Raw genomic sequence first — 70657 nt, 5'->3', positions numbered from 1 at the left:
TCAAAGTGTGAAAGAGATGAGCTTCTGTTCTGTTTCACCGTTTTTTGTATTCTGTATTGGTGCTGAGATTGGGACCATTAGGTGTCATGAATATGAGTTCTTTCTGCCTTTTCAATATCTCAGTGATATGTAGCTGTAAATCAGAGAGAACCCTCTTTTTGAAAAGCTCCATTGGCTTTCCAAAAGTCATTTCTGGTTGGATTTCAATTGAAAAACTATTGCAATTTGCCTTTATGTTGTGGAAAACCACTTTCTACCATTCTTTTTGGTCTGTGGTAGTTTATCTTCTTTGATTAGAATTGTCTATTAATACATTGGTGTTATGATTTTGTTGTGCATTTGATCTGATTCAAGCTTTTGTATATTTATCAGGGAACAATGGCGGAGCCAAAACCAGATACACCCTTTATCCCACCATCATCTACACCCTCATCCAATCGGAACCTCCCCGACTTCAAAAAATCCATTAAGCTAAAATATGTGAAGCTTGGTTACCATATTCTCATCACCCATGGAATGTACCTTTTTCTTTCCCCTCTCGTGGTTGTTATTGCTGCCCAACTCTCAACATTTTCGCTCCAAGATCTTTATGATCTTTGGGAGCATCTCCAATACAACCTGATTTCGGTGATTATCTGCTCGACCCTCCTGGTGTTCCTATCCACTGTCTACTTTCTTACCCGCCCTCGCCCTGTGTACCTTGTTAACTTCTCCTGTTACAAGCCAGAAGAAACTCGAAAATGCACCAAAAAGATCTTTATGGAACAGTCTAAGATGACTGGTACATTCTCAGAGGAGAATCTACAGTTCCAGAGAAGGATCCTTGAGAGATCCGGCCTTGGTGATTCAACATACCTTCCAGAGGCTGTACTCAACATTCCTCCAAATCCGTCAATGAAAGAGGCCAGAAAAGAAGCTGAGGCAGTGATGTTTGGTGCCATTGACGAACTTTTTGCCAAGACATCTGTAAAACCCAAGGACATTGGAATATTGATTGTCAACTGCAGTTTGTTCAATCCAACTCCATCTCTTTCTGCCATGGTTATCAACCATTACCAGCTTCGAGGGAACATAGTCAGCTACAATCTTGGTGGAATGGGATGTAGCGCAGGTCTCATCTCAATTGATCTTGCTCAAAAGCTTCTTCAGGTGCATCCTAACTCTTATGCGCTGGTTATCAGCATGGAGAACATCACATTGAACTGGTACTTTGGGAACGATCGCTCAAAGCTTGTTTCAAATTGCTTATTTCGGATGGGAGGGGCTGCTATACTTCTTTCAAACAAAAGCTCAGACAGAAGAAGGTCCAAATACCGATTGGTTCAAACTGTCCGCACGCACAAGGGTGCTGATGACAAGTGCTTTAGCTGTGTTACCCAAGAAGAAGATGATGCTGGGAAGATTGGTGTTACTCTATCAAAGGACCTGATGGCTGTAGCAGGTGATGCTTTGAAGACCAATATCACCACATTGGGGCCTCTTGTTCTTCCAATGTCCGAGCAGCTGCTTTTCTTTGCTACATTGGTGGGTAGGAAACTCTTCAAGATGAAGATCAAACCTTACATTCCAGATTTCAGACTTGCTTTTGAGCATTTCTGCATTCATGCTGGAGGAAGAGCCGTCTTGGATGAATTAGAGAAGAACCTGCATCTATCTGATTGGCATATGGAGCCATCAAGGATGACACTATACCGATTTGGAAACACCTCAAGCAGTTCTCTCTGGTATGAGTTGGCTTACACAGAAGCAAAGGGAAGGATCAAGAAAGGAGATAGAACATGGCAGATAGCTTTTGGGTCGGGATTCAAGTGTAATAGTGCTGTGTGGAAAGCTCTCAAGAGCATAGATCCTGCGAAGGAAAAGAGCCCATGGATGGCTGAAATTGATCAGTTCCCAGTCGATGTTCCAAGGGTGTCAACCTTCTAAATTTCTAAGTTGGTCTTCCCCCATTCTTATGCCACTACCATTTTGGTGGCTTTTGCTAGATTTTTTTCTTTTCTTTTCTTATTAATGAGATGTTTAGAATTGGTTTTCTTTCTTTTCCATGTCTGAGGTTCTAGGGAGGGATTTCCTTGTTTCTTTTAGGGCAGAGTATTTGGTGGTTTTAGGGTGGAGTGCAGGATAATTTTCAATTATTTACTCATGCTAATGGTTTTTATCTGTATCGATTTAGTAGAACGTGCAGTGAGTATGGAGAGGGACAGGTATTTAGTACAATTGATTTCGAGCCTTTCAAATAGTCACTGAATTTGAACTGATGATGGCATTGATTGTTGGAACTAAATGATTTTGTCCCGCATAATTAACGTTCTGTTGTTGAATCATGGAAACTAATATCTCCAGAGTTTTGCAAAAAGTTTATAGATCTCAATGACATAAGTCCAGAGTTTTGCACCCCTGCGGGGGAAATAAGTCCCCCGCCCCCGCACCTGTGATGAGGAACCCCGCCCCCGCTTGACAAATGCTGGGAAAACCCGCAAACGAAAACCCGCCCCCGTTTGCGGGTTTTCCCAGCATTTGCCTATTCCTAATCTCAACGACATCAAGGTACAGTTTCCACCTTACAGGTTAGATAACGCAATAACCACATCTAAAAATCTAAATCCAGAATAATTAGGCCATCGCCAACCGATTTATGCAAAAAGAATGGTAATGGTAGTCCAAAACATGCCTTTGATACCAGGGATGACCATACGACATTATGACAAGGTTCCTAAAGTGAGCCTAAGATTAAATAAGTAAAGAAAACGTCTTCCGATCACATTATCCATTACAAATACTATCAGACATGAAGATTAACTAACAAATTAAACACAAATCTAAGGAGAGTCTTCTCATAGAACTTTGGCCATTTCCATTACTCCTTGGTGGACTTGTTGATAAGTGACTTGTGAATGTGAGGGATGACACCTCCACCAGCAATGGTACCTTTAATCAGAGTATCAAGTTCTTCGTCACCACGGATTGCAAGCTGCAAATGCCTGGGAGTGATACGTTTCACCTTCAGATCTTTACTGGCATTGCCTGCCAACTCTAAAACTTCAGCAGTCAGATACTCCAAGATAGCTGCAGAATAAACTGCAGCAGTTGCTCCCACTCTCCCATTAGCTGTGGTCCTTTGCTTCAGGAGACGGTGGATACGACCCACAGGAAACTAGAAATTTGTCATCACAGAATAAATTAGTAAATGACAGATATCCAGCAACTCTAGCGATGAAAAGTCCATGAACTGACTTAAAAATAATGGAAAGACAGAGATTCAAAATCTTATAGAAGTTCAAAACATCACAGCAGAAGCTGTCTTTACAATGAAGGTCTTAGATAGGTATATTATGAAAAGTTTCTAGTTTACAGTATTCCCATATAATTGAGTTATGAATTTAGTTAACTATAGGTTGTCTATTGGAATATTCCCATCACAAGTAAACGTTCCTTCACCATTAGAGAGTCAACACATGAAAATTAATCTGAATCTGGAGGTTGCAGGTAGATCCTCCCACTCTAACATCATAATCAATCAGTAGGTTCATCACCATTCCAAAAACTTATGCAACTAACATCTTTCATATTCCGACATTAATTATATTGTATTAGCTCAAACCAAGAGATACCAAACATATATCAAACGTAACGTATGGTAGAGAACTACACATTAAGGTAGGAATTTAAAAACCCGAAATTGTTTACTAAGCCTAGCGTTTAATTCATGTTTACTGAGACACATGAAGCAAGCAGAGTCTATTCCAGTCTTCTATATATTCTTATCTTATCGAAACAGTTACCCCCTGAAATTTCATAAACTACAGCAAGTTCATATGTTTCATGGTAGCTAGACACTTGAAACTTCAAATTCAACATTCCAATGTATCTAGCTATCTAAATCTCTTTCAAGTCCAAACTCTTCCATTCGATTTTGGTTCTCCCAACTAACAACATGGTTAAAAAACAGAAATCCTTCCTCTAAATCATTCCATTCTAAAACGATCCTAATTACATCCTCCCTTTTGGTTTTTCTCTAGTAAAAACTAAATCCTTGAGGTTAATCACCAAAATAAGTAAAACCCAATATCAGCACCAAAAAAAGCTCCAATCTTTATCAGATTAAAACCCCCAAAATCAAAACCCACACGGTAATTTCGAAACCCTAAATCGCAAAATTGAGAAAGAAGAAGAAGGCAAATCACCTGAAGGCCAGCTCGTGAGGATCTCGAGGTGGGTTTCTTCTTGTCCTTGTCTTTATTGTTGCTGGCACCTTTGCCCGTAATCAAACCCTTCGCGCCCTTCCCTGACATCTTTTCCCGCTAAAAAAACAACCCCAATTTCCCCCAAAGATTTGATCTTTTTGATTCGAGGATTACACAGAGAGCTTCTCTTCTCTAGAGAGAGAAACGACCCAAAGAGCCTTTTAGAGAGAGAGAGAGACAAAAATCCCCAATTTCACAAATGGTCGGCCAAACCTTAAAGGGAGAGGCCCCTTACTTATTCACCCCCACTTTGACTAAAATACCCCTCTCTTTTCTTCCAATTTACGATAACAAGACCTTGGCTTTATTCGTTTTCTGAATCTAGAGCTTGGTTGACCATTGACTGCCTTTTGCTTCATCACATATTTATCCAACAAATAGGCACCCGAATTTAGTTTCCTTAATTTTTCTTTCTAGGTTATGTTATGATCCATAATTGTTATACAAGAACTTAAAACCAGAAGCTGAAAAGTTCGATTTTATAGGTAATCTGAACACGCGCAGTAACAAGAACATGGTCTATATCTCAACAATGCAGAAGTGAGAACTAAAAGTTGTACAAAAAATTTGTTTTCAATCTGTCTATGTGATCAAGTAGTAATTTAGCCAGGATAGATCTGAACTGTGCCACGCACGGCTAATACACTCTGGGCAAAGTCACACATTCACTGCTGCTGCAGCGGCTGCGGGAGCCTCTTCCTTCTCTTTTGACTTGGCCTCGTCAGAAATTTGGAAGCCCTCAATCTTGCGAGAGACCTCTTCCACAGGTGGCTTCACCTTTCCGACTGCCCCATTTGCTGCCTGTGCCTCGCTTTCTTCGTGAGTCAGAGGACCGGTCTGCCATATTCTGATGGTGCCATCTTCAGATCCAGAGGCATATGACTCCCCTCCTGGTGAAAAACGAACGCAGTGTACAGGACCATGGTGACCCTTATTGCAAGCTGCATTGAGTTACAATAGATAGTATTGGTAAAGGATCAGGAATGGAAACACAACATAAAATCCGAGGACAGACACAAGGTATAACTTTAACTGACAAGGAGTACAGTCCATACTATCGCAGATTAAACATGTCATACTCCTCCAAGAAGATTCAGAAAGAAAGGAATGTTGTTTAGATCACTTACCAATCTCATCACCGGTGTGGAAATCAAAAACATGAACCCACATGTCTTCACCACCAGCAATGAACTTGTTCCCAAACTTTGGTTCCAGCGAAACTGATTCTACTGTACAAGGCATGTTGTAGCTCTTCACCAACCCAAAGCTGAAAGCAAGTAAAGGGCATAAGCAAACTGAGCAGAAACTCTGAAAAATACTGAATACTATAACTAACTCATAACTTACTAATTTGCATCCCAAAACTTCACTGTAGACCCATCAGCAGTTGTGATGTAACGACCATCTTGACTGACTTCAGAGCTAGTAACAGATGACTTGGTATCAAGTGTTTGAACTATTTTCCCAGTTCTTACATCCCATAATCTGTACGTTTACCAATAACTACCAGTCATTTTATAGGAAAAAAATACGTAACTAAATAAACAATGAGACAATATAACATCAGATGATTTCGTAGAAATGCATACCTGACACCCCCCATATCAGTGCAAGAACTTAAAATGGTCTGATCACTGTGAAGCCATGCAGCGGTTCTAACCGAACCAGGGGATTTGTCCACTTCTCTTGGAGGGGCATCTGGGCGGTTCAAATCATATATACGTATAACTTTCTCTACTCCTCCAGTAAGCAAAAGGTGTGTATCCTATTATCAGATTAAGAGAATAAGATTAAGATACAAAAATACCAAATATGAAAAGGCATGTCATACAAAATGAGAATTCCAGCATAAATCTCATAAACTATTGATATTCAAACTAGCACTAACTATGATGGAGTCTAAATATTATCATAAAGCTTTAGCTGTTGATGCATGACAGCTGAGGCCCATAGAAACATTCAAAGTCTACCTTTATATTAAAATCCCTCTTTGTATAGCACCAAAGCCACTAGGAAAAAATTTTCAAATTAAAGGTAGGCAGATAGCTACTCAATGAATTCAATATCAATCACTGAATACAGTGGAATACACATTAAATTCTACATTATCACATTTAGCATGACTTTTCATAACGGATAACACTACACTGACTACAGATATGGAAAGAGCATAAATTGTATGTTCATTATTTTGTAAGTTCATTTCACTTCTACGGAGCTATCGTGCCAAGAAGATGACTCTACCTCTGAGAATGCACATGCTCGAACAATGTGCTTGTGTTCAAACGAGTGTAGCACATCTCCTGTTAATGCATCCCAAACTTTCCTGCACACGCAAATAACATATGTAAGAAACAGAATTATGGTCTTAATTTTCAGCTAGCATACAGCAAATAAAAGGAAAGCTATTGACCATATCATCTAACAACACAAAATATTGGGAAATTAAAAGACAAAGCCATACGCAGAGAAATCTGCAGAAGCAGTGGCAGCCCTTAGAGCATTAGTATCCAAACAGCAACTCCAGACTGCACCCTTATGTCCTTCAAATGTTCCAATCCAATCTCCGGTCTCTCCATTTCTCAGCATGGGACTAGAATCTAACAACACAAGCAGGCAAAACTTAGGTTTTCCAACTAAATGACTTAAACAGATTAAATAACAATTTCAATCACAAACCATTAAGGACCAGCTACACAACAATGATTTTAACACCTCATATAATCCAATACCCTCCTTCGTCAATATCAGAAACTCACTACTGTTCAGTACACACTAATAGTGCAATAAATTTCAACTTCTAGTAGCTCTAAGGTTCCTAAACGTGACTTAAACCACTGATCCATGACATTTTCTTTCGGCTGGGACAGCTGGACCATATATCCTAAAAACATATCTCATCACAAGTTTACTTAATCTATGAGAACTTATGATCACACAGTCTAGCCAAAACACTAAATCCAAAGTCTCCACCAATCTACATCCAGACTCTATTGCAGAAACAAAAACCCCATCACCTTATACACAATTGATAGACATTTACACAGCATTATACAAAGTAACAGAGGACTATTCAAGCATGTATTTCAATCCAAACACATATAAAGAAAGACTGAATCTTCGGATATCGAAACACATACCCTTACTGGCACTGATGAGGAAGAAACCATCGGGAGTGATCGGACTGTAAAACAGATCCACAACCGGTCGGGAATGGCCGTGGCAAACCAGCGGGACGGCCACCTTCTTCTTCTCCATAGCTAATCCAAAACCCAACAAAAAAGAAAAGAAAACAGATGCTTTCTTTTTCGTGATCCGAACCTAGAAGATTGAAAGATTAAGAAACCCTAACCCTAATGGAGTTAAATTGCCCTAAAAATCAAAGCTTCTGTTAATTTGGGGATTTTGTGCAGAGAAAGAGAAATTGGAAATTGGCGGTATTTGGACACAGGTGGGATCAAGTTGAAACAAATCCACACCTCCTAACCCTCAACAATGGCTGGCTCTGATTGGAATCAAAATCTAAGTACAGAGAGGAAAAACCTAATTTGGAAATCTAAAAGGAAAATGTTAAAGAGAACAGACTCACACAGAGGGCTAGGCGCAAAGACCATGTTTGGCCACTGCTTGACATTATATACACACTCACTCTTGGGCCTCCTATTAAGGCTTCTTTCTTAACTGGTCCAACACAGCCCACATTACCCACTCATGTACATGAAGTGTCTCTTCTTCGTTTTTTTATTTTTTTTTAATGACAGAAGAAACTAACAACAACTAAAAAACAAAGCCTCTACAAACACTCCTCTAAGCTGATCCAACTGAAATGCTGGGACATTGAAAGGGGTAAACAAAAGAACCAGACATAAGGATTATTAGAAGTATGAGCTGCCAAAACTAACCGATCTGCTATGAAATTGGCCTCACAATGTGTCGGAAAAGAATTGATTGAAATTTAAGAAACATGGAGTTCAGATAAAAAGAAAAAAAGCTGGTGGATTTCAGGTAAAAAAAATAGAGAGTAAAGCTTGTGAGTTGTGGCCTGTTAGTTATTTGGAATAACTCAGATTGCGAATTTCTCGAGTTTAAATCTCAATGTTATTTCTAGTTAAAGAGAAAGTGTGCCTGTACTAATACCATGAAGGATGTAAAAACAATGAAATTTATGACACATACTAAATTCTTTGTTAAGGATGTCGAATTAGAGTTAAGGCCCCGTTTGGGATTGCTTCGCTTAAAAAAAAATCAGATTTTGTTTAAAAATATATATTTTATTGTGTTTGGTAAATAAATAAAAAATAGCTTTAATTGAAAGTTATAGGTCACTGGCAGCAGATTTTAGAAGCAGCCCAGAGGTTGTTTTTAGAAGCTGATGTGGATCAAAACACACTCTGCAGTTGTTTTATGTACTAACAACACTTTTAAAAATATTATTTACCAAACACGAAACTGTTTTAATTCACAGCTGATTATTCTCACAATATAGCAGCAGCAGTTTTTTTTTAAAAGTCACAGCAATCCCAAACTAGCCCTAAATTACAGTTGTCTTAGTTAAGGACTTCGGTTCATAAACATAAATAACACGTGTTATGCTTTAGGGTGTGGCTATTGGCACCTTACCTTTTTCTTAGTTCACCATACAAATATTTGAATTATTAAATGACTATGTTACCCAAGTGCAAAATGATTAATAAGTACACTAATTTTCTAAAATCCAAATCTGTAAGGACAACTAAATACATAACCAATTAAGTAAATACAAAGACTACTTAATTTCTCATTGGATAACATTGATTTTCATCTTCTCCACCCAAATTTGAATATTTTACTATTTTTTGGTTTTTTTATTATTGACTCCTCATCGTTAATTCATTATTCAATTTGCAAACCATTAGTGTGAACTTCATCAAAATATTTGCAATACCCTTTGTGAACACCGATGTAAAAGTATAAAACACCAAAAAAAAAAAAAAACAATCTCTTCTTCATTGCTCATAGTTGTTAACTTATTAATCTTTTGACATAGATTGAAATAGATGATCATTGAAATAAATGGAAAAATTAAAAAAATAGAAGTAAATCAAATTATGATTTTATTAGGAAACTTTAATATATTTTAGTTCTTTTATTGGTATAAATTAAATGAGAGATTTTAGTTAAAAAAATATTTTTCAATTGGATATGTCATATAAGGATATTTTTTAGAATGAGAAATGGGTTAGATAAGTATATTTAATAATATAAATTAAAATGTAAGATGTAATGAGCAAGTAGGATGAACAAAGAAAATGGAAGGGTGGCAATAGCCGCACTCTGTGCTTTATTGAAAGGGAGCAACGATTCCTAATCTTTTTATTTTAAAATAAAAATGTAGTTATATGTTAATTCAAATAAATCTGTAACAGTTTTATTCATTTGTTAGTACTCTAGAAAAGTTGTCTAATTCATAGATTCAAGATATGTGAAAGCCAAGAATGATGATATTTTCTAGTCAGGTTCTAAGATGAGGGCCCAAGAATTTATCACCTTAAGCTCACTCGGCTATCGACTAGTATCTCCTTCTCATCTCTTCTCTCTGACTCTCTGAGTTTTGGTAGCTAGAAATATTTATTTCCTCTTATTTTATAGTTATTAGTTTTTTTATCAGTAATTATAGACTCATTCGCATACTTTGCTCCCACCCTCAAAACCTAACCTTCCATTATATGCAAGTATTTCTAGTCCAAATAACAAATCATACAACAAGAATTTCAAGTTTTCAACTTCTCTGAGATAAAAATTGTCTTTAATTATTTATCACCTGATGCGGTAAGGTTGGCCGAGCGGCTAATCATGAAACTCCCATGCTCAGCGTTTAAGTTCCACTAACCTTCAGTAGAGGATTAGTATGACTTTATTTGAATACAGACTGTATAAATGTATTACTAATTCACTAACATAACTGAAAAGAATTCCTCAATTTGCACTAATTCGGTAATTCCTAATTTGTGCCCAATCTTTTAAATCCTTCTCCTACCCCTACAAGGGCGTCGTGGCACAACCCAAAGCTGGCTTAACCAAAAAGAAACCCTCCCATAAATAAACAAGCTCTCTCACTTTAGTTGAACCCAAACGACATCAAACTCTTGGGGGTTCTCAAATCTCACATCTTTCGATTTCGATTCGAATAACAACAACAACAAGAGTAGTGCTTTTGCTTGATCGCGATGGCTGCCGTCGGCGTCGAGACCAAGCCCGTCGAGGCCGTGCCGGAGGACACCTGCTCCGCCAAGCTCGCCGCCTCCAAACTCGGCGAGGGGCTCCGCCCTTACTATCTCCAACACATTCACGAGCTCCAGCTCCAGGTCCGCCAGAAGACCCACAATCTCAATCGGCTCGAGGCTCAGCGGAACGAGCTCAATTCCAGAGGTGCGCTTCTATTTTCTAATTTAAAGTTCAATTTTTCGAACCCCTAACCCTAACCCTAGTAATTGGTTCTGGAAATTTCAATTCGACTGTTTAGGGTTTGTTTCGAGTGGTATTGGTTCTCAATTGAGGCGAATTTTAGATTTTGTTTCTTTAATTTAGTCTGAGTTTAGGGCTTGCTGATATAATTTGATTGGGTTCGTAGCTATTGTTGATTGATTATGAAAAGGTCTGGCTTTTGCTTTCTGTAGGGAGAAAATTAGGGCAAAGATTTGATTTTTGGGGTTGGGTTACTGATATCTGGGGTAAAGTTTATATCTTGCTGAATAAGATGAGTAAACAAGTGCACTAGAATTATTCGAGAAGATGTTGGAACCTTTTGTGATCTTTGTTTATGATTTTGCTTTCTTTGGTATATTACTTAACTGAGTTATTGGATTGATCGTTCAATGTTTATGTGTTTTGAACAGTGAGAATGCTCAGGGAAGAACTACAACTTCTTCAGGAGCCTGGGTCCTATGTCGGTGAGGTTGTCAACGTCATGGGAAAGAACAAGGTTTTGGTTAAGGTAAGTTGCTGTGTGTTTTTACTAACAGTGTGATATAGTTTACACTCTTTCTGTAATTGGATAACAATGATATTAGTTACTTGACAGAATTTTTGACCTGCTTTGTTTCTTACAATTCCAGGTTCATCCGGAAGGGAAGTATGTGGTTGATATTGATAAGAACATTGATATCACAAAGATCACACCATCTACAAGAGTGGCTCTACGCAATGACAGCTATGTTCTTCATTTAGTGCTGCCAAGCAAAGTAGATCCTCTCGTCAATCTGATGAAAGTGGAAAAGGTTCCAGATTCTACATATGATATGATTGGTGGTCTGGATCAGCAGATTAAAGAAATCAAAGAGGTTTTCTTCTGCACATTCTTACTCTTGAATTTAGATTCTTTGCTTGCTACATTTGTCTAATGTAGCTTGCATTTTGCGATATTACTTTAGTACTGTATACACTACATAGCTATCATTTTCAGTTATCCACCTGTATATACGTTGAGATCTCATATGATATACGCCTAACTAACTAATATCTCCTTCATGCATAAATCGAGTTACTTGTCTGTCTTCACTCTTACAAATATTGTTTGGATAAATATAAAATATCAGCCTTTCAAAAAAAAAAAAAAAAAAAAAAAAAAAAAAATATATATATATATATATATATATATATATATAATGTCAGATTAAACATAGCTTTCTGGCCGACCCTTTTCAGTTTTATCTTTCTTCTTCTCCCTCTCTTTTCATTTAATCCACAATTCCACATGCATCAAGATCTGCACAACACCTCTCTTCCACAGTTCTGCTTGGCTTTCTTTTCTTTTCTTTGAGCTGCAATTATTGGTTTTATAATGACATTAGAAGGATTAAATTGTTCACATATTCCAAGTGTTACTTATTTCTTATAGATGTTACATTATGGTAGATAACTAAGAGCTCATCTAGCAGGTGATAAGATTGTTTCCCTCTTGAGGGTTAATTATCTCTATCGTTTCACTGGTCAACCTCAGTCTGTGTTTCAAATTTGGCTTGAATTTTGATTCTTTGCTTGCTTTATTTGTCTAATTTGGCTTGTGTTTATGTGATATTACTTCAGCATTCTTTGACATGTCTAAATGATATATGTTCATCTTCGCAGGTCATTGAACTTCCAATTAAACATCCTGAATTGTTTGAAAGTCTTGGAATAGCTCAGCCAAAGGTATAATTATGTTGCCAATTTACTGCCATTTTATTATTTGCTTACCTGGTAGTCACTAATTCCATGGAACTCCTTTCGTACAACAGGGAGTCCTGCTTTATGGTCCCCCCGGCACTGGCAAAACCTTGTTGGCTAGGGCTGTGGCTCATCACACTGACTGTACTTTCATCAGGGTTTCTGGTTCAGAGTTGGTTCAGAAATACATTGGGGAAGGTTCCCGAATGGTTAGAGAACTTTTCGTAATGGCCAGGTTTGTTTTAATCTCTTCTTAAGCATCCTACTCTTCCAAATGTTGCGCTGTTGGCATGTGAATATGCGGCTTGGTTTCAGAATTTTGTTGCTTTTTAACTGAACTTTATTAGATCCTCAGATTTTATGATGGGACTCTAATTGTGTAGGGAAATTCCAAATTTGAATGAGCTTTCAATTGCAATTTGTATTGTATTGTACACCTAGTATGATTGAAACAAGAGATCTATTTCTTTTGGAGAGTCTCTGCACAATTTAATGCCATTTTTTCAGAGCCACGTTAAAAAGTATAAAACTAAAGCTCTTGATTAGGATATAACACCTTTCTCTACAGCAAAGAGATTATTTGTGGATGGGATCTTTAATCAATTAATAATCTGCTGCTCATTAGTCCTTATCGTTCTTCCTGTTATATCACCCACCATTTTCTCACATCTTTACTTCTACATTCATACAGGGAACATGCTCCATCTATCATTTTTATGGATGAAATCGATAGTATTGGATCTGCTCGCATGGAATCTGGCAGTGGCAATGGGGACAGCGAGGTGCAGAGGACTATGCTTGAGCTTCTTAACCAACTGGATGGATTTGAGGCCTCAAACAAAATCAAGGTATGCTACATCATGTGGCTTTTGAAAATCTATAATATTTCAGAAGATTATCTTCGATTCTAACCACCACCATTGTATTTCAATTGCACCTTTGACAGGTTTTGATGGCTACAAATCGTATTGATATTCTGGATCAAGCCCTGCTGAGGCCAGGACGCATAGACAGAAAGATCGAATTTCCCAACCCTAACGAAGAGTCTCGTTGGGACATTCTGAAAATCCATTCAAGAAGAATGAATTTAATGCGTGGAATTGACCTGAAGAAGATTGCGGAGAAAATGAACGGCGCCTCTGGCGCTGAGTTGAAGGTATTATCGTGTTTCTTTTTACAGGGGGAAGTCATTTAGGAAGTCGGTGTTTTGTCTGGACGTATTAGATCTAACCATGTTGTTATCTTTTCCTTCTTGCAGGCGGTTTGCACTGAAGCAGGAATGTTTGCACTGAGGGAGAGGAGAGTGCATGTAACCCAAGAAGACTTTGAGATGGCAGTTGCTAAGGTTATGAAGAAGGAGACGGAGAAGAATATGTCCCTGCGTAAGCTGTGGAAGTGATGTGTTAGTTGTTACTGCTTTATCTTGCCAAGTTCTTTAACTGTTGTAAACGCACCAAAGTTCCTTTGTTTGTTTGGGATCTTTTTGGTACAAATTTCAGTGATTACTAGACTTGAATGTCTACATCATCTATTCAGCTTCAATTTCACTTTCCTCTAGTAAACTATTGGATACAGCAATCATTGAATGTCGATGTCGATGTGATTACACACTAAATCATTGAATGGAGAAGGCATTGAATTATGAACTGCAAAAAGTCTTTCTTATTCGGTGGAGGATCATTGAATTTCTTAGTTTATATTGTAATATATTCCCCCGATAGGAAGCGAAGCATGCCCCTCACCAATTGTCATCGAAAAAAAAACCCCTCACCAATTTAGTTCAGATCTTCATGATTTCTGGGTTTAGGAAATGAGTAGTTTGTAGACCATCTAAAAATAAATATTTCTTAGACTAGATGAGATATGTTTAATAATACATATTCCTTACTCTCAAAATAAAATAAAATAAATAATTATTTTATATACCGGCATTTCAAGAGACCTAGCACTTATATTTGTAGTCAACTTTTTATTCTAATAATGTTTTTGTCTAACCTTTCTTCATTTATACTGGTATTATTGCACGTCGATGCTTCCCGTTTAATAGTCTACGACCTTCAATCAGGGAAACAAAGGGTAAACGTGTAAGATGAGTTCATAACCATGTGGCTTACGCTAACGGCGGAACCCGCGTTATTAGTTGGCCAAGCCATCAATTCTTAAATGGATTCCAACTTAAGAAAGGTTCTCATTGACTTGGAATAGAATAATAATCACCTCCCATCCAACAACAAAGCTCATCTTCCAACTCCCCAAAACCTTCTGGATTCCTGCAGAAAAATGACCAGAACACATCCACAAAATTTGCTATTCCCTTCGTTATTCATCATCCTCTTGTTTACACAGCTTTTCCTAACTTCAAACGGCGACGTTGGCACTGCTGCTCAGTATTCTCCCCCATATCTACGTAAGTTCTCACCAATTGTCATCGAAAAAAAAACCCCTCACCAATTTAGATCAGATCTTCATGATTTCTGGGTTTAAGAAATGAGTAGTTTGTAGACCATCTCAATAAATATTTCTTAGACTAGTTCACCATCTTCCAGACCTCCAATTTCCACCAAATTTTGGTAGCAGAAGCCCATTGATCTGACGTTTCAGGAACCGGAAGAAAAAGTACAAAAACCGGCCTAAAAAGGCGTGAACCAGCCACCTGATCTGCTGCATCTTGAACCGGCAGAAAAGAAGAAGAGAGGAAAAAAAAAAAAAAAGGGAGAGAGCAAAAGAAGCCCAGAAGCCCAAGCCCACTGACGCAGACCCCACCGCCACGTCAGCACCCTGACCCACTGCCACATCAGCACCCTGACCCATAGACACGTCAGCATACAGGGACCCACTGCCACGGCAGCAAACATGGACCCACACGCCACGTCAGCATAGGTCAACGGTCAACCCCAGTCAACCCCCGGTCAACGATTTTCCGATGACTTTTCCGGCCATTTTCCGGTGACATTTTCCGACCACTTTTTCCGGTCAAATTTTCCGGCAACCTATTTCGAAGTATTTTTTTATTAAACGTTCCCGTTTTTAGAGTTTTTAAATTCAATTTCTCTTCTTTTTCGAGGACTTGCAACCTCCCTTCTTCTACCCCCCTTTCTTCATTATAGGGAAGACCAAATTAAACCGAACTGTGGGGGTTCGTGCTCACTCCAAGCTTAGAGCTTGTTGAGATCTCCAAACTTAGAGTTTGTAGAGAATTTATGATCGACCACTTACATCACTGTTTCGATCTAATCCAATATCTCTTGGAATCGAATTTCTTGGAAGCGACTAGGCTCGGAAATTCCTAATTTCTTGGAAGCGACTACGCTCAGAAATTTCATATGTTTTCGTGGTAGCCTATTTCGCTCCGAAACTAACCCTAATTTCTTGTTCTCTTTCAGGATGAGTAACCTGAACAAATTGGACTTTGCTCCATTGGGAACGACTGGCTCTGGATATCACAGGTGGGTTCGTGATATCCGCCAGCATCTCAAGGCTGATGGAATCCTGGATATAATTCTCGAGCCTAGCCAGGACGTGCTAACTGTTGAGCAAGCTCAAGCTTTGGAAGCAAATAGAGCAGCCTTAGAGGTAAATAAGGCGAAAGCCATCATTCTAATGACTCGTCATATGGATGATTCGCTCTAGTATGAGTATATGAACGAAGAAGACCCCAGAAGGCTGTGGGTCTCACTCGAAGAAAGATTTGACAACGTCTGTGACTCCTTGCTTCCTGACCTAGAAGTGAGATGACATAGCCTCCGCTTCTGTGATTTCAAGTCAGTTCTTGACTATAACTCGGAAGCACTTCGCATTAAATCCTTAATGGAATTCTGTGGTAAAGAGATCACAGATGCGATGTTGATTGAGAAGACTCTCTCTACCTTCCCCGTCTCTGCATTGATGGTTGCTAAGAACTATCGAATCGATGTTAATGCAAGACGGATCACAAGGTTTCATGAGCTCATTGGAGCTATGACTGTCGCTGAAAAGCATGACAATATCTTTGTGAAGAACTATAATTCGAGATCTGTGGAAACAGAGCATATTCTGGAATCTAATTATAGTCGCACCTCTAAGAGAGGGCGCCATGAGCGAAACCCTAATCTTAGGGATACTTCTGGACATTCTGGTCCATATAATCGCTCTACTTGGGAAGGTAACCGCCAAAATAGGAGAACACGGAACCGAAGAGGTAAATGTGGAAAGAGAGAGGGAGGCAACGCCTCTGGCCATATTGGTGGCGCCACCAACATTAAGAGCCATCTAAATGACGCTTTCAAAGCGCCTCAATCAATGGAGTTATATTTGTACGACCTTCAATCAGGGAAACAAAGAGTAAACGTGTAAGATGAGTTCATAACCATGTCACCATGTGGCTTACGCTAACGGCGGAACCCGCGTTATTAGTTGGTCAAGCCATCAATTCTTAAATGGATTCCAACTTAAGAAAGGTTCTCATTGACTTGGAATAGAATAATAATCACCTCCCATCCAACTACAAAGCTTATCTTCCAACTCCCCAAAACCTTCTGGATTCCTGCAGAAAAATGACCAGAACACATCCACAAAATTTGCTATTCCCTTCGTTATTCATCATCCTCTTGTTTACACTGCTTTTCCTAACTTCAAACGGCGACGTTGGCACTGCTGCTCAGTATTCTCCCCCATATCTACGTAAGTTACATCTTAATTTACCTATCTTCATGAACCAATTATGTTATTATGGACATTTCGCTTAACGCAAGTATTGTCCCCTTTAGCCACGGACTGTTATGGAAGCGACTCGTCACAGTTTCCGTCGAGTAATTTGTTTGCGGCGGCCGGAGATGGAATATGGGACAATGGAGCTTCGTGTGGGAGGCAGTACTTGGTGAGATGCATTAGCGCGGCCGTAACGGGGACGTGTATTCCGGACACGACGATTCAGATAAGAATTGTGGACTATGCTGCCGGCGTTGCTTCGAAGCCGTCGGCGGATGGCACCACCATGGTGTTGTCTCAGACGGCTTTCGCTGCTATTGCCAACTCAACGGCTACTTCCATCAACATTGAATTTCAACAGTAAGTAAAAAAGTTAATTTAATTGATAGATTTCCTCACATTCATTGAGTTTCACCTAATATGATCTAATATTCTTCAACTTGTCCTTATAGAACAAAAGTACAAAATTGGTAGTGTGATGGTATTACTAATTAACTTTTTTTTATTTTATTTTTTGAGAATGTGGAAGGTATTACTAATTAACTTGATCCCTAGTTCTTAACGCTGTAATTAAGATGCATTTGGTATGTATAAGTATGATTGTATGAGTATACATTGATATAGCGGTTTCTTCGTCACTTGGTAGCCAGTAATTAATTTGTTGCCACCCACTATTGGATCTAAATCTAATGGTATAGAGTAAAGATTAGAAAACTAAATAAGGGAAAGTTTATGCATTCCTTGGTTTCTTCTTACCCTCGAATTACAAAAGAGATGCAGAAATTTTCTCCAGGAGTGAATATATAGAAGAGAAGTTGCATCTGTTATGCACTGAATTTTTTCTTTTTTTATATGCAGGGTGTGATTTGGGTTTGGATTGTGTTTCATATATTCATCAGCGGAAGGTAACCAGCCGGAGCTAGGGATGACAATAATCCCCATTGGGTAGGGTACCCATCGGGTATTCGACCCTAATGGGGAGAAATTTGGGGGAAATCGGGTAACGGAGATGGGGATCCCCAGTATTCGAATTCTGAAATCGGGTACGGGGCGGGAATGGTATTTTGATCCTCATCCTCATACCCACCCAATAAGAATTATCTAATATATATTATATTTTTGATATTATTTATAAATAAATATCTATGTAAACTTCATCTTTTTGTTAGTATTTAAATCATGTCAATATATTTTTTATATTATTCAATTCACCTTGTTGGAGTTGTTAAGTTATACTAAGCAGTTGATTGTGGAATTTTTTTGTCGAATGCAAACTTTTATTGTTCTTTTTTAAGCGAAACTTATATTTGTTTTTGTTTGATTGAAATAAATAATTTATCTTATGTTGATGTTTGATTTTAACTTCATACTTTACAATCAATAATTATTTGTATGAATTTTTATATAATAAATTAATAATATTGTTAACGGGGATTGGGGCGGGTACGGGGACCTAATCCCCCATGGGGACGGGGACGGGGAATCCCCAGTTTCTTATTACGGGGATAGGGGTGGGTAAGGGGATGAGAAATGAAGTCGGGTATGGAGATGGTAATTTAATCCCCTTACCCTACCCTCCCATTGCCATCCCTAGCTGGAGCGATCCATGGCGGTGAAAATGCGTTAAATTTTTGTCAAATGTAATTACGCATTCTAAAAACGCTTTTGATTGGTCAGTAGCGACTTGTACGTAGGGCTGTCAATTCCGACACGACCCGATAACACGACTCGAAACCCGCACGAAATAAAGCGGGTTGAACCCGCACGAAATAAAGCGGGTTGAACCCGCACGATTAAAAAGCGGGTCAGCCATGGGTCAACCCGCTATGACCCATTTAATAAATGGGTCGGCCACGGGTCAACCCGCCAACACGAAGTGAACCCGTATAACCCGATTATGCTATACTTTTTCTTGAAATTTTAGACGTTGGGAGTATTTGATCATATGATTAGACAATTTTGAAATATTTTACTTCATAATTATTGGCTTTAATTATTTATGAATTATATATAATTATTTATATTCTTCACCTTGTGTAGTTTTTAGTGAATTTAATCAATTTATGCATTTTTTTAGTTAAATGGGTCGCATTATTAACCCTTGAATAGATCATTTTATCAAACACGACACAACCTATTTATTAAATGGGTTAAGCGGGTTGGAAATGGGTAACCCGTTTAATAAATAGGTTGGGTTTGAGTTTAAATTTTTGACACGATTATTAAATGGGTTGGGTTTGAGTTTGTATCTTGCGATACGACATATACCTTGACCTGACACGAACCCAACCCAACACGACCCATTGACAGCCCTACTTGTACGTTAACGTTTATTAATCGACGGATAAAATTGTCATCTTCAACGAACAAGAAAAATGTCATTTTCATATTTTCGTCTATACAAATAGATTCGTATACTTTAGTTGTTTGATATACTTTTCTTTAGCGTCACTGAACTTTCCAGGCTACTGCCTCAGCAGCCTCCGATCCGCCTTTGGAAGCTTCTGGTCAACTTATGTTTGGTAATCATGGAAATTATGCACGATTACGTTCAGACTCTTTAATATTAATTAACAAACAAATCAAATTCGATTAATTTGCTTAATCATAATCGAGTTGGTTGAGACTGTCCTTTGGTATGATGTGGAGATCTGATCAGTACGTGGTTGCAGTCTTGTAAATATCTAGGAAGGTTAATAATCAGATAAGTCTATTATATATATATATATATATATAGAGCTCAAGCATTTTATGAGCTTATTTCCAGGCTTGAAAATAATGAACCACATGAATGTAATCGATCCAAATTAAGAAGGCTCCATCATCATACTAGCTGTGTCAATGTCCATGCCGTTGCAGAGAAATCAATCATGTCTGGAATTGAATCGAGTACGTGGAAATTATTGGCATGCATGGGTCCGTTGAGAGTGAGTAACAGCTAGTGATGCTCCAACCAGTCAAAAAAGGCAAAGACTCAGGCCATGACTTTAGATGCATTCATATTAGCTAGGGACCAGACTGGTATGCTTCACCGTAGTCAACACGTCCATACCCTACTCCAATTTGTGATATTGTGAATGTTAGAATCATCTAAGAATTTCAATAACGCTGGAGGACACTAAATGTGTATCGTATTTGTAATGGCAATGAAGTTTGAGATAGAACTAGGAGGAGGGCTCTGGGTTCTGGGGGCCTATTTGCGATCTCTATGGAATTATGGAGATCGTAGATGGCGGAGACGAGTGTTGGTCACGCAGATATGCCGACGAGCCTCAATCGAGTTCTGCTATCACTTCTAATGGGTGGCTTTAAATCTGGTTGAAAGTCAAGTGAGGAAGGATTGGAAAAGAGGCTCACATATATGAATCATTCACATGTACATTTCAAATGTTAAAATTCTCATCTTTGTAATGATTAAAAAAGTTAATGCATAACATGGTTTCAATATGCCACCTATACTGGAAAACATGTCAATCTTGATCATCGGTCAGTAGTCAATGTTGGAAAAGTGTGGAAGATTAGAGCAATTTGGAATCCCATATCAAAAAGGTGAAGAGTCATCCTTGGGTTATAAGGAATGGTACCACACACACTAATGCCGAGACCTTTTGTATTAAAACCCCATACCCGTTCTGCACCGGGTGGCTAAAGTGGGGGGGAGTATCTGCATTATTGGATCCGTGTGTGTGGGAATCATTTGTCGCTTCTGCACAACAAACTGGTATCAGAGCCAGGTTACACTTGGGACTTGGTGTCTCATACGATCGAGTTGCAATTTGGAGGAGCTCCCGTTTGGATTGGGATCACAAGATTTGCAAGATTTGGAATTGGATGCTTGTGGTCAAGGTGGATCTATTGGAATTCAGATCATGAGACAATTGGAGATGGCTCGAATCACGCCAAGGTGGAGATTGTTGGAAAAGTGTGGCTTAGATTAGAGCAATTTGGAATCCCATATCAGAAAGGTGAAGAGTCATCCTTGAGTTATAAGGAATGGTATCACACACACTAATGCCAAGGCATTTTGTATTAAAACCCCATATCCGTTCTGCACCGGGTGGCTAAAGTGGGGGGAGTATCAGCATTATTGAATCCGTGTATGTGGGAATCATTTGTCGCTTCCGCACAACAGTCAAAACGTATAGAATGCATCAACAAGGACAATTATGATCATTGAATGGGTCAATATGAAGTGTGTACGTGGTGATGGCTAAGGTACACGACTGTGTGGAGGTCGAAACTAGTTTCTTGTAATCTAGCATTTCTCAAACGTATATTGTGCGAAACAAATTAGCATTCACTTGGCTGGTTAGGACCTTGAGGACGCTTTTGGCTTAGGAATTTGATCCAATCTTTAAGAAATTTTTGCATGTTAATTTCAAAAAGCACCATGAATAATCTCTCGCGTGGTGGTTTGTCTTGTTTCCTCAAGTTCCGTCTTGCTCGACGAAGTGAAATTCGAACCACATGCACTTCTATAGTAGCATTATTAATTTGCTGGGGCCGGGCTACTACATCGACCGCCGGCCTTGAATCTCTTTCACACCACCCTTCTCAACATCAATGCCATTCTTTCTGCTACTCAACCTTCAAGCTTGAAAACCCATACCCTCCTCTACATTTACAACATCCCATCTTTGGTGTTCTTCACCTTTTTTCTCTCTTGATTTTGATATCTCCCTCGCAACATCTTCCTCATTGCCATCCGGCATGGGAACAGAAATTATAGGAACTGGTGTAGGCCACCATGTCATGAGCCTAAAATGTAATATATATGTTCCTGCCAGCAAAACACATATTTATCATAGCTTGTTTTCCTGTGTGAATGCTGCACTTGTAACTGACCATTGGTCCATGATTTATTAAACATACATAACATATTTCCAACTCATTTGGGTCGAAAGCAATATAGGTCACCCTATTAGTACCCTCCGGAAGTTCTTGGTCCAGTAATCCTATGTTCCCGTGCCAGTTTTCCACCCACTTTCACCGCCATATTCCTTTTTTTTTTTTGGTGAATAGACTTCAATCAATTGAAACACCCAAGGAAAAGCCCAAGGGGAAGGCCCAAAACAGCCCAAAAACATAGCAACAAAAGAGAGGAAAAATCAACCCTCCCACCGCCTGTTCGACATGAACAGAACAAGGAAGGAGAGCCTCAAAACAAACAAACAAAAACAAAAGAAATGAACAAAGAATTCATGGAGGACCAGGCAACCCATCACTTCTGAGGACACGTAAGAGTGAAGGTGGTGGTCGATCGACCCATCTTTGCAGACCCACCTCCTTCTTTGCAAGAGAAGCCGTCAAGTGTGCAGCGGCATTCGCTTTACGGGGAATCCATTCCCACCGAGCATTTGCAAAAAGAAGAGCCTTTTGTCTGATTTCTTTCAACAGAGGAAAAATCTTCCAATTACATTTCGAAATTGGATTGTTGATGCAGCTAATTACCTCTAAAGAATCACTCTCCATGATCACTTTAGGGATATTCAGATCAATAGCGAAGTTCAAGCCATCAATAACAGCTGTTGCTTCTGCTTCTATCACTGAATTACAGAATTTGCTCCTACTACACCCAGCACGGAACCGACCCCGAGAGTCACGCAAAACACATCCTATGCCAGAGATATTCGATCCTTCAATCCAAGAAGCATCACAGTTGATTTTGACAAAATGAACTGGCGGGGGAGACCAAGCCGATATCAACTCGGGAAGCAAACGATTGCACGCCAAGGGAGAAGAGACTCCACAAAAATCAAGAACAAGCTTCATTACAGCTTGGATTGTCGCAGCAGGGGAGATTGAAGTGCCTCTGTAGATAAAAGCACATCAGACACACTCCACCGCCATTTGTTCTAGTTCTTCTTTATTCAACTCCCAAATCAATAGCCTAGCTCCGGTCGTATCGCGGACCTGATCACACACCTTACGCACCAACTGCAGACGTCCTCGGTGCAAGCCAAGGCAATAAGGTTTAGGATAAGGAACATCATCATGCTGATCAAATTCAATAACATGAAATTGATAGCATTCATTATCACCATTGGTAGTAGTAATCCTCTTGATGGTCATCACCGGTCCCAACCCAAGTAGATCACCATTCGTAGCATTCCAATATAGCATTTCATTGGTAGCAACGCCAAATTCAGACCCAAGTTGGCCAAAAACAAAGCCTTGTCGACATGACACTACTGAGTCTCTCCATTCACCAGTCTCACTAGAGAAGACTTGAATGTTAAATTCGAAACAACGTTCACTCGGCTCATCAGGAGGAAGAATTCCCACAATCCTGCACTTATACTTGGCATTAGTTTTAATTACCTTCCTTTCTTCTTCTTGTTGATCACTTTCAACGACAACAATATTGTCTTCTTCTTCCTTATAGTAAGGCTTACACATGAATCCCACAGCAGGCTCTAGAGGGCGGTATCGAGGTGTGGGAGGAAGACTAACCAGTTGCATGGTCCGTGGATTGCCGATGTAATAATCACAGTGATCTTCATTGTCTGTGCAGCAGAGAACCAAGTCATTCCATGTAGCTAGCACTCGTGGAACTTTTTTCATCAAATTGAAGAAACTTTTCATCCTTGGAAACACTTCTGTGATAAGGAGTTCATTCCCACATTCGCTTATAATAGTACCAAGTATTGCGGTTTGCTTTTTTCTTTGGAGCCACAGAAAGCGGCCAATGAAATAAGGATCCGATATGAGAGTGCACCAACTCTTTGAAACACGCTTGCATCGACAAACAAATTTAGCGCTGGGTAGTCGACAAATGATTTCAACTAATAATTCTTTTGGGATATCATAAACAGTGGTTGATGATGGTCTTTCTGCTGCTATTATTGTTTTTGATTGTCTCAAGCTATCAGAGGAAGCTGGTTCTGATATTCTGCTACATATTCATTTGGTAGCAATATTTCTATCATCGCCTCTCATTGAACTTGACATAGCATGATTATCTCCTAAGCTTGCAACTCAAGATTTTTCTCTGAACGTACCTTCTCTTTTAAATTTTCAATTGACCCACAAATTTGTTGTTTCTAGCATCCTATTATAGACTCACAATCAATCCCTTTTGAAATAGGATTTAGAGTCATAAAGGATAATTATATATAATCTTTACTTTGAAGGAAAGGCTCCAAGAGTCCTAAATCGCGTAGGAAACTGTGGGAAAGTATCGTGTATTAGGAGATTACATAGGATTCTTTTCCTGTATTAATTACTGTAACACTAGTCTTGCAAGCTAAGACATCTCTTGTATGAATTTTCACTGTACGTATTAATGGAAATCATCTTCACCCGACATTCTCTTCTTTCATGGTATCAGAGCGGGTATCAAAATTCAATATCTTAATCCTCCGCACTTTACCTCTCATGCATAGTTTTTTTTTTCATTATGGAGAATGATATTGTTCTTCAAGAAGGCAGCAAGTCTGACATCTCCAATCTCTTTTTCATTCAGTAAAGTTTGAAGGAAAGGCTCCAAGAGTCCTAAATCGGGTAGGAAACTGAGTTGGGTCACAACGAGCCTAACATTAATCAGTCACATTACATTCATGATCCAAATTAAGAAGGCTCCATCATGATGTGTCTGTGTCAACGTACATGCAGTTGCGGAGCAATCATGTCTAGTGACTCTTCAGACCAGTCAAAAAGGCCGAAGACTCGAGCCATGACTAGTGATCCAAATTATGCTAGCTAGGGAGCAAACTGATAAGCACGTACAGACCCTGCTTCAATTTGTGCCTAATTAGAACCATTTAAGAAGTTCAATAATTCTACAGACAATTATGTATCGTATTTATAATGATAATTAATGAAGTTTTACTCCTTCAGTTATGGGGGCTATTTGCGTTCATACTGAACTCAGCACGTCACAGATGTGCACATATAATAACCTTATATTCGACAAAAAGTAAATTTTATTGATTACACACTAAATCAAAATGTATGAAAATGCAATAACAATGGTTAATGATATGATACTCATCGAATGGTTCATTATCAACTGTATGATGAATTAGTACTTCACTTAGCTAGGAACTTGAGGGAGCTTTTGGCTTAGGAATTTGACCCAATCTCTGAGGAATTTTTGCATGTTTCCAAAAGCGCGCTATCTCGCATGCCTCATTAACTGGGGCTACTGCATCCACCGCCTTGAAACTCTATGTCGAACCACCCTTCACCACATCAGTGTCATCCTTTCTACCACTTAACCTTGAAGCTTGAAAACCCATACCCTCCTCTCCATTCACAACACCATTCCCATCTTTGGTCTTCTTTACCTTTTTCACTACTCTTGGTGTTGCTCTATCCCTCAGCGCAGTAACCTCGTCCTCACTCCCATTGATCCCAATATTTCTATTCGGCATGGGAATAGAAATTGTAGGAACTGGTGTAGGCCGCCATGGGAGCATAAGTTGTAATGGACGCCCATCAAAACTTTTTTCTGTCTTGGACCATTCTCCTGTGTGAATGTTGCACTTGTAAATGACAGGTAGGTTATCATATTCATCTGCTACAGACAAAAAACATATATCCAAATCATTTGGATCAAAACCTACATACCTCACCCTAGTAAGTATTACTTGGTCCAGTATATTATAAGTTTTCCAGTGTTTCTGACCCAGTTCTCCACCCCCTTGTACCGCGATTTGTTCTAGTTCTTCTTTTTCCAACTCCCAAACCAATAGCCTAGCGCCTACGGGGAGCTCATTCTTCACCGTCTGCACCAACTGCAGACGTCCTCGGTGCCCACGAAGGTAATAAAATGAAGAAAAATGAAGATCAAGCTGCTGATCAAGTTTAATAACATGAAATTGATAGCCAAAATCACCATTAGCGGTAGTACTCTTGTTGTTGATCATCAACGGTCCCAACCCGAGCAGATCACCATGCTTATAATCACACCAATATAGCATTCCATTGGTAGCAACGCCAAATTGGGACACAAGTTGGCGAAAGATAAAGCCGCGTGGACATGATACTACTGATTCTCTCCACTCACCAATCTCACTAGAGAAGACCTGAATCTTGAATTCGAAACAAAGTTTTTCCCTGTCAATAGGAGGAAGAATTCTCACAACCTTGCACTTATACTCGGCAGGAATTTTAATCACTTTCCTTTCTTCTTCTTTTTTATCACCGTCGGCGGCGGGTCTGTCTTCTTCTTCCTTGGGCTCACAAATGAATCCCACAGCAGCCTCACTGACCCATCTCCATACAAAGATCGGAGGAAGATGAACCAGTTGCATGGTCCTTGGATTGCAGATGTAGTAATGCAGATACGATTGTTTGAATGTGCAGCAGAGAACCAAGTCATTCCATGTAGCTAGCACTTGTAATTTCTTCATCTTCTTCTTGAGTTTGAAGAATCTCCACAATCTTTCGAACAAATCTGCCGTAAGGAGTTCATCCCCATAATGGTTTATAATAGTACCAGGTATTAGGGTTTGGTTATCTCTTTGGAGCCACAATAAACGGCCGAAAAAATAAGGATCCGACGTGAGTGAGCGCCAACTCTTCGACACACACTTGCATCTACAAATAGATTTAGTGCAAGGTAGTCGACAAAGGATTTCAACTAATAATTCCTTTGGGATGTCATATATATTGGTTGACAGTGATCTTCTCGATGCTAATAGTTTCGATCTTCTTAAGCCATCAGAGGTATCAGTTGGTCCGTTATCCTTCAGCGCAGCAACCTCCTCCTCACTCCCATTGATCCCAGTATTCCTATTTGGCATGGGAACGCGTACAGAAATTGTAGGAACTGGTGTAGGCCACCATGGGAGCATTAATTGTAATTGTTGCCCATAAAATGTTTTATCCATCTCGGACCATTCTCCTGTGTGAATGTTGCACTTGTAAATGACAGGAACTGTATGATGATCATCTTTTAGAGTGACAAAACATGTATCCAAATCATTTGGATCAGAACCCACATAGTCCAGCGAAGTAGGTATATGATAATATACTTGGTCCATTATATTATAAGTTTTCCGGTGTTTCTGACCCAGTTCTCCACCCCCTTGTACCGCCATTTGTTCTAGTTCTTCTTTTTTCAACTCCCAAACCGATAGCCTAGCTCCCAAGGAGTTCTCATTCTTCACCATTTGCACCAACTGCAGACGTCCACGGTGCACCTGAAGGTTATAAAATGAAGAACGTAAATCTTCATCTTGATGTTCCTGCCGAACAAGTTTAATAACATGAAATTGATAGCCCGAATCACCATTAGCTGTAGTACTAGAACAAGTACTGGTACTACTCTTGTTGTTGATCATCAAAGGTCCCAGCCCAAGCAGATCACCATCCGTAGCATGCCAATATAGCATTCCATTGGTAGCAAAGCCAAATCTGGACGTGAGTTTGGAATAAATAAAGCCGCGTGGACATGATACTAGTGATTCTCTCCACTCACCAATCTCACTAGAGAAGACCTGAATTTTGATTTCGAAACAAAGTTTTTCCTGGTCATCAGGATGAAGAATTCTCACAACCTTGCACTTATACTCGGCATCAATTTTAATTACCTTCCTTTGTTCTTCTTCGTTTTGATCACTATTGTCGGCGGGTCTGACTTCTCCTTCCTTATAGTATGGCTCACAGATGAATCCCACAGCAAGCACACAGCCGCAACTGCAGCGATGGATCGGAGGAAGACTAACCAGTTGCCTGGTCCTTGGATTGCAGATGTGATAATCAATGCCTGATTCATAATCACACTGATGGTAACAGAGAACCAAATCGTTCCATGTAGCTAGCACGAATAATTTCTTCAAGCTGAAGAATCTCCTCAATCTTGCAAACAAATTTGTGGTATGGAGTTCATCCCCATTCTGGTTGATAATAGTACCAGGTATTAGGGTTTGGTTATCTCTTTGGAGCCACAAAAAACGGCCGACAAAATATGGATCCGACGTGAGTGAGCGCCAACTCTTTGACACACTCTTGCATCTATATACAGATTCAGCACAAGGTAGTCGGCAAAGGATTTCAACTAATAATTGCTTTGGGATATCATAAATATTGGTTCGTGATGGTCTTCTCGATGCTAATCGTTTCGATCTTCTTAAGCCATCAGAGGAAGTTGGTACTGATATTCTATTGTATTTTCTTTTGGTGGCCGGGTTTCTATCACCACCTCGCATGGCGCCAGCTGATATTGAACTTCACGAAAACTTGGAAAAAAAGAAGAAGAAGATCGGTGTCGTTAACTTCTCTTATTGAAATCTATCGCCGGCCAATATGATCTCTCTCGAGGTCTTCTCTAATCTTTCAATTGATATCGTCCTATATATACTCGCAATCCGTCCCTTCTCACAATAGGATTTATTCCTAAATATTACCTTTCCTTTTCGGCACTCTGCTAGGAAACTTGTGGAAAGTACAACAATAGGCTTTCTTCCGTTTATAAATTCATGCTTTTGGATTGCTCGAAGCTTTTGCTCTACTATACAAACCAACAATTGTAACCCAAAAAGCCTTGCGATTTTGAGCTGACAGGTTTTCGAGAGGACGTAGATTTCTCGTTGGCACGAAATCGCAGGGGTGTGGGAGGGACCCACTTTTGGGATGTCACAGAAAACTTAGTCGGGTCAAGCGGCCCGGCCCAAATTTAATTCTTGGTGGGGCTCCCAATATAGTAAAATGCCAATGATTAACAGGCGCGCACGGCACGTCGTCTAGGAAATACCGCTATCCAATATTCCCAAACAAACACCTTCGTCTTCCTCAGGTCTCCGGTTTGTGATTTTCTCCATTGATCGTTTCTCTCTGCAGAAATCCAGGTATTAATATTTTTTTTGTCATCAATATTGAAAAAAATGTCAATTTTATTTGATAATTGAAATTCGAAGTGAAACAAATTGAACCCTTTTTCTATGTTGCCTTTGGCGAATTTTGAAGGTTTTTTGATTGGTAATTTTGGGGGTTGATTTTAGGGTTTGAGCGGTTTTCTGAGGCCGATCAATGAAGGGGGAAGTGCAGCTAGAACCAGTTGTTGCGGAACGGGAACCGAACCCTAGTAGTGACTTGGACCCTCTGCTACAGAACACCAACCAGGACGACGACGATGAGTCGTCGTCTCCGGCGAGCTCCAGTGAGATTAGGAATGAAGACCTTGAGAATGGCTCCTCTATTGCTTGTTGTCGCATTTGCCTTGAAAGCGATGCTGAACCAGGTCGAATTTTCGGGTTAAAGATTTTACATTTTCTTCTGATCATGCTGTTACATTTTCGGATCTTTGATGAGATTGTGTTGTTTTTCGGTGCTTCCGGATTTGGGAAATGTGAAAGATTGTATCTTGTTGTTGTTTTTGATGCGAGAAGATGTAATGTTTCGCAGAATGATGTTATTTAAAGATGAAATATATAGGGCCGGAAGAGGCTTGTCCGGTCTTGTCTATGTTGGTGTTTACCTTTTGCAGTAATGTGATCCGTTTGAAAGTTGAAATGTGTATGATCTGATGCTTTGATGTTTACGAATCTTTATCGGCTATAGGAATTGTTCTTTGTAGGTCTTGAGTTTAGCTGAGTTTGGGTTTGAATAGAACCCTGGTTAATGTTTATGTATCTCTAGCACTCAGTTTTGCTGCTTAGCCATATCCGCTTATGCAAATGTTTTATTGCTTACTTTCAACCTTTTTAATTTCACAGGGGATGAGTTGATTTCACCATGCTTGTGCAAAGGCACACAGCAGTTTGTGCATAGCTCCTGTCTTGATCACTGGCGCTCTGTTAAGGTAAATAACCTTTGTCTTTAGAGTATCTCATTTCGGAATTTGGTGACTCTTTTCTCTCAAAGAGTGAGGAAATGGTATGATATTTTCTAATTGCCTGAACTTATTCCCCGGAACTTTGCTTTTCTCTTTCTAGGAAGGATTTGCTTTCTCGCACTGCACAACTTGCAAAGCCCAATTTCATCTTCGAGTTGAATCATATGAGGATAACTCTTGGCGTAAAATAAAATTCAGAATTTTTGTGGCAAGGGATGTTTTCCTTGTATTTGTGGCTGTACAAACAGTAAGCGATCATTCTTTACATTATGTTATATGAAATGGTTTATACTGGATGGTATTCATTTATTTTTTTACTTTCATATTCTGTTGGAGTTCTTATGATAAGCATTCTTCTTTATAGTTGAATGCTTTATATTTAAAACAAGAAAGTGGTAACTAAAAAAATCCCACCCCTCTCTGATTAATTACTTTACAGATAATTACTGCAATTGGTGGCTTTGCATATCTGATGGACAAAGATGGCGCCTTCAGGAATTCATTCAGTGATGGTTGGGATCGTATCTTGTCAAAACACCCTATACCATTTTATTATTGCATAGGTAAACTCTTACACCTTAAAACTGTTATTAAAATAATGTGGTGTAGTTATTTTTCCTTGCTTCATTGAAATGTTTGAATGATCTGGTGCTCACAAGTCTCTAGTATCCAATTAACAACTCAGGATTAAGTTATTTATATTCTAGATGCTTATTATCAGAAAAGTCATAATACAGGAGATTGTTATACTTCATATACTGCATCGTTAAGTGGCAGAATGGTGGATCTTGAGGTAAAGAAATGGTTTCTGACATGAATAAAGACAATCATGATATCTATCATTTTCTTTCCCTACAAATACAACTACCCCTTTGTTTGAAGTAATATTTGGACATTGCTGAGTAATATCGACAATAACTGTGTTCTGAAGACCTTAATGTCCATTATTCTTTCTGCGACAGCCACCTAATGCATATGGCATACCTCCTCATGCACAAGCAGTTCTGCTGCCTTTTGTCATTTCATCCTTTATAATACTTGAATCTGTGAAAGCTAATTGTCACTTGTGTTACTCATCAGTAGTGTCAGGGTTCTATTTCTACTAGTTTTGCATTTGTTTTTAATCTCTTGCATCTATTGACTTGTATTGAATTGCTGCTTTGTGCACTTGTTACCAGGGGTCTTGGCGTTTTTTGTGCTGCTTGGGTTTTTTGGGCTTATACTACACTGTTCAGCCTTCAATAGCAATGACCCACGGATGGCTGGCTGCCAGAACTGTTGTTATGGATGGGGAATATTGGATTGTTTCCCTGCGTCTATGGAGGCATGCTTTGCCCTGGTTATTGTTTTTGTTGTCATCTTTGCTATTCTTGGCATAGCTTATGGTTTCCTGGCTGCTACTATGGCTATTCAGAGAATCTGGCAGAGACATTACCACATCCTGACCAAGAGGGAACTCACGAAGGTTGGTTGCAGACACTCAGTAGTTTTCCATGAACTATTATCTGAAAACTATTAACTTCTGGATAATGTATCATTCAGAAACGGAAGCGTGCTTATAGTTTATAATTTCAACATTTTGCAGGAGTACATAGTGGAGGACCTTCATGGTTGTTACACCCCACCAAAGTTGGATCCTGAACATGAAGAGCGTCTGAAAATGCTCAAGTTATTGTAGTGAATGAGGCGTTCTTTGAGTGTTTAATGTATCAGAATATGACACCCGTGATGTATATTTATACTCGGTAACAGTAACTCTAAAGGAGCAGAGAAGGAAAAGAATAGTTTCATACATGTATTCACTAAAATGTCATTCTGCTCTAGATTGCAGTGGTCATAAATGACGTTTTTGAGAGAGGATTGTCCTAAAGTAACCGCAAGGCTGTAAATTGTGTTGTTCTGGTCAAAACCTTGAACTTCAAAACATTGGTGAAATTTTTCCTGTTAAACAATCAAGTTGTGGGACGTATTTCGGTGTTCTTGCTGAAACTCGCGGGCATACTGGTAGGAATTCTTGGATTTCTTGCAATATGAGATTTAATGCCATGCGCCAGCCACTGTTGGTGGAACGCATGATAGACCTATCTGAACATATCTTTCAATACGGGTTGCGTGAAATTCTGGAAAGATTTGTATATGATCATATTGTTCATATTCTCAAATTTAACCAAAAAAAAAATCCCAAGCCATCAAGAAAGTTAAAATTGTTTCGGCAGTGCAGTAGGAGTGACTAGGAATAGGATTATAGAAATGTCGGCTCAATCTTGTAAAAATTGGGATGATATCGACTTAGAGTATGAGACCTGTTGAAGCATGGTGATGTTGCAAGGTAGAGTAAGATGTTTTGACATGGCATGAGCGCCCCCATAACACCTCTAAAACAACTGTCATCGAATATTTTGTCGGCAAAGAGTTTATATTAGTAGAACAACTTTACTGGACAAGGTAAAAGTCGCCAAGAAGTTTTCTCTTGAGACAAAATTATGTACATTTGCTGTCAGATTGATATTTGCACATCCTATTCTCTCTCTCTCTCTCTCTCGGACCTCTTTTGGGTCCAAGGTGTTACATCCAAAAGAAACCAAAGAAACTGGAAGTGCCATGTCCATGTCATTGAGTAATGATCAACCATCAATGTTGAAAAAGAGGTTACCCACTCCTTCTTTTCTAGTTTTCTTAATCCACATCTCAACCCAACATCTTAATCTTCTGGTCGTCTGTGGTACCAAGAGTAGGAAGAGGGTAACAAAATGTTCTTCCCGTGCATGTACTACACATCTTTTTTAGTCGGAGTATCTTCGCTAGTACATTCTTGAGGTTCATCTTGGCCACTGACAAAAATAAGATGATCACCGTCTCTAATCACCTCTATATCGTCAATTTCAGCTCCTCCATCTTTGCTCAGAACTTTAGCCGGAGTGAAACCGAATTTCTTAGCACCAACCTCGAGTAACTCCTCAAAACTGGCAGGAAGTAATACAAGTTTCCCTGAAACTTCACTATTTTCAGGGCAACTAATTGTCACTCTAGCAGGGTTAGGATTACTCCCAATACCCTCAGGAGTGGTTTCGACGGTCTCCCTAATTGAGGAGAAGAACAAATCCTTCTCCCCTGTGTGTGCAGCTGACATCATCCCAAAAAGTGAGTTGTGGAAGTTGTTAGTCCTACGCCTTGGGCGGCTTCGACCCCATGATCCCCCATCTGCTACTAGAAATGAGCCTTCCTGGGAAGGAGGATGGATGTTTGGCTCGCTTGTAAATCTCCCTAGGAAGCGAATTCCAGGCTTTTGCACAGTAGGAATGGTGATAACAGATTGAGCTTTGGGCTCTTTTCCAGATTGAAAAAGGTTCTTTATCTCTTCATGTCCTTGTTGGTCGGCTAGAGCTCTCGCGGTCCAGCCATGGAGGTCTGGTTTGTCAATATCTGCCCCTTTGTCCAAAAGGAATTTCACAATTTCAATGTTGTCTTCGGACACTGCGACATGGAGAGCTGTGGTTCCATTGCTTCTAGGAGCTGTGACATCTCCTCCATGTTGAACTATTTCATTGAGCAAGTCCAACCTGTTTTGCTCAGCAGCAGTGCAAGCAAAGTGACCAACATCCCCAACAGTCAAAGTTGCCCCGTTGTCCATCAGCAGTTTGGCAATCGATTCATGATCCTTCTGTATTGCCTCCCAAAGTGGTACACTTCCCTCCGAGTCTGTAAATCATAGAACAGAGTTAAGTCCTTTGTTGAATCTCCAGTAAATAAAAAGAATACATGTTCATGCATTCACAAAAACGAATTGCAATTGATTTCATATAGTCAACAGGAATAAACAACTCTTACAACAAAACCAGGCCATTATGCATTGACTTCTTAATTTCACCTTATATAATACGAAGTTACAACTTGTATGTCGGCAGTTTAGGAAAATCATGTCATAAAAAAAAGAAAAAGAATTCTGATTTGTTGCTTAGCTCCTCCACAAAGATCTATTTGCACAAACCACGAGATCGAATCACTATCAAGAAGTAACATTGAAGCTTTCCCTTTGAAGATATATCTGTCATTCTTGCAATCTTGTTAGCATGTTTGACAAAATATAGAGGATAGGGGACTCCATCTTTAAGATAATATATTAAATAAATTGGGATAAGATTACCAGATCCCCAAGAGACTCAAATAGGTTTTATATTTTACTAATCAAGTTACTTAGTAAAGCATGAAGTGAGACGCAGATGCATGCCTCCCGCGCACTCCTGTGTATTAAAAGCGATGACGAAGCTGTTTTGGATCAGATTATGAAGTCAACTGGTTTTTCTAATACAACTATATTGGTAATAGGTATGATCTGGTATAATATATTAGAACAGAAAATGAAGCAAATAATTGTATGATATAGTTGGTAGATTGATTAGGAAAGTCAACAGACATAATATTTTTAACTTACTCTTAAGGGAAAGAAAAACTAAAGTCATAGATGTATGAGAGAGTGGAACAAAATCAGGTTAGGCCAATTCCCAATGGTCAACACTTCGGACTTAATTAGATCCCACCCACCCACACACACACATGGCACTAAAACAAATGCATGAGTTATCATAGCTGCAACATATATGCCTACAAATATTGAATCTGTACTGGAATTTTATACCAATAGAATAGTTCTGAATTATGTTTCTTTCTGGACTTAAAAGACCATGCAAGCAACATCCCTAAAAGTCCACAAACTGGACCATTATTTCACTACAAGGCAAAGTTCTCTAAATTAAAAAGATTTTTTGTGTTTTATTATATGATTTATTCTTCTAGGTGGGGAGCTGAAACATTCACAGAATACTCAATATCAAGCCAAATGCAAGTAATATGAGCAACCTTCTAGCACTAGTATGATTGAACTTACTGATAAAGTTTAATAATGATGGTTTAATTATATTGTAAAGGCCTTGGTCGTACCTCTACTGTTAGGAAGTGCTCCATAGTCCAATAGTAGAAGCACACAGTTCTCACTACCTTGGGATGCAGCTATATGCTGGTTTTACATAGAAAATGTGAAAGTTAATGTTAGAAAATCATATCCAGAATTTTGTATACTAGGAAATTATAGAATCAGTAGCGGAAGATTTCACACACCAGAGCTGTTCTGCCATTATTGTCTGATTCATTCGGATCCAAACCCCGTCTCAACAACTGATGCAACAGCAAGTCATCTCCTCTAATTGCTGCAAAGCATAGACTGAGAGGTAGATCCAGTCTACCACGTGCTAGCATGTTCTCAGTCTCCAGCAAAACTCCCTCCATATATGGATCCTTGACCTCTTTCAAATGCTGCCCCATTGAAAAAGTGTAGCATGTCAAGATCCATTCAAAATAGAAACCGAGGAAATTTTAAAAGGAGGTTATATCATGTTAACAGACCTGGAGGAGGTTATTCATTATTATAGTTCCATCCCCAACATTAGCTTGAACTATGCTTAAGAATGTAGTTCGGTTCAGCCGGAGTAGCTGACTCAATCTTTTGGTCCTAACGGTAAAAAGCTGTGGCCTATAACAGAGTACCCCAATTTCACCAATGAGATCACCAGTTTTTGCCTCACCAATGACCTGCAATTAGTTAAATAAGGCAGTCAGACTCTTAACCATCACGGCTACCAACATTAATGAAAGGTAGAAACATGTCCATCATGTTCAGATATTGGAGTTTACCTGTTCAACTCCATTCTTGAGAACCACTAAATCCTGATAATCAATTCAAATAATAAGTACATTATTCAGAAAGTAAACTAGAATAGAAAGAACAGGAAAATGAATAATGCCTGTGAAATTGATAAGAAAACAAAAGATCAAATTATTACCGCAGCACCAGTGACAAGTATGTAGAAATCTGTTGGTGCTTCATTCTGCAATATTACATCTTCTTTGGGAGGAAAGTACTCGGCTTTCATCTCTGAGACCTTTGATTTGAAAAGGGAAAAAAAAAGAATCAGCCAAATATTACAGAACATATTCTGAAAAGTTCACTGTAAGATAAGCATTTAATGGAAATTTTGAGATTGGTTTGAACTTACCAACTGAAAAAGCAAGTCATTTGAAACCCCATGAAACAAGTACACCTTATCGACAAGAGAGTAAAACAGATAATGTGAAATACTTGAGCGTATCGCTTTCGGAAGTGAATCAAGAGTCTCTTGTTGCTGGAGTCCCTCTGCATCTGTCCTGAACTTCAGACACAAGTGGGCAAGCATCTGATCCTGCAGGCGAACAGGCAGTTGGTTCCTCTGTGCGAAACTGGAGGCAGCTTGTATGGTATCCCTCTGTGAAAAAACAGATGGAAGAAAAAGCAACATGAATTATGAGTTCACATTTTGTTAATTTTCTTCCACCAAATCCACAAAGCAAGCAAGATTTTACTAACAAATTTTCGTGTTCGACTGGTCCCATGGACAACCAAGTTGGTCATATTTCCAATCAAGTATGATGTCAAGCCAAGGTTGAAAAGCATGTAGAATATGTCAAAGATCATCTCCCTTGTATTGACAGGATGCAAATCTCCGTAGCCAACGGTTGTGAGTGTAGTGATAGACCAATACACTGAAGTCACATATCGAATCCACAGACTTTGATGAAGAAAGTCTTCCATTGTTTTTCCAATCCATGTGTTCTTGGGGTCACGGTAACGGGCTGCAAGAAGGTAATAGAAGCATCCAGCACAGTGAACTGCAAACAGGGTGACCTACAGAAAGATCATCCAAATCCCAGTAAGATGGTACAGCATAAGCAGTGCACTTTTCTCATGTTAGAATCATTAGAAATACTTACACAAATAAGTTTTGCACAACGAACCCAAAAGTAATTATAGTTCCTATCTTTCTCCAATCTGTTAAAACACAATAATGCAAAGTTAGTACAGAGGAAAATTGCACTGCCCCATCCGCAACTAAATTGAAGAAAACCCTGTACCTGGAAAATAGAGCACTAACTCTTCTAAGACGCCAAAGACGGAGCATGTTGAAAAAGCCATATGACCGGAAAGGTTTAGGGGAAATCTTCCTAGCAAGTTCAGTAGGAATTGTGGATATGACATCAAAGATCAACCACGTACTTGCGTACTTCCAAGCAATCTTCTTTTGATCGTCAACAAGTAGATATGTAGCCTTATCCAGGTATGCCACAAAGAATGTAAGAACAATATCTATAGCAAAGAAGCCATTGACAATATTGTCAATAATGGAAAGTGGTCCCTGTGGTTTGTTAAGAAAGCCAAATTCGAAGGGGGAGACCCAAGCAGTGTAGATGACCAGAACAACAAGAAATGTCTCCCAAATTCTGCAAATAACAAATTAATCTGAGCCGATTTTAGCAACAAGAGATATCTTTTTTACTCACAGAACAGTCACCTTATAGTTTTGCATCATATTAGTCAAACCGAGTAGAGAATTTCCAGAACTAGTAGAAAATCAAAAATCACAGATAACTAATGCAGATTTCAAAACATCATGCATGTCATGGTCCAGTGACAAGCCAAATCAAAACTTGACTTGGTTTCCTTTTCCACCTAATCAGAATTTGCCGAGAAACCAACAAATGAAACCAAACTGACTGCTTTCCATACAAGTCAAAAAGAATGCTTTCGAGGACTCCAATTTGGAACTGCTCTTCTCTGACTTGGAGAAACCTTCTTTTTTATTTCAAAAACAAACAAGAACACTGAATGTCATAAAATATGAAGAACTGATATGTCAATTTCAGTTTGGTTCAAAATCAATATGAAGAAAGAGCAAACAATCTGAAGTCAAAGAATGACACTATTAGTCTCTAGAATTTTACAGTGAAAAGCTTTTTCTTAACAACCGCGTTTATCAGAGAGCATTGAAGCAAAACACACTTAAAGAAAAATAAATTAAAAACTGCAAAAGGGAAAAGCAGAAACAAATAAATCTTTTTGATCACTGAAAAAGGCAAATCTGAAGATTCAGTGTCGTCTTTTCTCAACCGGAAAACGATAGAAGAATCAACAAGAACTGAAGAAAGCAAAGTAACAAAGAAACTACAACTCCAATGAAACGAAAAGAAGAAGACAAATATGAAAAAAAGAAAAAAAAAACAGAGCACCAGTTGTAACGCTTTCACTAAAACACGAAAACGAAAGCATGCACAGGCGGTCACCGAGTTTTCAATGCCGTTCTTCTCCGAAACACAAAGCCAGAAGAAAAGGAAAGCATTAAAATAAAATCGCAGTAAACCAGTTTAGTCAAACCAATTATCCAACCACCCCTGAATATAGTAAAACATATACCAGTAGTAAATAACTAACCATAAATAAACTGATTCTGAATCGTTCGACGGAAGTATTCAGAGAGAAAACCAAGGACGAACCTGTATCGCCGGTCGTAAGGCGAAACAATAAACCGGCTGAGCTTGACTCTCCGATTACTAGACCTGGCGCCGAGCGACGGCAGTATTCCGGTGGAGAGACTGTAGTGGCTGCCGTCTCTGGACAAGTCTAGCTGCTCTTGGCCGCACATTGAAACACCAGTAAACGCCATTGCTGGACTCACCTGAAGCAGAGTTGGTTTGTGTCGGGATTGTTGGTGGCTTTGAGTTAGAGAAAGAAGAGAGCTCTTGTCTCTCTGGGGCTAGCCCCAAAGATCCCTATAAATAAGGTGCTTGGTCTCCTCGAGACTCCTTGTAATATTTTTGGTATATAATAAAACGGGGCGCTTAATTCGGTTGGGCTCGCTACGCTCACACCGTCGTTTCTCTGCGCTGGGTGCCAATATAGCCATCGTTTACGGTTGGTTTCTATATCGGACCCGTCCATACTAAATAGTGGTATTGCTAATATTTATTGAGTGTTTTGACTATTTTGACCCTATGATTCAGAGTTTTGTCTCCACCCGTATACCCTTAGCCGTCCGATAAACAATTCAAGAGTTGGAAGTAGGGGTGGCAAGGAGGTAATTTTGTGAGGGTGGAGGTTTTTGTGTAGGATTGGGGTGATGTAAGGATTGCATGATTAATGAGGCTATCTATGGGCTAGGTTGTTTTAAAGTGAGTAACGGAGGACGGGGTGACACAACCGTTTTGGGGGTAAAAAACACACTAATTTTGGGGGTAAAAAGCACACTACGTGAGGGCCGTGTCAAAGCACGATTTGAGTGTCTGAGGAGCTGTCACTATTAAAAAATATAGCGACACGTACAGTAAAAGTTGGTACCTACGCGTGTGTATCCTTGTTATTGACAATTATTTTGCATGCTGTATATATCATATAACAGTGTCTAAAGCGTACATTAAAATAATTATCACTTTTTAATATAGCACATATATAGAGTTTACAATTTGGAGTTTGGATTTTTGGCTTTACACGAAATGGTGAAACCATAAATGTACGTAAGCATATACACAATCGCCTTTTACATTCTTCATATTCGTATGCCTCATGTTAAGTCGCAATTCATTAAAAATGCACTAAATATCATCTATATATGTAATAAATTTACCAATGTTTTTTGGTCAAGGTCTCTCACAAAAATCGACCAAGAAGGAAAGTAGGGAAAATTGTGCTTAATAATGTTTGAAAATACCGTGGGATATATCATATATATCTATGTATCTCAACACTAATTCCATTAATTTTCAACTCAATTCTAAAATGAGATCGTTTTGACCAATTTATTATGTTAAACATCCTTTCCATTTTTACTTCGATACCTATCAAACAGAATTACGAAAGAGATATTTCAGAGAGTAAGAGAATAAATTAAAAATTGTTCAAGTAAATCCAGAATATGTGTCTGACCCAAACTCGAGGTTACTTGCTCTAGTTGAAATAGAGTTTATATTAGAGATATTCTCGGAGAATCTTAAGAGATATCCAATCAATGTAAGTTTATGTTTCCATGTACAATTCTATCTCTATGCTTGTAATCATCTATATAAAGAGGCCCCTATTATCAATGAAAGTACGACTCAATTCTCTCCCAATTCAGTTTTCCTTAAACACGTTATCAGCACGAAGCCCTAACCCTGAAACAAATAGCCAAACCCTGATTCAAGAAGCTAAAAATCTTGAATCCGAATACAAAACCTTGAAGCATTTTCTGCCTCCACCTCACACCTTGAAGAACTTGATCCCAGGAGTCCAGAACCGACTGCCCTACCCCAGAAACCGGTCGGAAACCCACTGAACCAGCCACCGGAAGCTCCATACAACTCGAAGCAAATATTCCATCGGTTCACCATCTTCCGAGTCTCTAATTTCCACCAAATTTTGGTAGCAGAAGCCTCTTGATCTGAAGTTTCAAGAACCGGAATATAAAAAAAGTACAAAAACAGGTGCAAAACTTGCTGAACCGGCCGACTCAAAGTCCTGCAGAAAAACCGGCAGAAGGAAAAGAAAAAGAAAAAAAAAAAGGAAAGGAAGAGAAGCCCAAGACCAAGCCCAAGGCAGAGGCCCACTGACGCAGGGCCACTACCACGTCATCAGGAGGACCCACAACCACGTCAGCACAGGGACCCACAACCACGTCACCACTAGCCAAGTCATCACAACCACCTCAACAGCATGACCCACTGCCACGTAAGCACCCCAGTCAACGCCGGTCAACACTGCTCAACGACTTTTCCGGCCACTTTTTCCAACCACTTTTCCAGTCAAATTTTCCGGCGACCTATCTCGAGGTATTTTTTACTAAACGTTCCCATTTTTTTTTAGAGTTTTTAAATTTAATTTCTCTTCTTTTTCGGAGACTTGTAACCTCCCTTCTTCTAACCCCCTTTCTTTATCATAGGGGAGACCAAATTAAGCCAAACTGTGGGGGTTCGTGCTCACTCCAAGTTTGGAGCTTGTAGAGTTCTCCAAACTTAGAGTTTGTTGAGATAAAACGATCGACCGCAAACATCATTGTTTCGATCTAATCCAACCCCTCTTGGAATCTAATTTCTTGGAAGCGACTATGCTCGGAAATTCCTAATTTCTTGGAAGTGACTACGCTCAGAAATTTTATTTGTTTTCGTGGTAGACTTTTTCGCTCAGAAACTAACCCTAATTTCTTGTTCTCTTTCAGGATGAGTAACCTGAACAAATTGGACTTTGCTCCATTGGGAACAACTGGCTCTGAATATCACAGGTGGGTTCGTGATATCCGCCAGCATCTCAAGGCCGATGGAATCTTGGATACGATTCTCGAGCCTAGCCAGGACGTGCCAACTGTTGAGCAAGCTCGAGCTTTGGAAGCAAATAGAGCAGCCTTAGAGGAAAATAAGGCGAAAGCCATCATACTAATGACTCGTCATATGGATGATTCGCTCCAGTACGAGTGTATGAATAAAGAAGACCCCAGAAGGCTATGGGTCTCACTTGAAGATAGATTTGGCAACGTCCGTGACTCCCTGCTTCCTGACCTAGAAGTAAGATGGCATAGCCTCCGCTTCTGTGATTTCAAGTCAGTTCTTAACTACAACTCGGAAGCATTTCGCATTAAATCCTTAATGGAATTCTGTGGTAAAGAGATCACAAATGCGATGTTGATTGAGAAGACTCTCTCTACTTTCCCCATCTCTGCATTGATGGTTGCTAAGAACTATCGAATCAATGTCACTGCAAGACGAATCAAAAGGTTTCATGAGCTCATTGGAGCTATGAATGTTGCTGAAAAGCATGACAACATCCTTGTGAAGAACTATAATTCGAAATCCGTGGGAACAGAGCATATTTCGGAATCCAATTATAGTCGCGCCCCAAAGAGAGGGCGCTAAGAGCGAAACCCTAATCTTAGGAATACATTTGGAAGTTCTGGTCCATATAATCGCTCTACTTGGGAAGGTAATCGCCAAAATAGGCGAACGCGGAACTGAAGAGGTAAACGTGGAAAGAGAGAGGGAGGCAACGCCTCTGGCCATGTTGGTGGCACCACCAACACTTAGAGCCATCTAAATGACGCTTTCAAAGCACCTCAATCAATGGAGTTTGAGCAAAGAGATGTATGTTCCCGAAGTGGAGTGTCTGATCATTGGGCATACATTTGTAGAGCTCATGATGAAATTGTCACCGCTTACAAAACATATTGTGAAGCACAAGAAGCTCACTATATGGAACAAGAAGATCCAGAAGATGATCTAGAGTGAAGAGTTGAAGACTACAAATCTAGCTGGGATCAATAAATCGCCAATTCTGTTTAAGTCTTTATTTTTCCAAGAGATGTAATAGGCAATTGCCATATATTTTTGTAGTAAATGTCAATGGTTTAGCTTTTCTTCGAAGTAGGCTCACTCAAAGGAAGTGTGATGTCTAGGAAGGTTCTGAGATTAGTGGTACTTAAGCGAGCCTTGCTCCACCGACATATCTCTACCCACCTGGTCACATTATTTTGGAATTATCGAAAGAAGTTAGACGACTACCATTGTTTTGCATTAGCTATCATTTTGGATTAGATTTTGTTTAGTCAAAGTGACAATGATGTAACTCCATTGGTTTATGAATAAAATTTGGAGTTCTTTATGACTCCATTTTGATTATGAGTATATTACTTTTGTGACTACGAAGGCTGGGCCATCAGTATTAATTCAAGGACATGGAATAGCCCAAGTTCCACTTGCCAAATGGCATCTTAATTACTGTCACAGAAACTCTATATGCTCCTATGGCCAATCGCACCTATGAATAGCCAACGGATTCCATGCGAAATCGCATGTAGATGAGTTCCTTTGCAATACCTCTAATGATTGCCAACGAAGGCGCATCTTAGAGAAGTTTATGTGTCCCTCTAGTGGATTCTATGTCACTATTCGAGCTATTAATCCAATAAAGTTATGAGTGAAGATCTCTTGGATTTAGATACATATTCACTTTGTCGTGACAGGATAGATCATCCAAGTGATGATATGATGATCCGTCTACTAAAGACTTCACATGGACATCATTTCTTTCGAGCGAAACGAAGAATGAATCAAAAGTTGATTTCTAGACTAAGTGTGACCGACGCAGTTGCCTAGGGCACCACCTTTGTCCACCACCAGCCTAGGGCAGGCGCAATCCCTATCCATAACGCCATGGATAGCGTTCATCATGGTGATGCCCCAGGTGATGTTGCAATCACCAACTTGCTTCAAATAGAGTTTCAAACGCTCAGGCCTGACCAAAATTCTCATTGGTTGCTTCTAAAGCCTCTCGCTCGTTTTACAAACCCCGTCCCTTAGGGAAATTAGGACTAAGACCATCCTATGCAAAGGAAATGAACATACTCATTCTGTTCTTACATAGAATCGATGGGGATTCTGTGGATTGATTCAACCAACTTGCGGACGCTTAAATATTTCATGATGTTGGTTGACATGCAAACACGCTGATCACGTGTTGTGCCATTGTCCACCTATAAATGCTGCTTATGCTACACTCCTAGCACATATCATATGACAATGGGCTCACTCCCCAGATCATCATATTCAGTCAATTGGATTTGACTATGCTAGAGAGTTTACATCGAAAGACTTTCGATGGATATTACAATAGGACTGATGTTAGACATCATATTCCCATGTACACACCCAAATGGTCTTGCGGAAACGGCTACTATGATAGTCCGAACATTGGTATTGCACACCAATCTCCTTATATTTTCTTGGGGTGATGCAATATTGCATGCAGCTATGCTAATTCGTCTATGACCCACCGCCACTCAATGTACCTCTGCGTTATAGCTCGTGACTGGGTACAAGTATCGTACTTACGCATATTTGAGTGAGCCATTTATGTGCCAATTGCGCTGCCACTGCGCTCTATGATGGGTCCTTACAGATGAATGGGCAACTACATTGGATTTGAGACTCCAAGAATTGCCCGCCACTTAATGCCCTTGCAAGGCGATCTCATTACCGTTAGATTTGAGGGATGTCACTTTAATGACACAGTCTTCCCGTCGTTAGAGGGAGATAAGAACACATATGTTCAGCAGGAACGACATGAATTGTCGTGGTGTGTCCCCACTATGTCTCAACTCGGTCCTTGTTAAAGTGATGAGATCATAATAATATGCTGCAAACAAGCCTGCAAGGAAGGACGTCCCTACGAGAGGACGTAGCGCCACCCTACAAGGAGGTAGGCATGGCGCCAACGCCAAAGAGAGTGGCACTCTAGCGTTATAGGTCATGGCCCCAGCTAGGATGCATGGGAGGCCCGTGGGTTCGAAGGATGCTTTGGCACACTATAATCCTTTCATCATCGACACTCAAAATCTGTCTCATGAGAATCTTCTGGGTTAGGGTTATCGTTGGGGGACGCCTCAATGTTAGAACCTATTCCCGAGAATACAGAGCTCTATGAAAATTACACTAGTGTACATGAGATGTGGGATAGAAACTCCATCATAATTGTTGATGTAGTTGCGTATTTTGTTGCGCATGAGTTTGTTGAGTTCGATGATCTCGAACCACACTCCGTTGATGAATGAATGCCAACATAGAGAGATTTGGCCTAAATGGAAAGATGCGATCCAGGTTAAGATGGATTCTCTAATGAAAAGGAAGTTTTTTAAGCCAGTGATGCCAACACCTCCTAACATAAAACCTATTGACTAATGGGTCTTTGTTAGAAAGTGTGATGAGAAAAAGAGATGGCAATCTCGCCTTATGGCGCAAGGCTTCTCACAAAACGCCCTGAAATCGACTACGATGAGACATATTCTCTCATAATGGATGTCATTGCACTCCACTACGCTGTTAGTTTAGTAGTTTTCGAATAACTGAACATGCAGCTTACAAATGTGATCACTACGTATCTCTATTAGGATCTAGATACGAAATATACATGAAGGTTCATGGTGAACTTCATTTACCCAAGTCGAGTGGCTTTATACCAAGGAGCGCATTTACAAAGAGGTTGAAACGCTCGCTCAAATGACTACTTGATTGATATGCCCACGCGTTTCCATAACAAGTTTCGGATTCCATCGCCATTCATGTTGGACATGATCTTCATTAGAAGCCCTTAAAGAGTTAAGGGAAACCGCTAAACACTTCAAATCCGAGTTTGAGATGGAGGATTTTGGGAGAACATGATTATGTCTTGGTTTGAAACTTGAGCATCGTGTTGATAGATGCTTAGGCATTTTGATAAGGTCAAACCTTCAAGCACCCCCATGATCGTCCTTAGTCTTGATTCTGAAAAGGATCATCTTCGTCTGAAGGATGATGACGAAGATGTGCTAGAGGCAAAAGTGCCTTACTTGAGTACAATAAGCGCATTATTGTATTTAGCTCAATGCACAAGACCGGACATCTCATTTGCAGTGAACTTGTTAGCTAAGGTATAGCTCTGCGCCAACCCGATGCCATTTGATCGGTGTAAAAGATGTCTTTCTGTACTTGGGATGTACGATTGATATGGGCTCGTTCTATCCCTACAGAGAGATGATGGATTCAAACCCATCACACACCAGAAAAGCCGCCAACGCTGGCCTGCGTTCTCTATCCCCATCCCAAAATGATATAAGTGTTTTGGAAAGTTTTGCTGATGCTGGGTACCTCTCTGACCCACACAAAGGTCGCTCCCAAACTGATTAAGTGTTCACCATGGGAAAAGACCCCTATCTTAGAGGTCTACAGAACAGACCGTAGTCACTATATTTTCGAACCATGCAGAGATTATTGCTCTTCATGAAGTGGTTCGTGAATGTTTATGGATTGGATTCATAATCACGCATGTTCGAACAATTGTGGTTTGAAGTTTACCACAAGATAAGCCTACGAGCATTTAGGATAATGTTGTTAGTTTTGAGCAATTGAAGCAAGGCTACATCAAAAGCGACCACACCTAGCATAATCAACAATAACAAACTCTCTTCAAGATTAAAGTGAACTAGGTTCGATCTGAGGACAATATGGCAGACTTGCTCAGTAAGTCATTGCCTAAATTCCACTTTCGAGAAATATGTTGGTAGCATCGTTTACGGAAGTTATCCGAACTCCAATGGCCGTAGTTGTCAGGGGGAGATGCAGACATCAGGGGGAGGTGTCTACATGTATGGTCTCGAAAAGTGAAGGGTGTGTTGTGCTCTTTTTCACCTTCAACTGAGGTTATTTTTGTCCCACTGGGTTTTTGTTACTCGGCAAGGTTTTTAATGAGACAACGAGAGAAGCACCACGTTTGGGCAACACAAGGGGGAGTGTTCAAGTAAATCCAGAATATGTGTGTCTGGCCAAAACTCGAGGTTACTTGCTCTAGTTGAAATAGGGTTTATATTAGAGATATTCTCGGAGAATCTTAAGAGATATCCAATCAATGTAAAATTATGTTTTCATGTACAACTCTATCTCTATGCTTGTAATCCTCTATATAAAGAGGCCCCTATTATCAATAAAAGTACAACTCAAAAATCACCTTTGCTCTTGTTTCCTTTTTCCATTCTTTGTCAAAACTCTACTTTACGAAACAGATTCACATTACTTTGCTCCTCATTGAAACATGAAATCCATCGCTTTCCCTACATAGAAAGAAAATCCTGCTGTAAAAAATTTCACAACGAAGTGAAGACATGTATGAACACCTGTAGAGACATGTCTGCAAAGGCCAAGCTCCTGTGCTAGATGTTCCCTTTACGTAGAGAGAGCGATGGGTTTTATGTCTCAACGATGAGCCAAAGGGAAACGGGCGGCCGCAAATTGGAAATAAATTCAAAAAACTAGCTATGAGCATAAAATTATAACTTTAATCTGTTTAGTGGAATCCAAGAGGTGAAACTAGGCCTGGGATCGGTTTGGCTCGGCTCGGTAACATGCCTATACCGATACCGATACCGAGTTTATAGTCGGCTCGGTTCTGTTCGGGACGCCGGAAACTCAGCTGCAATACCTATTAGGCCTGAATCCGATCGGTTCGGTACCAATCAGTACCACCTGCTTTGAATAGCAAAATTTCCAGAAACCTGAAAAAATCAACCCCAAATTCAAATCAAGCTACACAATCATGCTGCTACACAATCCCAAATTCAAATCAAGCTACATAATCATGCTGCTACACAATCATGAAAACAGAAAAATCTGAGAAAGTGAGAGACTTACTCCCAGTTTTCCCATCGATTCGGAGTGGGAGGCTTGAAGAATCGAGTTGAAGAATCGATTCCTTGATGGAGGGCAGAGAGGAGTGAGAGAAGAGCGACAGCTTCCGATCTTCGATGGAGTAGAGGAGTGAGAAAAGAGCGAGAGCCTTTGAGTCTTCGATGGAGGAGACTTGGATCGAGTAGGTAGAGCTGTTGTTTCGGTCTCGGTTCTTCGAGAGGCTGAGAGTCTTCGATGGAGGTAAGCAGAGAGGAGTGAGACTGTGAGAGTGAGAGGCTGAGAGTCTTCGATGGAGGAGAGCAGAGAGGAGTGAGACTGTGAGAGTGAGAGGCTGAGAGTCTTCGATGGAGGAGAGCAGAGAGGAGTGAGACTGCGAGAGTGAGAGGTTGAGAGGCTGGGAGTCTTCGATGGAGGAGAGAGGCTCGATTTAGGGTTTGGGTGAGTTTGAGAAATGAGAACGGCAGAAGTAGAACGCGTTTAGCCGTTTAGGGCTGAAATCAACAACAAGTCGTGCGTCCTATTAGAAAATCGGGTCGGGTCGGTCAAAACGGTATGTATTTGACCCATACCGAGGCCGACCCGTTTACATGCTATTCGGTTCGGGTCGGGTCGGTATTGTGTGGAATTGAAGTTGCAGACCGACCCGATCGGTATCGGTCGGATTCGGTCTCGGTTTTTCGGTATGCAATTCCCAGGCCTAGGTGAAACAGTTGAGTTTAAAACTAGAAGACAGGTCTGAGATTCCATTTATGACTGCTTTGCCAAAATAGACAAGAATAATTTCGTTCGTGATTAGCTAGGTTAACTTGGCATGCAAGATAACAAAGTGCTGTCCTTGTCTAAGCAAGTCGAATATAACCTCTACACGAGATGAATTATTATTACTATTAACGTGGAATGCCTCTATGTATAATTCGCATTTTGATGCGAGAGATGGGTCAAAACTATCTCTTAAAATTGTTTAAGGAATGATTTTTTGTGTTTAAGCTAGGATTTCCAGGCTATCGATGGAATTGAACAGAAAATGACAAGAATGATCGAGTTGGAGAAATAGTACTACTCGCCCATTCGAGGAATACTTTGGTATTATCTCTCATACTTGGTTCAATCAATTGGTTCTGTAAATGGAAAGAATCGGTGTTTTACGTGATTATCCTAGATTGTAAGATCAGTAAAGTACGTTGATATGTCCCTACCAACAACCTCTGGAATCTTCATACTTGTCATGGAATGAATCCACTAATTAAACACTGATCGATCATCATCTAAATGTCGTGCAAGTCTTCAAGTTTATTAATTAATATATTTTTTATCATTTCATAAGAATTACACCCTTGCTCAGATGGCTTAAAATTCAGAGTTGTCACATTTTTGTATGCTACTGACTTTATGCGGGAAGTGATTCTAATTACTAGTTCAATGAAAATTCTAATTATTCCAAAAACAAAATTATCAAACTCAAGTAGAAAACTTATTTCACTAGCTAAATCAAATAGTCGTGGACAATTATGCTATAGATTGTATAGTTTTTTTTTTAATTTATTTATTTCCATTAATATTATATCAGGCATAATATTCGTCATCTCATGTGAGGCCATGCAAGTCTGTCGTTTGCATCTCATTTTTAGGTTTTTTATCGATTTGATTTGATTTTTTTTTTTAATGAATAAGTCGATTCATTTCGTCAACTTTGATATAAAGATATAATGGAATTATCTAACATATCTCAAGTTGTTATTATTCATTTCTTAATTGTTTAACAATGCCAGCATGTATATGATGGAATACCATCGCATGCTTTGTTGTTTGATATACAAAAGCCGTCAGGATGTGCTAACTAAATAAAATTATCCTCATTGAAACTATATTGTCTAAGTTCACAAAATTCTTCTCTTGTTCAAACCAATAATAAAAGTTGTCGAGTTTCCTGTTTTGGCATGAAGGATATCTATTTAGACTTGAGAGTAAAGGGTTTTTATCCATTTACACTATTTTTAGAGATTTTTTACCCCACTAAGTTTTTTTAATTCCCTCTTACCCAAAACACTCTAAGGATGTCTTCCCTAATACCCCATTAAGATTTTATTTTTATTTATTTTTAATACCATTTTACCCTCACCTTTGTTACTTAGAGAGAGAGAGAGAGAGAGAGAGAGAGAGAATGGAAGAGAGAGAAACCATAGGGGACTTCGTCAGAGCCCGGTCACGGGTCACCGGCCGCCGGAATCCAGTCACCGACCTCCACCCACCGGAATTTGCTGAAAATCTCACCGGAAAGGTTTTTTTGCTCCCAATAGACATCTATTGCCCCCCAATAGACCTTTATTGCTCCCTATTGCTCCCCAATAGACGCTTATTGCCCCGATAGTCTATTGCCCCTTAATAGACGTCTATTTCCCTCCAATAGACGAATATCAACCATGTATTGCCTCCAATAGACGACTATGAACCATGTATTGCCCCCAATAGACGACTATCAGCCATGTATTGCCCCCTAATAGACGTTTCGATTATCAAAATGGGAACTAATTTTCCTAAAATTACACAAATAAAACTTTGACTAAAGAAAAAAAGAGAGGAGATTATGTCAATTCAAAACGTCTATTGCCCCCCAATAGACCTGTATTTCCCTTGGCATAACACCATTCTGTAGCTTGCTACTCCAATAATTTACATTTTATATCATCAAAATTTCTCATTAAAAGGCCAAAAAGAAGAATAGAGAAAAAAAAGAAGGATCGGCTTGATTGAGCTGTTTAGAGGTACTTGTCACCGGGGAAGGTGATGAAATTGATTTGGGCACCCCTTCTCCCTTCTGTGAAGCTGTGAAGCCGTGAAGCCATGCTCGATCTCACCGGAAAACCGCCTCAGGTGGGCTCACTGGTGAACTTTCACCGGGGAGGGAGAGATTGATGTCGCCATCGACCCCGTCGGAGCTCCACCACCACCCCCGCCACATCTTTGCTTATTCTCAGCAGATCAGCCAGAGATGCTACTCCTCCGAAACGGAGACAGAAATCCAATTCGTCGCCTATGAAGCTGAGTCAACCAAAAGCAATCTCTAGTGTTCGTCGACCTCAACCACCGAGAACGACGAGTTTGCGCTACGACAAGCCGGGTTGGGCGAGTTCCAATCAGATTTATCCTCTAGCTTCAGAGCTTCGACGACAGAGAGAGAAAGAGAGAGAGAGAGAAACCGGAGGGCAAGGACCCAGGGGAGGCAGAAGCCTTCGTCGCCTATGAGGTGGTGATGGACCGCCGAGGAGGTCGATCTCGACCATTACTCACATCCTCGCCTCCTACGACATCGTTCTGGAGAATCTCGCCGGCGTTGAAAAACCAGCGTGGAAAAACCGAAGGTATTTTTTGCCGGCGTGCTGGAGAGAGAGAGAGGAGAGAGAACCAGCGAGTTGGACAGAGAGAGAGAGAGAGGACAATGGCTGTAGTTGTAATTCTTTAATTGAGTTGAGGGCAAATTGGTGATTTTGCGTTAGATTGCGTAAGTGAGAACAAAAATTTGTTATTGGGGTAAGTGGGATAATTTTTACTCATTTTGGGGCCTTGAGTCAAGGACCCTAAAATTATTACTCAATCCCGTATGAGTGCATAATTACATGCATGTATGACATGTGAAATGATTTCTTCCTGGAAACATGATATTATAAATTTGAAATTACAAGTTCATTTTTTTTAAATGACAAAAGGCAAATCAACAGTAAATTTATTCTTCGTGCAAGCTGTTTAAATGAAGGGAAAAAAAAAAAACTTGTCTATATATATATATATATATATATATATGTTTTAATCTTATTCGAACGATCTCACTGCTGTTAGTACTAAATTCACAATCAAATTTGCTTTCGGATAACTGGATAAGTATGTTTGAATCATTTTTCTCTAAAATCTATCAAGAGCTAAAAAATATGACCACATCATGGAGTACTTTAAAACTAACGAGAAAAGATTTTGAATCTACTTGAATCTTGCTAATTTTGTATTGAAATAAACATCAAACTCCCTTATGGTAAAACAAAACATTCCGTCATCAAAACATATGCAATTCCAAATTTATGAAACACATCATAAATTAACTTGCGTACATTTCACTCTCACAAACCCCGGATGTAAGCTATGCACAAGATAATTATTGAAGCTAAAATGATGATTTTGTTAGTTAAGTGTGAATATGTGATATACACATTTTCAGTTGAACATCCGTGCAAAACTTGTAAGATTCGAAATGTCATCATCCCTTAGTTGATAGATTCTACATCTATCTACTATGAGTCTTCTAGACTACTTAAGAAGAAGAAGAAGAACAAAAACAAAACTCTACCAGTCAAATCCAGATTGTACTTCTAAAATATTAGGGGTCGTAATGTTCAAGAACATGACCATTTATGGAACATGCATGCATGGGTGCATATCATATGCTAGAAAGACGTCCTCCACTTCCCCAGGCAAGTCAACGCACGCACGGAATAGAATGGTTGACTTTTCATGTACACCATTTATGAACCCTAGTTGTTGGTTGGGTGTGGATCGATGGAATACAAGTTGACGTTGACAATTTATTTCTTCTTTTGTTAACATTATTTTAAATTAATCAATAACCTAAGCAAAATACTAATATCAGATTATCAGAAGAACGAATTTGACTTGGCAAATACTTTTTTTCTTTCTTTGAATAATGACAAATACTTTTATAGAAATGATTCTTTTTGTTTACTACGAAAATAGAAATGATTCTAATATATCCTTACTCAGCGAAAGAGGATATCATCAGAAAATTAAAGCTCAGTAATGTTGAAAAGTTAAGTTTTTTTTTCCTTTTCATATAATATGATTGGAGTTTTTTATTTTTTATTTTTATTTTTTTATAAATATGAATTTCATTGGTATGCATGTCAAAATGAACATTACATACTATTTTGCTGTCTTCTATAGACGAATCAAGAAGTTGTGGTGAGAATCACTATGGTACATAGGAATATGTCATTTATATTCGAACTAATCGCTTATTTACTAAAAGCAAGCCTATAACTATGAAAACTCTAAGACATAGCATATAGGAATAGTTCAAAATAAAAGTAAAAACTACAATTTATCCTTGCCCTTCTATCTAGGGATAGAGGTTTTCCTAAGTACAATGTGATCAAGCCTTCATTAGCATGTGTCTTTTTTTATTTTGGAGGATTTTTATTCTTCTATCCCAAAGGCCTACCGCTTTATCTTTTTATTTGGCTAGTCAACAGGCACTATATTCTTGGCAGCATCACTTCAGAAGACACCAACATCCGTCCTAGTGTTTCCACTAGCCGGGGAGATTTGCCTATGAATTTTGAAGTGAATTCATGTATTTTCACTTTCTTTGTGGGAGGCAAAGCAACAATCTTTCCCTCCAGCAAGTCAGACGATAGAAACTTCAATTTTTTTTTTATTTTTTTAGAACAGAAGGGAGATGTAGGGCGTCAATCCCCACTTCATTTTTTATTGCACATCCTCCACTGGCACTAGAGCCAACGTTTCATCGTCACTAGTTGATCTCAAGTCTGCATGTCTAATAACAACAACCTTTTGTGTAATAGCCTTAAATTTTTTAAATAGAAGAATTTATTTATTTATTTATATGCTTAGAATTGTTTAAAGAAAATAAATATATAAACAATACGTAATTGAAATGAAACCTCTAATTTAAGGTCTCAAATTTAAAGTAGAGGTCAAAACAAATCTGTATGAATGGTCGTAGAACTTTTTAGACACCTAAATTAATGTTTAGGAAATTTATGGGTTGGCAGAAAAAGAAAATCATATTATCAAAAGCAATATGAGATGTTTCAATGAGGGCCATTCATTCTTCCACTGCATGATCCAGACCATCCATTTGACTTCATTAGGTTATATAAATACTCGTACATACTAGATGGGAGCAAGGTGTTAAAAATCGATACTTTCGCCGAAATTCTTACTCTTTCATCTACTGCTAGGTTCCCGCCCATCAGCTTGAGGGGGGATGTTAAGGGTAAAAGGGGTAAATGACCCCAAGTCAAGTCAATAGGATATATAGTTGTAAACCCAAACAAACTGTAACTTTTCATCATCACCGACTCTTTTTCTGGGTTTTTCCTCATCTTCTTCCAGCATTCTTGTACTTCTAACATGGTATTACAAGCTCAGGTTGCGACCTAGGGGTTGTTCTTCGAGCTTCATCATGCTCCTGCAGCTTAGCTTCGTCTTCGATTTCACTTTCTCTATGTTCAATCTTTGGATTTGCTAGGAATTAGATAAGTTCATCTCTCTCTCTAAAGACTCTTCATGTTCTTGAAGATTACTGAGAAATTGACAGAAATTGACAGAAATTGATTAGCTTCGAGGCTTTGTTATCATATACATTTTGTTCGATTTTGATTTGGTATAAGATAAAGTAGTTGATTCATAAGAAATTCTGAGCATTTGATACTTTGAAACCCTAGAATTTTGGGGATTTTAGTTCAAAGGTTCTATTTGTTATGGTTTGTGGTTTCTTCTAGAATTTGGTTGTTGATCGATGAAAAATTGGTGAAAGAAAGAAGTGTATTTTGATGTATCGTCAAGAAGAAATGAATTGTGAAGATTTCTGAGTCTCTTTCAGGTTCTTTATAATTCTATGTTGCCTTGCATCATGGATAACAATACAATGTTACAAAATTGGTTGTCCAATTTCTATAATCTCATTACAGTTCAGTTAGACGACTCTAACTATGTAACCTGGAAATTTCTGGTAGAGACATTGTTAAAAGGTTGTGGTCTGATGAGATATGTAGATGGATCATTCCCTTGTCCTTCAAAACACGTGATTATGGAAGAAAATGGGGTTGCATCTGATATAGAAAAGGAGTATATGAATTGGGTGCAAAATGATTCTGCCATTATGTCGATACTTGCTTCTACTCTATCCAGTGATGCTCTCTACTTCATTATTGGAAGTAAGTCTTCTAAGGAAATTTGGTGTTGACTTAAGGATAAATATGTTGATGATTCACAGTATAACATAATGAATCTCAAAAACTCCTTATACAACATCCAAAAAGGCTCAGACTCTATTGACAAGTACTTAATTCGAGTCAAGTCAATATGTGATCAGCTTGCTACGATGGGAGTTTATATGGTTGATGAAGACATAGTCATCTCGGTTCTTCATGGTTTACCCTCAGAGTCTGCTACCATAAAAACTGTAATAAGAATCAAAACACTAAGCTCCTCTATTTCAATGAAAGAATTACGATCTCTTTTGTTGATCGCTGAAGATGAGATTGAACAAACTGTGAAGTCTATTTCTGAGAGGTTTAGGAATGAAATGATGGCACATGCTGATAGTTTCAAAAGGACATGTCACACTAATGCTGCTGATGGCTCTGTATTAGGAAAAGTGGAATGTAGTGAAACTGAATCTTGTGGGATAGAATCTAGGAACATTAACATGGACATGCAAGTTGTGCGGGGATTGAGCCCGGGTTATGATAATATGTGTGAAAAAGTTGAACATTGTGTGATTGAAAATGTTTTCAGACAATCTTCAATAGGGTCAAAGACGAGAACTTCTGGATCTGAATAATTGCTTGGTGATTCTGAAGCTTCTTCAAATAGAACTACAGAAGCAAATGAGGGCTGCACAATACTGGTGATTGCTTTGATGGTCGTAATGGCAAAGATCCTGTCAAAGTTGATAGATCAATGACATCTGACACCATCATTAATGGAACCTATTATGCCACTGCATCTATTCCTAAAAAGGACTCTACATATGCTGTAAATACTATTCTGCAAAATGGGAATTGCATTATGCAATTTGTGTCAAGCAATGATCTCATGTTCAAACAATGCACATCTCCAATATGTGATGACAATTGCCCTGGTGGTAGGGACTCAATTGTAGTAAATGGAGCTCTAGACAATACTACACTTTCAAGAGTTTGCACTCAAAATTTGGAGAGCATGCCTCAACTTTTGAACTCAAAGAAAGACCAATCTTTTGATTGTTCCACTAATGGTAAAGCTGATCTTGGGAACAATCAATGTACTGCTAATGGTTCTCTAGATCTTAGGAACCATGTTGGTGGTAAAATTCTTTGTCCAGAAGAAGGGACGTATGCACTACTTGGAATAGCTTCTTTTCTTGGAAGTTCAATGCGAATGATGGTATCTCTATGTGTTATTATGGTTGAAATAAATAATTTGAAATTTTTGCCACTCATCATGCTACTTCCTCTAATTTCAAAGGTTGTTGGTAATGCATTCAATGAAGGCTTGTATGAAGGCTTCCATGTGATTGATCATTCTAGAAATGGAGAAACACTTGTCCTTGGACTATTATTTCTTAGTCACTTGTTGGTAATTCTGTAGAACTTCAAGTTAGTGGACTGGCCTATCGGCATTGTTTTGACTGCTGGTGCATTGAAAATATATGCTGAGATATTCAATTTCTTGATACAAGTGAAACTTGCTCTGTTTTCATTGTGGTGCCAATTGAAGATGAAGGATCTGTTCCACTTGATTAGTTGGAATAATCACTCTAAGCGACATGAAAAGGAAGTAAGCTATTTTGATGCAATAGTGAAAATGAGGCATCAGGTCAATCACTTTATATCTACATTACAGCAATATGGGGAGTCACAGCTATCACATTTATCATGGTGCAGGTTTCCACACTCAAGCACATGGTCAAATATGTGATGGATCTTACTCTTTCATCTGCTGCAATCTGATGCTAGGTTCCCTCCCATCAGCTTGAAGGGGGATGTTAAGGATAAAAGGGGTAAATGACCCCAAGTCAAGTCAATAGGATATATAGTTGTAAACCCAAACAAACTGTAATTTTTCATCATCACCCAAACAGAATTGCTCTCTTTTTCTGGGTTTTTCCTCATCTTCTTCAAGCTTTCTTATACTTCTAACAGAAATATCGGCGAAATTTTTGTTTTTTCAACCTCCTGATATTATCGGGACATACCACAAAAATTTCGTGCGAAATTTCAGATATTTCACGAAACTTATGAAATTATCGCGAAATTCTCGATATTTTGCCTTTTGTATGCAGCTCAACAACCAAACTTGGGCCCAAATTGGAGTTGAACTGAGAACAAAAAGCCAATGAGAACCTTGAGATTCGAAACTTGGTTCAAATAGAACAACCCATGCATCTCAACCATTCCGGCTGAGACTCATATGCTTAAGAAGGCACTGACTTTAAACATATATACAATTTATGAGTCTAAAAACACCCTTTTAAAAAAATTTCTTCATAAATAAAAATATTTTTCATTAAATTCATTATCTTCTGCAACTTCATTTTTTTGCTCCAAATATTTCTTGTGTTCCTAATTTTATATGACAAAAATTAGGTATGTTAATACTGAATATTGATTCTGTTCAAGTAAATCCCTATTTGTGTGTCTTGCCCAAACTCTAGGTTACTTGACCCAGTGGTAATAGGGTTTTAATTAGAGAGAATCTCGGAGAATATCTTAGAGATATCCATTTATTGTATGATTACCTTTCCTTGTATAATTCAGATTCTATGCATTGTAATCCTCTATATAAAGAGGCCCCTATTATCAATGAGAACACACAGCAATTCTCTCTCAAATATCGTTTCTCTAAAACACGTTATCAGCACAAGACCCTAACCCTGAAACAAATAGCCAAATCTTGATTCAAGAAGCTAAAACCTTAAATCTGAATACAAAACCTTGAACCCTTTTCTGCCTCCGCCACACAACCTGAAGAGCTCTATCCCAGGAACCCAGAACCGGCGGCGGAACCACCAGAACCGGTTGGAAACCTATTGAATCGGCCACTGGAAGCTCCATACAACCCATAACAAATATTCTACCGGTTCATCATCTTTCAGACCTCCAATTTCCACCAAAATTTGGTAGCAGAAGCCCCTTGATCTGAAGATTCAGGAACCGGAAGAAAAAGTCCAAAAACCGGCCTAAATCTTGCTGAACCGGCTGCCTGATCATCCAACAGAAAAACCTGCAGAAGAAAGACAAAAAAAAAAAAGAGGGAAAGGAAAGCAAGCCCAAGGCAGAGGCCCACTGACACAGGCCCACAGCCACATCAGCACCGGACCCCACAGCCACGTCAGCATCTGGGGGACCCACTGCCACGTCAGCTCCTTGTCAACGCCGATCAACGACCACCGGCCACATTTCCGGCAACTTTCCAGGCACTTTTTCAGGAGATTTTTTCCGGCCAAATTTCCCGACGACCTATTTCAAGGTAATTTTTACTAAAAGTTCCCGTTTTGAGTTTTTATTCAATTTCTCTTCTTTTTCTCAGGGACTTGCAACATCCCTTCTTCTACCCCCCCCCCCTTTCTTCATCATAGGGGAAACCTAATTAAGCCGAACTGTGGGGGTTTGTGCTCACTCCAAGCTTGGAGCTTGTTGAGATCTCCAAATTTAGAGTTTGTAGAGAATTTATAATCGACCACTTACGTCATTGTTTCGATCTAATTTAATACCTCTTGGAATTGAATTTCTTGGAAGCAATTACGCTAAGAAATTCCTAATTTCTTGGGAGCAACTACGCTCAGAAATTTTATATGTTTTCGTGGTAGCCTTTTACGCTCTGAAACTAACCCTAATTTTTTGTTCTCTTTCAGGATGAGTAACCTGAACAAATTGGACTTTGCTCCATTGGGACAACTGGCTCGAGATATCACAGGTGGGTTCGTGATGTCCGCCAACATCTCAAGGCCGATGGAATCCTAGATACGATTCTCGAGCCTAGCCAAGACGTGCTAACTGTTGAGCAAGCTCAAGCTTTGGAAGCAAATAGAGCAGCCTTAGAGGCAAATAAGGTGAAAGCCATTATCCTAATGACTCGTCATATGGATAATTCACTCCAGTATGAGTGTATGAATGAAGAAGACCCCAGAAGGTTGTGGGTCTCACTCGAAGAAAGATTTGGCAACGTCCGTGACTCCATGCTTCCTGACCTAGAAGTGAGATGGCATTGTCTCCGCTTCTGTGATTTCAAGTCAGTTTTTGACTACAACTCGGAAGCACTGCACATTAAATCCTTGATGGAATTCTGTGGTAAAGAAATCACAAATACGATGTTGATTGAGAAGACTCTCTCTACCTTCCCCGTCTCTGCATTGATGGTTGCTAAGAACTATCGAATCGATATTACTGCAAGACGGATCACAAGGTTTCATGAGCTCAATGGAGCTATGAATGTCACTGAAAAGCATGACAACATCCTTGTGAAGAACTATAATTCGAGATCTGTGGGAACAGAGCATATTTCGGAATCCAATTATAGTCGCGCCCCAAAGAGAGGGTGCCAAGAGCGAAACCCTAATCTTAGGGATACATTTGGACCTTTTGGTCCATATAATGGCTCTACTTGGGAAGATAATCGCCAAAATAGGTGAACACGGAACCGAAGAGGTCAACTTGGAAAGAGAGAGGGAGGCAACGCCTCTGGCCATGTTGATGGCGCCACCAATACTAAGAGCCATCTAAATGACATTTTCAAAGCACCTCAATCAATGGAGTTTGAGCAAAGAGATGTATGTTCTCGATGTGGAGTGTCTGATCATTGGGCACACATTTGTAGAGCTCGTGAAAAAATTGTCACCGCCTACAAAGCATATTGTGAAGCAAGAGAAGCTCACTATGTGGAACAAGAAGATCAAGAAGATGATCTAGGGTGAAGGGTTGAAGACTATAAATCTAGCTGGGATCAATAACTTGCCAATTCTGTTTAAGTCTTTATTTTTCCAAGAGATGTAATTGGCAATTGCCATATATTTTTGTAGTAAATGTCAATGGTTTAGTTTTTCTTCAAAGTAGGCTCACCCAAAGTAAGTGTGATGTCTAGGAAGGTTCTGAGAGTAGGGCTACTTAAGCGAGCCCTGCTTCATCAACATCTCTCTACTCACCTGGTCACATTTATTTTGGAATTACCGAAAGAAGTTAGACGACTACCATTATTTTGCATTAGCTAGCATTTTGGATTAGATTTTCTTTGGTCAACGAGATAAAGATGTAACTCCGTTAGCTTATAAATAAAATTTCGAGTTCTTCTCATGATGACTCAATTTTGATTCTGAGCATATTACTTTTGTGACTACGATGACTGGGTCACCAATATTAATTCAAGGACATGGAATAGCCCAAGTTCCCCCTGCCAAATGGCACCTTGATTATTGTGGCAAAAACTCTCTACGCTCCTAGGGAAAATAGCACCTATGAATTGCCAATGGATTCCATACGAAAACGCATGTAGGGAATGGAAATGAGTTCCTTTGCAATACCTCTAATAATTGCAAACAGATGCACATCTTAGAGAAGTTCATGTGTCTCTCAAGTGGACTTTATGTCACTATTCGAGCTATTAAATCTAATAAAGTTATGAGAGAAGATCTTTTGAATTTAGACACATATTGGCTTTGTCATGACTGGATAGGTCATCCTGGTCATGATATGATGATCCGTCTACTAAAGACATCACATGGACATCTTTTCTATCAAGCGAAATGAAGCATGAATCAAAAGTTGATCTCTGGACTAAGTGTGACCGACGCTGTCGCCTAGGGCACCACCTCCGTCCACCACCAACCTAGGGCTAGCACAGTCCCTATCCATGACACCATGGATAGCGTCCATCATGGTGATGGCGCCCCAGGTGATGCTACAATCACCAACTTGCTTCAAATAGCGTTTCAGACGCTCAGGCCTAACCAAAATTCTCATTAGTTGCTTCTAAAGCCTCTCGCTCGTTTTACAAAAGCTGTTCCTTAGGAAAAATAGGACTGAGACCATCCTATGCAAAGGATATTATTTTGTTCTTACATAGAATCCGTGGGGATTCTATGGACTGATTCAACCAACTTGCAGAAGTTTAAATATCTGATGATGTTGGTTGACACGCAAACACGCTGGTCAAGTGTTGTGTCATTGTCCACTTGTAATGCTACTTATACTACACTCCTAGCACATACCATATGACAACGGGCTCACTCCCTGAATCATCCAATTCAGTCAATTGGATTTGACATTGCTAGAGAGTTTGCATCGAAGACTTTCGATGGTTATTGCATTGGGACTGATGTTGGATATCATATTCCCATGAACACACACAAATGCTCTCTCAGAAATGAGTACGATGGTAGCCCGGACATTGGTAATGCGCACCAATCTTATTATATCCACTTGGGGTGATGCAATATCGCATGCAACTATGCTAATTCGTCTACGACCTACCGCCACTCAATGTATATCTGCGTTACAACTAGTGACTGGGTATAACTATTTTGCACTTACGCACATTTGAGTGAGCCCTTTTTGTACCCATTGCGCCACCACAACGCTCTATAATGGGTCCTTATAGACGAATGGGCAACTACGTTAGATTTAAGACTCCAACAATTGTCAGCCACTTAATGCCCTTATAAGGCGATCATATTACCGCTAGATTTGCGGGTTGTCACTTTGATGAGACAGTCTTCCCGTCGTTAGGGGGAGATAAGAACACGGGTGTTCAGCAGAAACGACAGGAATTGTCGTAGCTTATCTCCATTATGTCTCATCTCAATCCCTGTTAAAGTGACGAGATCGCACAAATATACTGCAAACATACCTGCAAGGAAGGACGTCCCTACGAGAGGACGTAGCACCACCCTACACGGAGATAGGCATGGCGCCAATGCCAAAGAGAGTGGCACTCTAGCGTTACAGGCCATGGCCCCAGTTAGGATGCGTGGGAGGCCCGTGGGTTTGAAGGACACTTTGGCACATTCCAATCCTTTGATCATCAAGACTCAAAATCCGTCTCATGGGAATCTTCCGGGTTAGGGTTATCGTTGAGGGACACCTTAACGTTAGAACATATTCCTGAGAATATAGAGCTCTATGAAAATTACACTAGTGTACATAAGACGTGGGATAGAGACTCCATCATAATTGATAATGTAGTTGCGCATGAGTTTGTTGAGTCTGATGATATCGAACCACGCTCCGTTGATGAATGAAGGCCAACATAGAGAAATTTGGCCTAAATGGAAAGATGCCATCCAGGTTAAGTTGAATTCTCTAACGAAGAGGAGGGTTTTCGAGCCAATGATGCCAACACCTCCTAACATAAAATTTGTTGACTAATGGGTCTTCGTTAGAAAGCGTTGTGCGAAAAAGATATGGTAATCTCGCCTTATGGCGCAAGGCTTCTCATAAAACGCCCTGGAATCGACTACGATGAGACATATTCTCTCGTAATGGATGTCATTGCACTCCACTACCCTGTCAGTTTGGTAGTTTCCGAATAACTGAATATGCAGCGAACAAATGTTGTCACTACGTATCTCTATAGGGATCTAGATACGGAATATATATATATATATATATATATATATATATATATATATATGAAGGTTCATGGTGAACTTCATTTACCCAAGTCAAGTGGCTCTAGACCACGGAGCACGTTTACAAAGAGGTTGAAACACTCACTAAAATGACTACTTGATTGGGAAGGGATATGCCCACGCGTTTCCATAACAAGTTTCAGATTCCATCGCGGTTCATGTTGGACATGATCTTCATTAGAAGCCTTTAAGAGTTAGGGGAAACTGCTGAACACTTCAAATCCGAGTTTGAGATGAATGATTTTGGGAGAACACGATTATGCCTCAGTTTGGAACTTGAGCATCATGTTGATAGATGCTTAGGCATTTTAACAAGGTCAAACCTTCAAGCACCCCCATGATCGTCCTTAGTCTTGATCCTGAAAATGATCCTCTTCGTCTGAAGGATGATGACGAAGATGTGCTAGAGGCAGAAGTGCCTTACTTGAGTACAATAGGCACATTATTGTACTTAGCTCAATGCACAAGACCAGACATCTCATTTGCAGTGAACTTGTTAGCTAAGGTATAGCTCTGCGCCAACGCGACGCCATTTGATTGGTGTAAAAGATGTCTTTCGGTACTTGAGATGTACGATTGATATGGGCTCGTTCTATCCCTATAGGGATATGATGAATTCAGACCCATCACACACCAGGAACGCTGCCAACACTGGCCTGCATCCATTATCCCCATCCTAAAACGACATAAGTGTTTTGGAAGGTTTTGCTGATGTTAGGTATCTCTCTGACCTATACAAAGGTCATTCCTAAACTGGTTAAGTGTTCACTATAGAAAAAGATCGTGATATCTTGGAGGTCTACAGAACAGACCTTAGTCGCTATATCTTAGAATAATGCAGAGATTCTTGCTCTTCACGAAGTGGTTTGTGAATGTATATGGGTTGGATTCATAATTACGTATGTTCGAACAATTGTTGTTTGAAGTCTACCACAGATGAGCCTACGAGTATTTAGCTTAATGTTGCTTGCTTTGAACAAATGAAGCAAAGGCTACATCAAAACCGACAACACCAAGTATAATCAGCAATAACAAACTCTCCTTAAGATCAAAGTGAACTAGGTTCCATCTGAGGACAGTATGGCAGACTTGCTCCCTAAGTCATTGCCTAAATTCCACTTTCGAGAAACATGCTGATAGCATCATTTGCGGAAGTTATCTGAACTCCAATTACCGTAGTAGTCAGGGGGAGATGCAGACATCAGGGGGAGGTGTCTACATGTATGGTTTCGAAACGTGAAGGGTGTGTTGTGTTCTTTTTCCCCTTCGACTGAGGTTATTTTTGTTCCACTGGATTTTTTTTACTCGGCAAGGTTTTTAATGAGGCAACAAGATGAGCACCACATTTGGGAGACACAAGGGGGAGTGTTCAAGTAAATCTCTATTTGTGTGTCTGGCCCAAACTCTAGGTTACTTGACCTAGTGGTAATAAGGTTTTAATTAGAGAGAATCTCGGAGAATATCTTAGAGATATCCATTCATTGTATGATTATCTTTCTTTGTACAATTCAGATTCTATGCATTGTAACTCTCTATAAAGAGACCCCTATTATCAATGAGAACACACAGCAATTCTCTCTCAAATATCGTTTCCCTAAAACAGATTCTTAATTATTATTTTTGGTAAATAGACGTAATAAAATGTAAATTATTTTCAACTATATTACACATAAACTAAGATGTGTAAAAGACTATAGGTGTAATTTCATGTTTCAAATTGTGTTCCAATCCATATAACATCAAAAGTTGAGATGTATTAAGTTAAATGTCAAAAATCTTTATTTTGTCAACGCATATGAATTTATCTTATTTCACTACAAATCCATATGCAATGAGTTTGCTCAACATTTTATTGATATAAATACAAAAGATAATTGATCAAATAAGCATTTCTTAAAGCTTCATTTCAAATTTCCATATTTTTAGGGTTAATTTCAATTTACCTCCCTGAGGTTTAGAGTCGACATCATGTTAGTCCTTGTAGTTTCAATTTAACCAGTAACACCCATATACTTTTCAATTTCATCAGCTGTTAAAATTGGCTGTTAAATCCGACATTAGGGGCCCACTATGAGGGCTATAATGGTCATGCCAAGAAAAAAAAAAAAACTCAGTTTAAGGGCATAACAACGTCGTCTGGCCTCTACTCCACGTCTCCACCATCCCCATCCCATGCTAAGAGAATGCCGACACAACCTGGGGGTTTTGGATTAGGATTTCAACTAGGGTTAGTATAACGCAGCCTCAGAACAAGGTGTCGGAGATCGAAAAATTATGGAGATTTCCGATGGAGATCCTATTTGGTCTGCAACCGAGCTCGGCAGACCACTCTCCGTAGCTTCTTCTCCAGTTCAAATTCAGAAGAATATCATTCAGTTTACCATGGAGATGGAGTTTATAAAGGCATCGCCGGAGCTTGAGGACCATTTCAAGATCTTTGAACAGATTAAAGGGCTCCTCCCTAGAAAGATTCAATCCCTCTCCTGAGTCGACACTGACCCAAATCTTGAAGAAAGATTCCTCCATTCAACTCTAAGACATCAATAATAAAGGTGACCAACCTAATTCTTATGAGATTTTCAGTTCAAATTTACACTTGATCCTTTGTTTGGGTACTTGGAATCTGAAGGAAAAAGAAAAGAAAGTTGAATTTTTCTGGTTTGTAATTGTTCAGATGATTTGGCAAATTGGGTTTTTGGCAAATTGTTCAAATCAATTTTCTGTGATTTTTGCATTTAATGGTGATAATTTGGTTGCGGTGATGCAAAGCGATGCGGTGCAACTGACGCTGGTTGGCAACACGTCGACGGTGATTAAGGAGTTTGATCCAGCCAGGCCTAACGACTACGTGAAGTACATGAGGGAGAGGAAGAAGAAGGCGATGGAGGCCGAGGTGAGGAGAGAGCCCGATTGGAGAAGACATGAGGAGGAGAGGACAAAGAGGGAGAAGAGAGAGAGAGGGGGGATTTCGTTGACTCAAGGTTGAACATTTCAGGTGACGAAGTGTGGAGGAGAAGGGCGGCGATGAGTGGCTCAACGGCGGTTTTGGTAGCTCAAAGGTCGCCGTCTCCGTGGAGCAATTCAGATGGTTTTACTATTGGGAAGTCAAGAGAGTGGAGGATTGGGTGTAGGAGGTGGATGGCTTCAATGAAAATCAATTTGGGAAACTTTTTCCCCCTAAAATCTCTAGACACCATCAAAGCTGAGAGGGGGAGAGAGAGAGAGAGAGAGAGAGAGAGAGAGAGAGAGAGAGAGAGAGAGAGAGAGAGAGAAAATGTACTTGAATGACCATTTTAGCCCTTAAAAGTGAGTGCCTCAATTAAAGTTAACGTTTGATTTGAATGGAATGAATAAAATTGGACGAGACTGATGAAATTAGTTAGTTTAGGGGTGTTACGGATTAAATTGAAACCACATGGACTAACATGATGTTAGACCCAAACCTCAAGAAGGTAAACTGAATTTAATCCATATCTTTATATAGATTTCCATTGTTTTTTTTAATATTTACCGAAATCGATATTTCCGTTTTCAGGACCATCAATATTTCCTCAAAACTCGATATTTTGGTCCTTGCATGGGAGGGGAGAGAGAGAGAAAGAGGGGGAGAGAGAGAGAGAGAGAGAGAGAGAGAGAGAGAGAGAGAGATGGAGGGAGGGAGGGAGGGAGGGAGGGAGGGAGGAAGAGAGAGAGGTAGGGGTGGGCGCAGTGCGGTTCGGTTCGGTTTGAGGCCTAAGCCGCAATCAAACCGCAACCGCATTACAAAAGGGTTGAACTGATTATTTCAGTTACACCATTTTTCGGTGCGATGTGGGTCGGTTTCGGTTGGAGCCATTTATTAATTTCAACTAGAAAGAGAGAACCAAAATCAGTTATTTTTACCTGCCATTTCAATAAGGCATAAATAAATTTTGAACGCATTTAGAGTCCACACAAATCGGCAAATGTCACCCAAATATCAAGCAACTTGCAAAAAGACCATAGCAACTTATTATACACACACACACACACACACACATATATATATATATATCAATGATCAGGCAAACATAACAACTTATTACAAACTGAAAACCTAATCAAAAATGGATTTCTTATATATTGAAAACCAACATTTCCATCAATAGAGAAATAATAAATAAATAAAATGTAATTAAAATAAATTCTGTGTAGGTCGGTTTAAATCGGGCGATTTATGACCCGAAACCGCAACCGAATCACTTTTATACGATTCGGTGCGGTGTGATCATAAAACGACACCGTTTTAGTTCGATGCGGTTACTGAACCCTTTTTTCAGTGCGGTTCGGGTCGATAACCGCATTTTCGGTACAAAATGCCCACCTCTAGAGAGAGGTACTATGGTTCTTCCCCTAGTCCACTCTCTTTCTCAGCTCGCTGGCACACGACGTCGCCAAACTATATATTTTTGTGGTTTGACGATGGTTTCGATTAGGGTCATGAAGTGATTATGGTCCTTTCTTGCCCTTACAATCGTTGATGGTGATCAATCGAAGACCATGTGCTTTTGTTTCGTTTTCAATAGATATTCTAGATAATAAAGATAATAGTAAGAAGAAACTCAATTTGAAGAATTTGGGTTAGATTGCTTTAGTTTTTAATTCAGTCTTTCATTTTATCCGGATTCGGGTGTTTCATTTTGTACGTGCCTTGCTCGACTCAGGTCACCAAAGAAAGTTCTTCTCACAATCTCACTGGTGGTAGAATAGGAGTAGCGACTCCCTGAAACCGAAAAGTACCATTTTAAAAATGGTTTCCTGTCATATGGCAGACCATTCTCATGGTACACAAGATGGCAGGCCTTGCATTTCCCAACCAAGTTTTTAAAAGAAAAAATGAACCTCATGTTTAACATTTTGAGCAAACTTAGGGAGATTTTTTCAAATAAAGGGTTCCAAAATTTCATGAAAAACCCTAACCCTCATCTGAAAAGTTTAATAAAAATCTTGTGATCCAGATCTATATACGCTACTACTGTTGGAACATTGGCTATGGTTTTCTTCTCTTCAAATGACGGCAACATGTTCAAGATTTCAACCAAGAAGAACAAGGCATTCATAGCCACTATCTGCATCAGAGTAACACCATCATACTTCTACAGAACCACCAGATCTTTATTGAAACTCCATGGACCTCCCATTAGAACTTTGTTGCAGTCTTTCTTCAGGTCAAATGGAAACAAGAATTGATCAGAAGCACATTCTTACACTTGAAAGCTTTTTTCCAGAACCCAAACACGTCAGGGGTCGCGCAAGGAGGTAGGATTGTTCCGTACCCTCGCCAGCCATCTTTGAAATATCAACAATCTCGTTGCCTGCAATGGACAACGAGGTAGCAAAACTCTCGGTGACAGCCTCAGTGGTAGACATGATATTGATGGGATGAGAAAGCTCAGGGTTGCTAGCGATACAACAAGTGGATAATGGATACTCCGGTGACGTAAAGCGATGGAGATTAGGGTTCTAGGGTTGGACGGCACGCTTAGGGTTTTTGTTGAGAATGTGTATAAATATAACTCCCACATTGGAAAAATATAACTTTGCTTATGGGTTTATAAGGGTTTGGCCACTCCATCCATTGTCAATTGGTTTTGGATGTGAACCCCAGATTACTTTATCATGGTCTCAGAGCGGATTATCCATGTGTTTGATTTCAGCGATGGCCACACGTGTTCACCGTCACCTAATATAACTTGTCCACCTGTATGGCTTGAGAAATCGCCACACATGTGGGGGCGTGTTGAGAATGTGTATAAATATAACTCCCACAATAGAAAAATATAACTTTACTTCTGGGTTTATAAGGGTTTGGACCACTCCATCCATTGCAAATTGGTTTTGGATGTGAACCCCAGATTACTTTATCAGTTTTAACCACAATTTGACTAATGGCAATAGGATTAGTAGTTGAATTATCAAAATGACTGGAAATTGTTATGAAATAGGGAAAATATCACAAATGGTCATTGAGTTATGATCCATTCGACACTTAACTCACTGTATTTTCAATAGTACCAATTAACTCACTCACTTTTACATCCATGTTTCACTTAACTCACTGTTGTTAATTCTACCATTAAAAACCATTAAAATTGAGGGTATATTTGTCTAAACTCTAAAAAAAATGCATTTCCTGTAAAAGTAAAATTGGAATTGGAATTGGTCTACTCATTTCATTCATAACCCCTTTATATAGGGATAGGATTACAACGGAAATATCAATTACATTGATGATACTAAATGCTGATTGAGCTGTGATTTGTAATTGCTTGATTCCCTCTTCGTCTGTTTCTTTGACGAAGGCACATAATGTGCTTTTCCTTTAACACTCCCCCTTGTGCCAAGTCAAAGATGAAATGGTGCATGACTTGTTGCCTCACTAAAAACCTTGCCAAGTAACAATAAAAACCCTGTGGGACAAAAATACAACTTGGTCGAAGGAAAAGAGCACAACGCACCTTCTACATTTGAGAATGACATGTGTGTGTTAGACTCCCCCTGACGTCTACACCTCCCCATGATACTTACATTAATCTAGGGAGCTTGGAAAGTCTTCGCATTCCTATGCTTTTCACATGTTTCTCAAATGTGTCCTTAGGCAATGATTTGGTGAACAAATCTGTCACATTCTCCTCAGACCTTACTTGATTCATTTGTATCTTGAGGAGAGTCTGTTGTTGCTGATTGTAGGACAACTTTGGCGATATGTGTTTTGTGTTATCACCCTTAATATAACCTAGCTTCATCTGTTCGATGCAAGCTGCATTGTGTTCGTAAATGCAAGTAGGCTCTTCAGTGGTAGAACTCAAACCACTAGTCCCTCGAATATGTGCAATGATAGTTCTTAACCATACACACTCAAGAACCGCCTCATGTAGAACAATGATCTCTGAGTGGTTCGAGGAGGTAGCCACAAAGGTTTGCTTGGTTGATCTCCAAGATAGCGCCGTGTTTCCATTGGTAAATACATAACCAGTTTGGGAACGATATGTGGGTCAGATATGTATCCAGCATCAGCAAAACCGACCAAAACGTCATTTGGCGTTTTAGTGTAGTGAGTGGCGTTTTCGCCATCAACATTTCCTTTAGGGATTGCAGTTCCATCTGCGGTCCCTCTTGTCTCTCTGTAGGGAAAGAACAGTCCCAAGTCAATGGTTCCTTTTAGGTATCGAAAATGTCCTTGATACCATTCCAATGATGCTGCGTTGGCGCTGAGCTAAATCTAGCTAACAAGTTCACTGAGAATGCAATGTCTGGTTGAGTAAATTGGGCTAAGTACAATAATGCGCCTATTGCACTTAGATAGGGAATTTCAGCTCCCAACACTTGTTCGTCATCTTTCTTTGGACGAAATGGATCTTTCCTTGCATCCAAACTTCGACCGATCATGGGAGTGCTAGCAGGATGTGCTTTGTCCATGTTATATCGCTTGACTTTTGGACATATGCAGACTGGTGGATTAATATTCCACAAACTCGGTGTTCTAGTTCAAGGCCTAGATAGAATCGAGTTTTCCCAAGATCCTTCATCTCAAATTCGGATTTCAAATAGCTCGCGGTTTCTCTTATTTCATCAAGAGTACCAGTTATGTTCATATCATTGACATATACTACTACAATTGTAAATCCGGAACTTGTTTTCTTTATGAATACGCAGGGGCATAATTCATCGTTCTTATATCCCTTCCCAATCAAGTAGTCACTTAGATGGGTATACCACATCCGCCTGGATTGTTTTAATCCGTAAAGTGAGCGTTTCAACCTAGTTGCAAACGCACTCCGTGGTTTAGAGTCACTTGGCTTGGGTAATGTAAGGCCATCAGGCACTTTCTTATATATCTCTGAATCTAGATCCCCATGGAGATATGCAGTAACCACATCTATGAGCTGCATTTCCAGTCCTTTGGAAACTACTAAGCTAACTAAGTAGCGGAACGTTATAACGTCCATTTTGGGAGAGAATGTCTCCTCGTAGTTAATTCCAGGGCGTTGTGAGAAACCTTGCGCCACAAGGCGAGCCTTGTACCTTAGGACTTCATTCTTCTCATTACGCTTTCTGACAAAGGTCCATTTATGTCCTACAGGCTTTACACTTGGTGGGGTTAGCACTACCGGACCAAATACCTGTCTCTTTGTCAGAGAATCTAATTCTACCTGGATTGATTCATTCCATTTAGGCCAATCTGCTCTTTGTTGACATTTTTCAACAGAGCGTGGTTCGATATCATCGTGCTCTATGATTCCTTGAGCAACAGCATATATATCATCAATGTGTATGGAAGATCTTTCTATCAACTCATACGCACTCTCATAATCCTCTGAGATTTCTTTGTTCTCTGGAATCCTTTTAAACATCGGAGCGTCCTCCAGTATTGATTCATGGACATAACTATAATCAGAGACAATCTCATGAGAGGGATTCTATACATTGATGATTGGTTTGTGCCTTACTCACCCTCTTCTTTCTTGGGTGAGTGTCAATCGAACCAAGTGACCTCCCCCTCTTCCTTGGGGAGCCACGGCCTCAACCACACCTCCACTAAGTGCGGTTGCAGTGCCTCTATCTGCGGCACCGTGCCCCTTATTGGGGACTTCTAACCTTGCAGGCACATTTGCAGCTGGTATATGTGATCTCGTCACTTTTACGATATCAGTAAATGCATCAGGCATCGAATCTGCTACGTTCTGAAGATCGATTATTCTTTTCACTTCACTTTCACTTTATGAAGTGCGGGGATCAAGATAAGACAGAGTGGGTACAAACCACGACAATTCCTGTCGTTCCCTTGGAAAATCCTTTTTCCTATCTCCCCCTAATGACGGGAAGACTGTCTCATCAAAGTGACAATCCGCAAATCTAGCGGTAGAGAGATCGCCTGTCAAGGGTTCCAAATAGTGGATAATTGTTGGGGATTCGTATCCAACATAAATACTTAATCGTCTCTGAGGACCCATTTTGGTGCGCTGTGGGGGCGCAATAGGCACATATACTGCTCAACCAAATATGCGTAAGTGTGGAGTGTCAGGCTCATATCCAGTTACCAACTGGTACGCAGAAAATGGTTGGCTAGCTGTGGGTCTTAAACGAATAAGTAAAGCTGCGTGCAATATTGCATAACCCCATGCTGATATAGGCAGGTTGGTGCGCATAACCAATGCCCTAGCCATCATCTGTATCCTTTTGATGGTGGCTTCTGCGAGACCATTTTGTGTATGCACATGGGGTACAGGATTATCTACATCGATCCAAATAGATATGCAATAATCATCAAATTCTTTTGATGTAAACTCT

At 39.6% G+C, this 70657-nt stretch overlaps 7 protein-coding genes across 8 annotated transcripts in view; 4 read left to right on the top strand and 3 right to left on the bottom strand.

Moving 5' to 3' along the window:
• LOC112186661 (3-ketoacyl-CoA synthase 11) overlaps positions 1-2239 on the top strand; it is a 2823-nt gene extending 584 nt beyond the window's left edge. Inside the window, exon 2 of the mRNA XM_024325157.2 lies at positions 373-2239. Coding sequence (XP_024180925.1) covers positions 379-1926 — 1548 coding nt within the window. The 5' untranslated portion in view covers positions 373-378 and the 3' untranslated portion in view covers positions 1927-2239. The remainder of the gene's footprint in view (positions 1-372) is intronic.
• A 395-nt stretch (positions 2240-2634) lies between these two features.
• Positions 2635-4458, bottom strand: LOC112186665 (probable histone H2A variant 3). Its single transcript, XM_024325162.2, has 2 exons — positions 4185-4458; positions 2635-3154 (listed from the first exon to the last, which is right to left on the bottom strand). Exons 1-2 carry the CDS (start codon positions 4290-4292, stop codon positions 2858-2860), a joined length of 405 nt encoding a protein of 134 aa, XP_024180930.1. The 5' UTR covers positions 4293-4458; the 3' UTR covers positions 2635-2857.
• A 237-nt stretch (positions 4459-4695) lies between these two features.
• On the bottom strand, positions 4696-7857 carry LOC112186663 (serine-threonine kinase receptor-associated protein). The gene is made up of 7 exons (XM_024325160.2): positions 7385-7857; positions 6709-6844; positions 6489-6570; positions 5834-6009; positions 5592-5729; positions 5372-5511; positions 4696-5185 (listed from the first exon to the last, which is right to left on the bottom strand). The coding sequence occupies exons 1-7, from the start codon at positions 7500-7502 to the stop codon at positions 4902-4904; spliced, it is 1074 nt and encodes a 357-aa protein (XP_024180928.1). The 5' UTR covers positions 7503-7857; the 3' UTR covers positions 4696-4901.
• Positions 7858-10450: 2593 nt separating this feature from the next.
• Positions 10451-14006, top strand: LOC112186662 (26S proteasome regulatory subunit 8 homolog A). The gene is made up of 8 exons (XM_024325158.1): positions 10451-10652; positions 11120-11217; positions 11339-11563; positions 12351-12413; positions 12500-12663; positions 13120-13276; positions 13375-13584; positions 13687-14006. Exons 1-8 carry the CDS (start codon positions 10451-10453, stop codon positions 13825-13827), a joined length of 1260 nt encoding a protein of 419 aa, XP_024180926.1. The 3' UTR covers positions 13828-14006.
• Positions 14007-14445: 439 nt separating this feature from the next.
• Positions 14446-18198, top strand: LOC112186664 (EG45-like domain containing protein). 2 transcript variants are annotated; one of them, XM_024325161.2, is made up of 3 exons: positions 14446-14835; positions 17174-17474; positions 17973-18198. In XM_024325161.2, the coding sequence occupies exons 1-3, from the start codon at positions 14709-14711 to the stop codon at positions 17977-17979; spliced, it is 435 nt and encodes a 144-aa protein (XP_024180929.1). In that variant the 5' UTR covers positions 14446-14708; the 3' UTR covers positions 17980-18198. The 2 variants fall into 2 exon arrangements, with proteins under 2 accessions (XP_024180929.1, XP_040370509.1); XM_040514575.1 differs by lacking the exon at positions 14446-14835 and adding an exon at positions 16820-17087.
• Positions 18199-28761: 10563 nt separating this feature from the next.
• LOC112185987 lies at positions 28762-31775 on the top strand. The gene is made up of 7 exons (XM_024324333.2): positions 28762-28909; positions 29063-29301; positions 29777-29862; positions 29996-30142; positions 30335-30458; positions 31074-31360; positions 31481-31775. The coding sequence occupies exons 2-7, from the start codon at positions 29091-29093 to the stop codon at positions 31571-31573; spliced, it is 948 nt and encodes a 315-aa protein (XP_024180101.1). The 5' UTR covers positions 28762-28909; positions 29063-29090; the 3' UTR covers positions 31574-31775.
• A 489-nt stretch (positions 31776-32264) lies between these two features.
• LOC112185986 (potassium channel AKT1) lies at positions 32265-38955 on the bottom strand. Its single transcript, XM_024324332.2, has 11 exons — positions 38254-38955; positions 36838-37203; positions 36697-36754; positions 36293-36610; positions 35946-36191; positions 35733-35831; positions 35584-35616; positions 35296-35481; positions 35011-35205; positions 34834-34909; positions 32265-33594 (listed from the first exon to the last, which is right to left on the bottom strand). Exons 1-11 carry the CDS (start codon positions 38421-38423, stop codon positions 32666-32668), a joined length of 2676 nt encoding a protein of 891 aa, XP_024180100.1. The 5' UTR covers positions 38424-38955; the 3' UTR covers positions 32265-32665.
• Positions 38956-70657: the final 31702 nt, after the last annotated feature.

This window comes from Rosa chinensis, chromosome 2 (genome assembly GCF_002994745.2).
Source record: "Rosa chinensis cultivar Old Blush chromosome 2, RchiOBHm-V2, whole genome shotgun sequence".
Lineage (NCBI taxonomy): Eukaryota > Viridiplantae > Streptophyta > Magnoliopsida > Rosales > Rosaceae > Rosa > Rosa chinensis.
Note: the sequence above shows the minus strand (reverse complement) of the source record. Positions and strands in the feature narration are given on the sequence as shown.

What these genes read in the sequence shown, in the direction of transcription:
- LOC112186665 (XM_024325162.2), bottom strand. Translation starts at nt 4,292, where the DNA reads ATGTCAGGGAAGGGCGCGAAGGGTTTGATTACGGGCAAAGGTGCCAGC. An exon ending in CCTCACGAGCTGGCCTTCAG is followed by an intron (nt 3,155 to 4,184) that starts GTGATTTGCCTT and finishes ACAAATTTCTAG; the next exon opens with TTTCCTGTGGGTCGTATCCA.
- LOC112186663 (XM_024325160.2), bottom strand. Translation starts at nt 7,502, where the DNA reads ATGGAGAAGAAGAAGGTGGCCGTCCCGCTGGTTTGCCACGGCCATTCC. An exon ending in GAGCATGTGCATTCTCAGAG is followed by an intron (nt 6,010 to 6,488) that starts GTAGAGTCATCT and finishes ATCTGATAATAG; the next exon opens with GATACACACCTTTTGCTTAC. An exon ending in ACTGATATGGGGGGTGTCAG is followed by an intron (nt 5,730 to 5,833) that starts GTATGCATTTCT and finishes GTAAACGTACAG; the next exon opens with ATTATGGGATGTAAGAACTG.
- LOC112186662 (XM_024325158.1), top strand. Translation starts at nt 10,451, where the DNA reads ATGGCTGCCGTCGGCGTCGAGACCAAGCCCGTCGAGGCCGTGCCGGAG. An exon ending in AGATTAAAGAAATCAAAGAG is followed by an intron (nt 11,564 to 12,350) that starts GTTTTCTTCTGC and finishes TCATCTTCGCAG; the next exon opens with GTCATTGAACTTCCAATTAA. An exon ending in AGGCCTCAAACAAAATCAAG is followed by an intron (nt 13,277 to 13,374) that starts GTATGCTACATC and finishes CACCTTTGACAG; the next exon opens with GTTTTGATGGCTACAAATCG.
- LOC112186664 (XM_024325161.2), top strand. Translation starts at nt 14,709, where the DNA reads ATGACCAGAACACATCCACAAAATTTGCTATTCCCTTCGTTATTCATC. An exon ending in GTATTCTCCCCCATATCTAC is followed by an intron (nt 14,836 to 17,173) that starts GTAAGTTCTCAC and finishes TGTCCCCTTTAG; the next exon opens with CCACGGACTGTTATGGAAGC.
- LOC112185987 (XM_024324333.2), top strand. Translation starts at nt 29,091, where the DNA reads ATGAAGGGGGAAGTGCAGCTAGAACCAGTTGTTGCGGAACGGGAACCG. An exon ending in ACCATTTTATTATTGCATAG is followed by an intron (nt 30,459 to 31,073) that starts GTAAACTCTTAC and finishes ACTTGTTACCAG; the next exon opens with GGGTCTTGGCGTTTTTTGTG. An exon ending in CCAAGAGGGAACTCACGAAG is followed by an intron (nt 31,361 to 31,480) that starts GTTGGTTGCAGA and finishes AACATTTTGCAG; the next exon opens with GAGTACATAGTGGAGGACCT.
- LOC112185986 (XM_024324332.2), bottom strand. Translation starts at nt 38,423, where the DNA reads ATGGCGTTTACTGGTGTTTCAATGTGCGGCCAAGAGCAGCTAGACTTG. An exon ending in TAATGAATAACCTCCTCCAG is followed by an intron (nt 35,206 to 35,295) that starts GTCTGTTAACAT and finishes TCAATGGGGCAG; the next exon opens with CATTTGAAAGAGGTCAAGGA. An exon ending in ATAATGGCAGAACAGCTCTG is followed by an intron (nt 34,910 to 35,010) that starts GTGTGTGAAATC and finishes ATGTAAAACCAG; the next exon opens with CATATAGCTGCATCCCAAGG.